We start from the raw sequence: 72089 nt of genomic DNA, 5'->3' as shown, positions 1-72089 counted from the left end.
ATTTCCACCATGAAAAACGAAATAATTTATTAGGTTTCAATTGGATTTGAAATTCCTAGATCTTTTGAGATTCATTGAGCTTTTCAATGGCATGTTTCAATCTCGAGTGTGCCCTCTCAAATTTTGTGACTGGGATGCCGAGGATCACAAAACAAGGTGTGAATAACCATACCAATTCACTTGGTACCCTTAATATTATCACCCAATCAATGTGCCGGTTAACCACACACGCTCCATTGATCTATGACAAACATTAAGTCACCCTTCGTGATCCTTACTAGTCCAAGTTAGTGTGTCGGTTAACCACACACGATCCACCAACGACTTGGTAAGGTACAAAGTGTGAATTCCATGGGCTAGCACCAAATTCACATTTTTCCTAAAGTAACTAAGATTGGGAATTAAATAAAACATTTAGTTACTTTATAATATTAATTATACTTTTAATGAGAATTTAAAGTCATTGTCCTACCCGTTCGGCTAACGACCCTCCACCGATTAAGCAAGTGGTGGGTGAGAGTGGACACCCATTAAGTTGCCATTTTATAGGCAACAACCTTATACCCACCTTATAGACCGGCTTCGTGAATGAGGCCTACTAACGATAAAACGACTTGTTCTTATACATATATATATATATATATATATATATATATATATATATATATATATATATATATATATATAATAATTAACCATTAACGTTATAAATAGTATAAGTGTTGAATTTTAACTTTTAAAACTCTAGGATGTGGAATTAAAGTTTATTAAAGTGTGTGAAACTTTTCCAAATTCCAAAACTTGAGGGTAAATTTTGTAACTCTTCAAAACTTTTCATTTCATAACTTATGAATTAAAGGTTCATAAAATGAAGACTCTTCATTTTATGTAACTTATGTGTTTTTAATGTGTGTTAAAGAAAAGTGACCTTTGGATATCCATAACTTGAGGACAAATTATGGACTCCATTAAAACACATAAATGATCAAGAATTAATCCTAAACAATTCAGCAAATAATTCCTATCATCTTCTAAATTCATAAGAACATGAACATGATCATCAAAATTTCAAGAATTATATGAACACATAAAATCATGGAATTTTGATATATGCTATTGTAAATGGATTAGAACAACCATTACACCAACTAAAACAAGTTTTAAAACACCAAAACAATTTAGGGTAATGTTTCTAGTCCATTTCCAGCAGCAAAAATCGAAATTCTGCATTCTGATCATTCTACTCGCCGAGTGCATGAACCTACTCGACGAGTAGGATGAATTTTGCCTTGTACTCGGCGAGTCCCCCCATGGACTTGGCGAGTCCATCAGCCAGACAGCAACAATTTCAACTTTTTTTACTATTTTGCATCAAGTATTCAAGAAAACAAGCCTAGGCACTGACACCACTGTAGGGTTTTGAGCAATCTAACACTTCCTAAGTGTGCATGCAACCCTAATAAACCTTGGATCTATGTTTTCTTCTAAAATACATGCAAATAATAACTTCCAAGGTTTCTTCCTAACTAGCATAGCATAAGGATTATGAATCATAAAAGTACTAGTAGAAATACATACCTTTTGATGATGGTTGATTGTTTGGAGTTTGAGAGCCAAGCACCAATAATGTGAATGCCTCAAATGGAATCACAAATCACCACAAACACTTGGAAAACTTTGAGAGAGTGTATACACACATAGAAACTCGGCCACACACACAAAACCACGCTAGTGGCTATTTCATGCAACATAAGCATGCTTATATACTGTGCATGGTTAGGGTGAAACCCTAATAACCCATGACCTTTCCTTTTCTAAGGATCCATGGGTTAAAAGCTCCATGGACTTCCATATAAGCCTAGCCCATTAACAAATGAGCGTTAGCCCACACCATATAAAACAATAGTCCATAATTTAATTAGTCTTCCTTTTAATCTCTAAATTAATTCATAATTAATTTAAGACTAAGACTAATTAAATAACTTCATATTAATATATTATAACTTACAATATATTAATAAACATATGTGTATAACTCTCATAAAATTATCCATAAATAGTTCGGGTGAAGTGCAACCCAAATGGACCATGCCGGGTCGGATCAAGTATATACCAAATAAGTTATGGACTTAGACACCTTATCCAACAGTTTCCACCATCCTTGGTTTGGGGGTGTGACAGATTGATATCAGAGCATTGTTTATAGTGAACTAAGTATATCGAACCACATAAGATATACAAACTATAAATGCATTGGGACTAAAGTCTATGATTTAACATTTTCAAATAACTATACTTTTAGAAATGAAATAGTTTCTGGTCAAAAAGTATGAATACATGCGCACATACTAGTATAGTATCATATCTAGGACAATACAAAAGTAAAATGAGGAGTTGGACACTACGAGTCGGCCTGGGGATATGTAATCAGACTTGGGATGAATATAGCCTGATCAACTATATTTATTCGAGGTGTGATTGATGTATGCCAAGGAATGGTCGTAGTGAGCAACAAGCCTAAAAACTTCCCATACAAGAAAATCATTAAGAACCAAACATAACATTTAAAATACTATAGAAGTATTTTGTGGTACTGTAACTTATGTGAAAACTAAATAGATTCTTGCTAGTAGATCTACAATCACTAAGTGGATACGCTAAAGTTATATATAACTTAGATATCATAGACTTAGAATCTGTGATCATTGCTTTACTTCATGTTCCTTGTTTGTTTGTGGTTTTGGAGTATGATCACTTATTCGAAGGTCTATCATATATTTTGTTATATGTATCTGGTATGCACCATGTCATTATAGAAGTAACTAAGGAGGATCAAATCCCTATAAGTATGTATAGGAATATGATTATTATATGCCTCTTACCCCACCCATATTCTCGCACGGACATCATGGCAAGATTTTTATTACCAGGAGACCCCTACTTTCCGAACCCGGAGAGTTAGTGGGTGATTAGTAAAAGAGTCGGAAGTGGAGTCAGAGGTCGACAACTCTCCTTACATAGCCAACGCTTTCGCGAACCGTTTCGACTACATCGAACTTGTGCCCCGTTGGGCAGCATTGATCGAGGGGTGGAGTCGCCAGCAGCGGCAACGATCGCCATTTGGAGACCAGCGAGGTTGTGGTAATCTCAGCCATCGGGGACCAAAATAGGGAGACTGCGAATCGAGTTCGGGAACTGCGTGCTACTACAGACGCTACCATCTCACAAACTCGAGACTTGGAAAGAGACTACTATTTCAAAGACCAACTCATTAAGGACCTTCTCGCCACTCGGGCGAAGGCAAGAGAGCAACAGGATAGACACTCGACACTCGAAGAGAGAGTGGTCGCAGCCGAGCGTAGGTTGGCAGAACTATACAACGCATAGACTTTATTTCAAGTACCACTGGGGAAGTATTATCGTGAGCAGTGTAACAACGTGAATTTCAAAAACAATTTTTCATTTTTCAAGAACAATAATACTCATACAATATTCTCATAATCTCATGTTTATCAAATGTCATCACAATAAAACATATCCCATAATCTCAAAAACATAATCTTCTGCTAGTGTGTAAAAATCATGCCGACGCATTCCCGCGATCCTGAGAAAACCTAAAACACATAACACATCACACTGTAAGCACGAAGCTTAGTGAGTTCCCCAAAATATTGCGTACAACAATTCGCCACTCGAGGCTATACTCTGTAAGACCCTCTGGTCAATGTGTCTCAACGGGACCCTCCATTCCCATAGCTCGTTGGACCCTCTGGTCCGGTCTAGCTCGTTGGACCTTCTGGTCCGGTCTGGTTGTGAGCCTTCCGGCCTCATGGATCGTTGGACCCTCCGGTCCGATCAAAGCATCTATCGCGGTCTAGCTCGTTGGACCTTCTGGTCCGGTCTGGTTTTTCCTTTTCCGGGTAACCACTTCGGGTACCCTATACGTTTAAAGCATCCATCGCGGTGATGCCCATCCTTCCCACAAAAACCACAACGTTCTACGATTGTGGTTATTTTTCCATTATTTGACCCAATTATGTTTTGTCCACCGGTAGCCCCATCACGCCTCATGAAAGCTTGAAATGCAACTGTCTCAGTGTTAAGCTTCTTTCTTGTAGACACGACTCTCTGTTGTTCGTCTTCTACAACCAGGTGGTAAGCCTCACCAAAGGTTGGGATAAGCTTCATAACGAGAATTTGTGTTATGATTGTAGAGAAGTCGCTACCAAAACCAATAAAGAATTCATATAGTCTTTCTTTGTCTTTTAATTCTCCCAGTTTCTTGCTAATCCCACATCTACAACCTGCACAATAACACCTTGGCATGGAAAACAATGAGCTTATTTCATTCCCTATTCCCCATAATTTTGTGTAGTAAGCTGAAATTGAGACCCCGTCCTGTCTGGTTGTGCTGAGAAGTTTCTTTAATTTATATGCTCTGAGCAATGTTAGCATACTTCACGTAGATCCTCCCAGATTTCTTGAGCAATGTTAGCATACTTCACACGAGCATTGGTTTCCTTTTCCATGGTTGTAGTTAGATGCCCTTTAATCATGGCATCTCAACGTAACCATGACATGTGATTAATATTGGTCTTTTCTGATTTCTTTAGAGTTCCATCAACGAACCATATTGAAACGTCCAAAAATTATGACCCAAAAAATTCATTTTTAATTTAAGTAAAAACAGTATTTCCAAAACATTGTTCATACATCCCGTTCGAATAAGTATGTCAATCATCATAAAAATCAGAGTATGTCCCATAAACATAATCCATATGGTATGTGCGATGCAGTCAACCTGAGCTCTTCCCCTTGGAATTGGAAGTACCTGAAACATAAACGAAAAATCATAAGCACAAAACTTAGTGAGTTCCCCAAGATACCGCATACCTAAACTATCATATAACGGGACCCACCTAACGAGATACGGGCCCCGCCCACACTCGTATAACGGGCCCCGCCCACACTCGTAATACGAGCCCCGCCCAAATAAACATACATATACAATCACATACAAGTATCACATAGACAACAAATATATCGACATAACCAATCAAGGGTCGTCCTTGGTGTCTTAGACCCGCTAAACCCAGTGAGGAAACTCACCTCGAAAAGCTAAATGAAAGAATCAATTACCAAATAAAAGCTGATTAACATTTAGGATTTACATCATAACCAAAAATCCCTACTTGGGGTAAAAAGACTATTTTACCCCCAACATAACTTGGTCCAAGAATGAAGCCCTTAACCACAATCCAATGGGCCCATAAGCCAAACAACCCACCAAGGCCCAAAACATGGCCCGATTTCGAATTGGACCCAATCCCTTCTCATGGGCCTTGGCCCAAGGCCCAATAATGCTCCCCCTATCCCAAAGGTTCGATTTCAGATTGTAACGCCCGTAGATCCGGGCTAGTCAATTTAGAGATAATGGGGGTCGAAAACGACTTGTCGACAAAAGATTATTTAGAATAAATAATCTTAACCGAGTTGTAGAATATGTCTCAAGGGTTCCGTACATATAAAGAACGCCAAAATCCGAGTTATAACGAAAAAGTTATGACTCGTCGAAGAAGCGACATGACACCAAGAAGCGTAAATATTGAATTTATGGTAGAATATTTTTAGCCTTAGCGATCTAAATGAAAGTCGTAGAATACGTTATTGCAAGAGTGTCCATAAAAAGAACGCCTAAATCTGACTTCGTATGAGGAAGTTATGATTTTTCGAAGTTTCGGCTTAGCAGTGTACAACCCGAAATTCGAATATTAGATCGAGCGGTTTCTAGCCAATACAACCTAAATGAAAATCGAAGATCTCGTTAATAGTAGTGTATCAATAAAAAGATGGACGAAAACGGACGTCGGATGAAGAAGTTATGAGATTTTAATGGACCAATCCTGTCCCGTACTGTTAAAAATATAACTTTTAAAATAAAGTAATAATTAGCCGACGAAGCCTAAACGAAATTTGTAGAGTATGTTCCCGCCTACGCGTGGATATAAAGAACGTCGAAAAATGGAGCTTGTATGAGAAAGATACGAATTTTAGAAGTCGGGAAGGCAAAATGTGAAGTCTGATGCGAATTTGGTGACGTGGCAGCACCACAACCGTCTGATGATGATCAACCTCGCATCCGATGAACGACGCGTCACCCTTCGTTACGCCCCGTGTCCGAGGCCAGGTACGCCCAACGTACCTCGGTTCTTATCCGTTCCGAGTGCGAGACAGCTGGAGGCTCGTTGGCAGTCTTATCCAAGGCTACGCCCTGCGTAGACCTGCTGAACGCCATGCGCCCAAACTACGCCCAACGTAGTGCTGTTGAACGCGTAGTGTAGTCCGAGGAGCTACACCCTATAAATAGGTGTTGAACGCCATGCGGAAAGCCTGGGCACAATGCCAATGAATGCACCCTCAACCAGAAGGCTTGTTATGGGTGTAATGAAGAAGGACACATTTTGAAGGATTGCCCGAAGAAGAAGGAGGCAGGAAGACCCAACATACCACCGAAGCCGAAGGCGAGAGCCTTCCAGATGACGCTCGAGGCTGCCAAGGAGGCAGCAAACGGCGCTTCAGGTACCTTTCTTGTAAATGGGTTGCCTACAAATATACTATTTGATTCCGAAGCCAACTACTCCTTTGTGTCGCATAAATTTGGTGGGAAATTAGCATTGCCTGTAGAAAAATTAGATAATGCCCTGATTGTAGAAGTTGCCAGTGGCAAATTCGTACCTGTTAGTAATTGTATTAGGAACATCTTCATTGACCTAAACGGAAACGAATTCCATGAAGAGCTATTACCCATAGAGTTAAACGGTTTCGACATCGTTTTGGGTATGGATTGGCTTAGCGCCAACGATGTTGAGATTCAATGCTGAAAGAAAATAGTAAGGGTAAACCCATCCGGAAAAGAATCATTTATGGTGTACGGGGACAAACGCAGAGTGAATTCTAGAATCATCTCCCTGATGAAAGCCAGGAAATGTTTGTCCAAAGGATGTGCATCGTACTTGGCATTCGTAATCGATGCTAAGAAGGAGAAGAAAGAGGTGCAGAATATATCGGTTGTGTGTGATTATCCGGAAGTCTTTCCCGAAGATCTTCCCGGATTACCACCTAATAGACAAGTGAAGTTTCGTATAGACTTGTTACCAGGAACAACACCGATAGCAAAAGCACCTTACCGATTAGCACTAACGGAGATGAAGGAGCTCATGACGCAACTTCAGGAGCTGTTGGACAATGGTTTCATTCGACCTAGTTCATCACCATGGGGAGCTCCGGTGTTATTCGTAAAGAAGAAGGACGGAAGTATGACAATGTGCATAGACTACCGATAGCTGAATAAGGCAACGGTGAAGAACAAGTATCCATTGCCGAGGATTGATGACCTATTCGATCAGCTGCAAGGTTCGAGCTACGTCTCAAAGATCGATCTTAGGTCAGGATATCATTAGCTGAAGGTGAGAGAGCAGGATAATGAGAAGAATGCATTCAGAACAAGATATGGACACTATGAGTTCTTGGTTATGTCATTTGGGCTAACCAATGCTCCTACAGCATTCATGGATTTGATGAACAGGGTTTGTAAACCATTCCTCGATAAATCTGTGATAGTGTTCATCGACGACATTCTCATCTACTCGAAAAGCCAAGAGGAGCATGGCAAGCATCTACGGGAAGTATTAGAAGTGTTGAAGAAGGAGAAGCTTTTTGCAAACTTCTCCAAATGCGACTTTTGGATACGGGAAGTCCAATTCTTGGGTCATGTTGTTAACCAGGAGGGAATAATGGTTGACCCCGCAAAAATTGAGGCTATAATGAAGTGGGAACGTCCAAAGAGTCCCACGGAGATTCGAAGCTTTCTAGGATTAGCCGGATATTATCAACGATTTATCCAAGGCTTTTCTTCGATAGCTGCTCCATTAACAACTTTGACTCATAAAGGAGCTTCGTATACGTGGAGTGAGAAGCACGATGAGGCATTCGAGAAGCTAAAGAAGAAGTTATGTGAAGCACCGATACTTTCTATACCCGATGGAGTTGAAGACTTTGCGGTTTATAGTGATGCATCTGGAGTCGGGTTGGGTTGTGTTCTGACCCAAAAAGAAAAAGTGATAGCATACGCATCTCGACAATTGAAAGAGCACGAAAAGAACTACCCCACTCGTGATCTGGAGTTGGCAGCGGTAATATTTGCCTTAAAGATATGGAGGCATTACCTCTACGAGAAGTGGATCGTTTCACCAAGAGTGCACACTTCATAGCAGCCAACGAGAAGTGGTCTATGGATAAGCTCGCAAATGCTTACGTGAAGGAAATTGTAAGACTTCACGGTGTCCCCCTTACGATTGTGTCAGATCGTGATAGTCGTTTCACGTCGAGGTTTTGGAGGAGTCTGCAAGAGGAATTGGGTACGAAATTATGTTTGAGTACGGCTTACCATCCGCAAACTGATGGTCAGAGCGAAAGAACGATTCAGAAACTGGAAGATATGCTGAGAGCATGTACCCTCGAATTCCAAGGGAATTGGGACGAGCACTTACCTCTGGTAGAATTCTCCTACAACAATAGTTTTCACTCGAGCATCAAGATGGCACCTTACCAAGCCTTGTATGGACAAAAGTGTCGTACGCCGTCTTGTTGGCTTGAAGCCGGAGAGAAGCAGTTTATGGGCCCCGAGATAGTCCATGAGACTGCTGAGAAGTTGAAGGTGATTAGGGAAAGAATGTTAGCGGCCCAGGATCGTCAGAAGAGCTATGCTGACAAGAAAAGACGACCGATAACCTTCGAAGTTGGGGATTCCGTTTTGCTTAAAGTCTCACCATGGATGGGACTTATATGATTTGGGAAACGAGGAAAGTTGAGTCCAAGGTTTATTGGACCGTTCAAAGTTCTTCAGAAGATTGGGAACCAAGCTTACAAGCTGAAGTTGCCCGAAGAACTCAATGGTATTCATAACACCTTACATGTGTGTTATTTGAGGAAATTCAGGGGAGATGTTCCCGACATAATTCCAATCTCAGAGTTAAGGATGGATGAGAATAAGAGGCTGATCGAAGAGCCTGAGGCAATTGTTGACCGTAAGACTAAGAAGTTACGACGCAAGATGGTCGACTTAGTGTTAGTCCGATGGAAACATTCGAATGGGCCGAATCTCACTTAGGAAATAGAGGATGACATGATGAGTCGCTATCCACATCTGTTTGCTGATGCATGATTCCGGGACGGAATCATCCTAAGGGGGAGATAATTGTAACGCCCGGGTTTCAGGGCTAAGCATTTTTGTCAATGTAATAGTTTAGGTCAACTCTTGTAACTCTTTTTGAAGTAATAAATATGAAATATTTGAGTATTATGTGAATTATGTGTGTTTATGTGCTTACTATTTAATTATAAATGTATAATTAATAAAGAATAAAAATGAGCGTCAAAATTAAAGTGTGAGATAAGCCCGATATCTCTACATAAAGTTGTAGAATATGTCTCAAGGTTTCCGTACATATAAGGAATGCCGAAATCCGAGTTATAACGAAGAAGTTATGACTCGTCGAAGTTTCACGACAAAACCGGCACGATACCGGAAAGCGTAAATAGTGAATTTACGATAGAGCGAGATTTAGCCTTAGCGATCTAAATGATAGTCGTAGAATATGTTAAACTAAGAACATCGATAAAAAGAAGGCCCAAATCTGACTTCGTATGAAGAAGTTATGATTTTTCGAAGTTTCGGAATAGAAGTGTACAGCCCGAAATTCGAATATTAGATCGAGTGATTTTTAGCCGACACGACCTAAACGAGAATCGAAAATCTCGTTGAGAGTAGCGTAACGAGAAAAAGATGGGCGAAAACGGATGTCGGATGAAGAAGTTATGAGGATTTAACGGACCAATCATGTCCCGGCCTGTTAATAATATAAAATTAAAAATCGAGCCAAAATTAGCCGACGGAGTCTAAATGAAAGTTATAGAGTATGTTCCCACCTTCGCGTGGATATAAAGAACGTCGAAAACGGAGGTCGTACGCGAAAGTTACGAATTTTTGAAGTTGTAACTCGAAATTGCAAAGTCTGTTGCAAATCCGATGACGTGGCGCAATCTGGACCCTCCATTGCTGACTCAGTACCCGCCTTGGATAAGTGACGCGTCGCCCCTCGCTACGCCCAACATCCGAGCTCAGAACGTGCCGCGTACGAAGGGTCTTTATGTGGTCCGAGAATAGGTCGCGTTGCACCATGCGAAGCTTGCCACCTGGAGGTCTGATCCGAAGCTACGCCCCGCGTAGCTGCTGAACGCCCAGTGTACCACCGAGGCTTCGCGCCTATAAAAGGGGTCCGAAGGCAGCCTTCATTTTCACACCAAAACTCACTCTCTCTCTAAAAACTTTCTCTCTCTAAGTGCTCTAAACACCCCTAAGCCCTAGATAAATCCCCTAGCACCCTAAGGAAGCCCCGAGGCTCCCGGAGTCCCGAGAAAAAGGAGTCTTTCGGTTTCGAAACGCTGCTCCAATTAAGTTCCGGTTTTCGATAAAATTCGCTGTAAGTGTGCTACGCTTACGCAATTTTTTTATATAGCTTTCAAATAATTATAGGAATGTTATTAGGTTCTTAAAATAATTATTTGGGCTATTATTATGAGTTATATTGAGTGTTATTAACGCTTATATAATAATAATAATAATAATAATATTCAGACAATTAATTTGTCCCGGTAATCGTTAGACTAAACCCTAGTGGTATCGATACTAGGTTTTATCGAAGGAATATCGTTTTGAGAGTATCGAAGCGCTGTCCGAGTGCTGAGTCACCACCTTTCAGGTGAGTGCATAGTTACTTTCAGCTTACACATAGATATGAAGTGTTTTATATAAATTACGTGCTATGTGTGCATATTATCTGAATACTTGCTATCTATGCTGGATGAACGTTTTTATACGTGTTTTCAATGATTTAAACTATATATGTATTTTATATCTACGAAAATGTTGGGGTGAAACATGGGTAGATGTAATAGGTGATGTGTGATAAAATGATGAGAGACCTCGATGTTGATGTTGTTGATTCTGTCATCTAGCGGAGTATGGATGACGACCACGGACTCTTCTAGACAGTCCAGTGGAACACTAGCAGGCTCGCAACCTGTAGGGGTTTGTGAACGATGTGTTCACCGGTGTACTCCCCCACATGGTTGCCTTTAGGACATTTATTGCTGAGGAATCCCCTTAGCAGTTGTGCCCGTCCCGATGATGATCCTTAGGCTAGGTCCCTTATGATAGGTGTTTAGGGACGTAAAGTGAGGATAACGGGAACGGGTAATCGGGTTATTGTTGATTGATGAAACTAATAAACTTATTTATTGTGGGTTGAAAACCCTATGTGCTCACCAGGCTCCCAAGCCTGACCAACTCAGTTTTATGTATTACAGGAAGTGGCGCTTGAGCATAGATATGATGTTGGATGAGGGATTACGGATATAGGCCTGTAGATATGAAATAATGTAGTAAGGCTTATATTGTACTGTTTATGCTTTTGATCTGTACGAACATGACATCCCAAGTCTTTTAATGAAATACATTTCTATGGAAATGCTTTTGATAAATCTTTATCATATTTTGTTTTGGGACAAATTCCGCAACACTTTTATTTAAAATGTTACTCTGATTTTTAAACAAAGCATAAACAAACTGGTCTTTTCTGGCCATGATTTTGGGGATGTCACAGTCGATATCAGAGCATTAGTTTAAGCGAACTAGGAATTTGTAGGATTTCTAGACTTAAACTTAGAATGCTAAGCGATGATTGTGAGGTGTGAGCACTAGCTTATTTTAGGAATTATGCCTAAAATGCTTTTATGTGCTAAACGCTTTGTGCATGATATGTTGTTGTTTGTTCGGATCTATGGTCTGTTGCCGACCGGATCTAGAAACCTTATGTGTTTAGGATTCTAAACGTATGACTACGATATTAGAACTAGCATGTAAACGTTTCGGAGTGATAAGGACGATTTAAACGTCTATCCTAAATAAAAATCTAAATTCACCTTATTCGGTGTATAGATCAAGATGGCAAGGACCCATAGCGGAAACGTGAACGCAAATGGAGATAGGAACCAACCCCCAGTGGTTCAACAAATACCTGTTGTTGAAGAAGTTGCACCTGAGCCAGTTACAATGGCTGGAGTTCAGGCCATGATTCAGGCTATGCTAGTTGAACAAAGGGAAGAAATGAGACGGATGCTCCACGAGAATAGGGACGAACCTACCATACATGTTGAACCGACGGAGCCAGTTCCCGAGCAATATGAGGAAGGGAACTACAGCCGCCAAATGAGTCAAGTAGGGACTCAAGGTGAGCAAAGGGATGGCCCAGAAGGGAGAAACAACAAGGATGGGCAGATGTACAAAAATTTCTTGGGTGCGAAACCACCAAGTCTCTCAGGAAGCCCAAAGCCTGTTAAGATTATGGACTGGATCTCCGAGATGGAGATAGTGTTTGAGAGCTACGACTGCAGCGAGAAGCATAAGACTGTCTTCGCTGTGAGACAACTGAAAACTGGAGTCTTGAGCTGGTGGAAGCTATTGGCAGATACAATGCCACGAGGAGAAGCTCTGAAAATGTCATGGGATGAGTTCTTGGAACAACTGAAGGCGCAATATTGTTCAGAGATAGACTTGATAGATCTGAACAATGAGTTCCAAAATTTGAAGAAGGGGAGAATGAGCATCGATGACTATGCTGCTGCATTTACGGAAAAGATGAAGTTGTTTCCATACCTAGTGCCAACCGAACTTTCCAAAATTGAGAAATTCGCAAACAGACTGCCGGCTGACTTTGGCCCAACAGTCAAGATGACAACCACTCTGAAATCAGCTGTTCGAGCAGCTAAGAACGTGGAGACCCAACAAAAGGAAAGAGGTCTGGAAAGGGCTGAGGTTGGTGAGAAACGGAAGTTCGATGGATCCTTGAAGTCCAACAAGAAGAGTAGATTATCGAAGTCTGGTTCGAGAGGAGGAGGATCAGAAGCAAAGTGGTGTGACAAGTGCAAGAAGAAGCACTCTGGGAAGTATGACGGAGGGGTTACTTGTTTCAAATGCGGAAAGCCTGGGCACTATGCCAATGAATGCACCCTCAACCAGAAGGCCTGTTATGGGTGTAATGAAGAAGGGCACATTTTGAAGGACTGCCCGAAGAAGAAGGAGGTAGGAAGACCCAACATACCACCAAAGCCGAAGGCGAGAGCCTTCCAGATGACGCTCGAGGCTGCTTTGGAGGCAGCAGACGTCGCTTCAGGTACCTTTCTTGTAAATGGGTTGCCTGCAAATATACTATTTGATTCCGGAGCCAACTACTCCTTTGTGTCGCATAAATTTGGTGGGAAATTAGCATTGCCTGTAGAAAAACTAGATAATGCCCTGATTGTAGAAGTTGCCAGTGGCAAATTCGTACATGTTAGTAATTGTATTAGGAACATCGTCATTGACCTAAACGGAAACGAATTCCATGAAGAGCTATTGCCCATAGAGTTAAACGGTTTTGACATCGTTTTGGGTATGGATTGGCTTAGCGCCAACAATGCTGAGATTCAATGCCGAAAGAAAATATTAAGGGTAAACCCACCCGAAAAAGAATCATTTATGGTGTACGGGGACGAACGCAGAGTGAATTCTGGAATCATCTCCCTGATGAAAGCCAGGAAATGTTTGTCCAAAGGATGTGCATCGTACTTGGCATTCGTAATCGATGCTAAGAAGGAGAAGAAAGAGGTGCAGAATATACCGGTTGTGTGTGATTATCCGGAAGTCTTTCCCGAAGATCTTCCCGGATTACCACCTGATAGACAAGTGGAGTTTCATATAGACTTGTTACCAGGAACAACACCGATAGCAAAAGCACCTTACCGATTAGCACCGACGGAGATGAAGGAGCTCATGACGCAACTTCAGGAGCTGTTGGACAACGGTTTCATTCGACCTAGTTCATCACCAACGGTTAACCACTCGCGGTACGGGGGTTTCAGTTTGGAGGGTCGCTTGGGTTGCTGGTTCAGAAGTGCTTATATGCCAAAATGATCCTGCCCACCGGTGTTCCATGTATGGCCTCGTCTGTATATAGTGGGTGAAAAGTATTGTGTTCATGCTTATATAATAGTAATAATAGCTAGACTATTAATTAGTCTCGTCAAGTGTTAGACTAAACCCTAGTGGTATTGATACTAGGTTTTGTCAAGGGAAAATTGTTTTGAGATAACGAAGTGATGTCCGAGTACCGAGTCACCACCTTAACAAGTGAGTGCATAGTTACTTTCAGCTTGCACATAGATATAAAGTATTTTATATAAATTACATGCTATGTGTGCATATTATTTGCATACTTGCTGTCTATGCCAGATGAAACAATTTTATACATGTTTAAAATGATTTAAACTGTATATGTATTTTATATCTACGAAAATGTTGGGTAAAACATGGGTAGATGAAATAGTTGATGTGTGATAAAATGATGAGAGACCTCAATGTTTAAGATGATCTAGCCATCTAGCATAGTATAGACGACGACCACGGACTATTCTAGACAGTCCAGTGGAACACTGGCAGGCTCGTAACTTGTAGGTGTTTTTGAACTATGTATTCACTAAGTATTTTTGAACTAAGTGTTCACCATATGTTTTGAACTAAGTGTTCACCAGATGTTTTGAACTGCGTGTTCACCAGATGTACCCTGAAAGACCATGGCGACTATGAGACTTAGTGCCTAAACCCTGGCGACTATGAGACTTAGTGCCTAAACCCTGGCATCTATGTGACTTAGTGTCTGTTGAGTAAACCCTGGCAACGATGAATTTCGTATCGATTCCTTAGGATGATCCTTAGGAATGAATGAACGAGGAATAGCTAATTCTTAGGGTAGATCATTAAGATTAAAGAAGATAATGAGGATGGGTAATTGGGTTGATTGTTTGATGTTTAAACATAATAATTATATTATTGTGGGTTGAAAACCCTATGTACTCACCAGGTTTCCTAACCTAACCCACTCTAGCTTATTTGTATCACAGGTGTCTATATGAAGTTACATTACACCGAGGGATTAAGGAGATATATCACTAATGATAATGAATGTAAGTTCTGTTTATGCTTATGTTTCTGTATTGACGATGACATCCCAAATGTTTTAAAATGAATAAAAATACATTTTTTCAGAAATGTTTTGATAATATTTTTCTGGGAACAAATTCCGTAACGTTTTTATTAAAAGAGATACTATGATTTTTATAAAGCATAAAAAAATCGGTATTTTCTGGCCGTGAAAATGAGGATGCCACACAGATGGCCCACTAAGGCCCAAAACGACAATGTCCATGGAAGTAGCCCAAACAAGGCCCAAAAAGACGCAAAGCCCAATTCATTGAGTACGTGGGGCGTATTCAACTGTATGCTAAGCGTACAGGCTACATGGCTTGTACACTGCGCGTACGAGCTTGTACGCCCAACATACTCAGTCCTTAAGCCATATTTCCAATAAGCTCTTAAATCCTTAAGACCAAGGGTCCTAATCACAAATTTGAGTCATATAAAGTATCTTAAACCATAAAGTCGTGAAATTTGTGGCTTTGCATGCCTCAAATGAACCCAATCTCGAAATATCACACATTACTTCCATAAAATGAACTCAACCTCATCCATGGGTGGTTCAAGGCTTCCAAGATGACAACTTTTTGACTCTAAGACCAAAAGAACACTAAGAGTAGCAACTCTAAGCTTCAGAAATGACGATAATCCACAAGATCTCATCCATGGGACCAAAAAGGTCCAATAACTCAAACAAAGGAGATCTAAGCATTAACAAAGCAAGTTATGAGCTTCACACCTCAAATGAATGCCAAATGATGATGATAACCCGAATCTTCAAGCTCAAACTCCAACAACTCTCCTTCACCAATTTCTTATTCTTCCTTCCAAGGCAACAAACTACCAAAAATGCACTCCACAAGGTCAAGAACACACCAAGATGATAAAGGGTTCGGTATTAGAGTTTTTGGATTATAGAGGTTGATAAGGAGGCTAACACATGGGACTTAATGACATTGTATAAGGCTTGAATCCTGGAAATTAGGGTTTCGAGTCTGGCCACGTACGTTGTATGTACAACCTTGTACGCTGCGCGTACGTGCATGCCTTCGCGTTTCCTTGTGATCCTTCTACGTCCTGCGTACACCAGGCTTACGCCCAACGTACGGCCTCAGCTAAGCCCACACATAGAGGCCCAAATCCTTTAAGTCCAACATAACTTACATGTTTTGACAATAAAATAAATGATTAAATAAATAACACCTTAGAACCATCGGGTGTTACACCTATTTTGTTTCTCGTGAATGGAAAATTATCCATCTCTTGAATCCAATCGAGATAGTTATTGTCGTTCAGCGCATCATTTACATGCATTTTTTTTGGGTAATCTGATGGATGAAGGTAATATGGTGAGTTGTAGTTGATGGTTTGGTTATTGGTTTTGGGCCCTGAGTTGCTTTCGTCACCGGCCATAATGAAACGATGAACAATTGTATAAGGTTTTGTGGTTTTGGCGAATCGGTATGAGACCCGCTTTGATACCATATAGAATTGAATTTTATGTATTTTTGTGTATATTGATCCCAAAAGATTAAAGAAGGATCAACCATATATATACATCGAATGGAAAACTAAAAGGATACCAATTACAATAAGGAAATATCAGTAAAGGAAAAGATATGAGAGTAATTTCTTCCACTACTTTGTCATGCCACCGTCGAGGGACGATGTTCTTATGACATGCCACAATCCACACCAACATACCGATGCCTTCGAACCAATTATTCTTCCTCTGGCATGAGCAACCATTTAAAATTGAATAATATTTTTCAAAATTTAAAACCATTTAAGGGGGTGTTTGGATAGAGAAAAAATGGTTGCTTATTAGCTTATTGCTTATTCTCACCACAATAAGCTAATTTGAGTGTTTGGATATGATGCTTAAAAAATCAGTTTATTGTGGTAGGAATAAACAAAATAAACTAGTTTTAATAAGCAAGGGGGGAATACTTATTGCTTATTGGTCATTTTACTCATATAAACCGTTTTATTTTGCCAAACACTTAAATGTTTATTGCTTATTCCCACCACAATAAGTTAATCCAAACACATTTTAAAAAAATATTTATTCTCACCACACTAAACAAATAACCAATAAGCTAATAAACTAAAAACTATTAAAAGTATAAACGACTAAAGCGAAAAATTAAGTGAACCTAAACCCGATTCAACAAATCCGCATACGCTGCCTCAAGAGGCCAAGACTACGTCGGGTAAACACGGCAGCGTAATGCTCCGGCATCGTTGAAAATGTGGCGGAATAACCGATTAATCGGCAACTACACGAAAACCGCCACTGCCATCATGCTCTTCATTCCATCATTCTCTTCTTCTCAGACCCTAACTCTCAGATCACTGCGAACCCTCATCGCACTCGCCTCAAACCCTATTACTCTCCTCACACCGCCGCAGTTACCACATCAGCCCTTAGGGGTTCAGCCGCCGCGCTCTTCGCTAACCCTAAGTCTATGCCGATTCTCACATTCTTCTACATCTTCTCCGATTCCAACGACTGCTCGTGATTTGTTTGGCTCTAGTTCGAACTATATAGGGGCTAAATGTATTTCTTCTTTTTCGTCTTCGGCTTCCTCCTCCTCCTCCTCCCCGTCGTTTTCGGTCGCTGATACGCTGGAGTGGGATGAACCTGCTGTGTGCGCAGAGGTTGAGGATTCCGGCGATGATTTTGTGACTGACGAGGACGTTAAGCCGCCCATTTCTGTAAGGGCTTATTTCTTCTCTACCAGGTATGATAATTGCTGCTTAAAATGGTTAATTTTTCCTATTCATCACTCCATTGGTTGTGAATATTGCGTGATTTGATTGCAGTGTGGATTTGAGAAGTCTGGTGGAACAGAACAGACCCAATTTTATCCAGCCTACATCACGCATGACTAATTACATTGTATTGAGGTTTGGCAGCAACAAGCCTGAGCATATTGTAAGTCTGTTTTGTTCATGTGATCAAGAGATTTTTGTTGCATTCGCTGTATGTTTAGTTATTTGCAAGAAACATTTTGGAGATACATGTGCATAGCAACACTCAACAAGGTTCATACAAGCTTTTAGTGCTTAAAGAGTTAAAACTGAAACAGGGAATGAAGCACACCAGCATCACAACATCTTGTATTTCCCATGAATCTTGAAGTTGAAGCTACATATGATTTCAGTGTTTTCTAGTTTCTACTTCTGAAGCTTCTTGATGATTATTCTTTTTTCAGGGTTTGGGTTCGAGTTTAAGTGGGAGTGAAAGCAGCTACATGGTAGTTTTTCAGTATGGCTCCATTGTCTTATTCAATGTCCGTGATCATGAAGTTGATGAGTATCTGAATATTGTAAAAAGTCATGCTTCAGGATTGCTCCAAGAGATTAGAAAAGATGGTGAGCTCTCATGACTTTATGATCTTTAACCTTTTTCCTTATATTGTCATTCAAATCCATATAATTGTAATCTTCTTTTTCTTTTTGCTTAAACTCAGAGTATGAGGTGAAAGAGAAACCAAGTTTGGACACATGGATGCAAGGTGGGTTGGATTATATAATGCTGCAGTATTTGAACATTGATGGGATTCGTACAATTGGCAGTGTTTTAGGTCAAAGTATAGCTCTCGATTACTATGTTCGCCAGGTAAGCAGTGTAATAAGTTTCTGCTATATATTTCATATGAATGATTATTAGTTCAATTCTTGATATTTCTTGTTTTAGGTTGATGGGATGGTTGCAGAATTCACTGATATAAACCGTGGCATGGAAAAAACTGGAACTTTCACCATGAAAAGGAAAAAGCTTTTTCAGTTGGTGGGGAAGGCAAATTCAAATCTTGCTGATGTCATACTTAAGCTCGGACTTTTTGAGAGGTAAACTTTTACTCTTGCTGATGTCATTAATGAACGGATAAAAGATTTCTGATAGAAAATTGAATTGGGTCGACTGTTGTGTAGATCTGATATTGCATGGAAGGATGCGAAATATGCACAGATATGGGAGTATTTAAGAGATGAATTTGAGTTGACTCAGCGTTTCGCGAGTTTGGATTTTAAGTTGAAGTTTGTTGAGGTAAAGTGTTTTTTTTTTATATGGAAATTTGTTTTAGTTTTTTTGGTGAAATTGAAGGGTGATGGTTTTGTTATGCATTTTGATTGCAGCATAACATTCGGTTTCTTCAAGAGATTTTGCAGAACAGGAAATCGGATTTTTTGGAGTGGCTGATTATAATATTGATAGGTGCTGAAATTCTTATATCTGTTTATGACATTGCTCATAAATCTGTCACATCCCTATAAAACAGTGTATATGTGGGTGGAAATGGCTAAATTATTTAAGTGTGTGACTTGGAATGTTAGCTTGATTTTAGTTGATGTTTGTTATATATTTACAAAGAGAATAAAGTTCAAGAAGATAGTTTTTTGATTCCTGTAGGTGTGAATGTGATAGAGGACCCGATTATAATTGCATGATCTACCATATTATTTGATAAAATACTTTCTCATTATTATAAAATACTCTCATTATTTTTTCTGAATTTATAATGGAAGCATTAAGATGATAGTTAATTAGGTGCGTTGGCTTCACAATCATATTAGTGTTATTTGTTTAGTTTTTTAGTGTTTTTTCCACACTCATCATACTAGTTTAATAAAATCTTTGTCTTTTCAAATAACAATTTACGCCTCCTTTTATTCACTAAACATTTTACATCTTTTCTACCATGAACACTTTATCTGTCTCAAAATAAGATTTTGGAATCAATGAAACCTTGAAGTTGAAATTCTACTATGTAGTTATGGAGTTAAAGTAAGAAGACGAACATTTTGCAATAGAAATCAACCTAGATCAAAATAATTTATGAGTTCCCTAAATATCCAGTAAAATTTGCAAATTGTTTGAATTTGATAGTTAGTTTTGTAATTTAAGTAAATTTGGTTTATGCATCTGATACATCAAAGATTGCAAAAAATTCCAAGGCATTGATCTTCTATCAGGAAATATATATGACAAAAACCCTCTATATGACATGCACGAGGGTTGAAGGAGTTTAAGAGTAAGAAAATCTATGCCAAAAGTATCCAGAGAAAAGAAGTCAATAACGATATTTTTTTGCTTAGGTTACTTAAGTAGTGTTGGTCATATTTGTAATGTTGGTCATCCATAGTATAACAATTATATCCATTTTGTCTACCATTCAACGCATCTGTTGCCAAAAGATGTGACTTTTTCCAACCGAAATTAATTGCCACAGGTTTTAGGTTTTGCTGAAGATTACTTTTTCTTAGTCTCCTATAAGATAGAACAATATATATTTCATGTGTTTGTCTCATGAATTGTTCTATGTTCCACAGGGACAAGAAATTCGCAATAAACATGCAAGGGAAAAAGTAACTGAAAGACCAAAGGATATTGCGAGGATATATCCTGGACAAGGTTTAATGACTTAAACCTTGAGTAAAGAACAATAATGGAGGCTTTTAATGAGTTCTATTTGAGTTTGGATTATATCCATCAAGCCTTGTAGAATAACCAAATATTCAATGCAAGAGTAAAATGAGAATACAAATGAAGCAAATATGCAAAGATAATGTTTAGAGAGAATGACAGACATGATTCTTGAATTGATAAAAGATGCTTTTGATACAAGGTTTGACACTCCTATTTATAATACTCGGAGTAAGATAAGACAAATAGACAATAATACATAGTGTGAACTACTACAAATCAACAACCTAATATTTTGACATGGTGTTGATGTGGTCTTGTCCCATTTGCCTATTAAATAAGACAAACAAAATAATCCAAACTAGTACTTGTCTTCATTTCTTTGACATTCCCTCTTCTCAATTGCAAACTGCTCGGAAAGCTCAATGACTTCGGATAGACATGCTCCTCAGAAACACTCATTCCTCGGATAGCCTAAGGTTAACTTCTCATGAACTAACAATAATTTTCTTTAAAACGAAATATAAATATATGTATTCAAAAGTTAATTTTGGTTTGTTTTGGCAAGAAAAGTCGCATCTATTTGTAACTTATGCATCAGGTCGTAAACAAAACATATATAACTCTTATGTTATAGATATCGTTTAGGTTGGGGAGATACCTTGTACCCCGCAAAGGGTGACCCCCTTGACCCCGTCTATAGATCGACAAATTAGACTGTTACTTGTGTGATACTTGTTGGAACCCCACCAAGGCCGCTGCTCACAAACCCATATATCTATGAGATTAAATCAGGTTATATGAATGTTCACTACATACCAAACTTGCAATATAACAAAAAGTTGGTCAATATATCTCAAATTAATGTTGATCATACTAAAGCGATGCGATAACACTAAAATGACTAATACTTGTACACATTTTGATAAAGTTCAAGTGACAATTATTCATCACGATCATGTCATTTTATTTATAGAAGTATAACGTATATTAGGGAAATCTTAACAAAATCATACGATAAAACATTGAACTAATTTTTTGATCTTAAACAGAAAAGACAAAATACATCGACTACTTATAGAGATTGACAAAAAAAATACCGACAATCATTTAAACATTGGTGATTTTAGCAAGACAACTTGTTTTTAGACAAAATGAAGAGATATAGTATTGTTTTAATGTAGTGCTATTGTATTTTCTATGTCTGACAATAACCTTCTTTTATTGTAAGCTTAAAACGTTAATCAAAATGTTGCAAAAAGTAGTTATTTTGAAAAATATCAATAAATGTAAAAAAAAACTTTTTATTTTAAAAAAACCTCCAATAAAAAATTTATAAAAAAACAATCATAATATAATAAGACATAGAAAGCATTTAACAAATAATATTCTCGGACAAAGAATACATTAATATTACAATATGATAATATTTTTTATCAGACAAAAAACATAATAATGCTATAGTAAGAGAAAATCTTGTGTTATACATAGAAAATACGGTCAATATTATTAGTAACTTCTTTTAAATAGAAAATACATTGATTCTAATAAGTAATACCAATGTGTGAGTGAGAAATAAAGACAAAAATAAAGTAAAGTTAGAGTAAAATAATAATAGTCTCTCTATCTAACAAAGAAAATACAAAATAAATTACACTAATATAACATCATTAAAATACAAAATAAATTACACTAAAGTTATAAATTACACTAATATAACATCATTAAAATACAAAATAAATTACACTAAAGTTATAAATTACACTAATATAACATCATTAAAATACAAAATAAATTACACTAAAGTTATAAATTACACTAATATAACATCATTAAAATAGAAAACACAAAATAAATTACACTAATATAACATCATTAAAATACAAAATAAATTACACTAAAGTTATAAATTACACTAATATAACATCATTAAAATACAGAATAAATTACACTAATATAACATCATTTGTTAGACAATATGACTACTTAAAGTTATAACACTACTAGAAAACTGGTGCAATAGCTACAGCACAATCCGTAGCTATTCCGTAGCTATAAACGGATAGCTACGGAAAAATGTCTGTAGCATAATGGCCCGTGGGAAAATTATAGCTACAGATTAGCTACGGAATAGCTACGGAATTAAATAGCTACATAATAGCTACGGATCTAAATAGATACGGAAATAAATAGCTACGGAATAGCTACGGAACTAAATAGCTACGGAAATCCTTAGCCATTCCGTAGCTAACTTCGTTTTATTTATTAAAAAAAATTAAAAAATTATAAGCTTCCAATTTTTTATTAAATACCATATTAGATTCACATTTGTCCAAAATACCATATAAAATACACCAAAAATATGAAAAATAGTAACGCATGTAATCAAGATCATTGTATATAGCTGATGATCACAGGCTCCAACCTAGAATAAACCAATTGTAATTATTAAAAATAATAACAAGAAGAAGAAACTTAAATGTTAATAAAGGTAAAAATTGCACACATTTTTATTAAACAACATTGAATAGATAACTTACATCATGGGAGGATGTCAAAAGGGCTAAGTGTATAAAGAGCACCAAGAAACACCTGCAAACAAGTAATAAGATTCAGCAATTCCTTCAAAACTTAGCACCTAAATGCATGTAATCATAATAAACAAGTAAATGAAAGAATGTTGCTATTTCTTAACTGCAACTAAAGCAATCTGCTAAGATAAGCAACAGGTCTATCAGGATCCACCATTGCTTGAAGCAATCTCTTGACAAATAAAGGCAACTAAAGCACTTGCTGTCACAAGAAACTCACAATCATCAGATTTCTTCAGAATTGCTTCAAGAAGAAAAAACTTAGGGAAAAGACGAAACTACCCCCTTCAATGTCTGGTGCCAACAGTCAAGTAACCTACCAGAATGAAACTGCAAGCACCACCAGCAAAAAGGCAATTGTACTGCCTAACATTCTTGAGAACATCATGGATCCCTGCATCCTGCTGTTGGGATAATGTTGCTTCCAGGGTCAATTTGATAATTGGACTGGAGCACATAGGTCACTTGCAAGGCTGAAATGCAGCAACGTGTTTCCAATACTCCATGATACAACCACCTGTAGAAGGGTAAGATATGATCCATAGTTGCTTAATTTGAAACACACTTATAATGTATAACTAATGAAAGACTCGATAGATGTTTCAACACCATTTTTAGTTAAACTGATCATGGAAGCAACTACACCAAATGCCTGTTATAAACCATGTTAACAAAAAAACATGAAAATAGATTTAAGGAAAAATTAGAACATACCTGTGAGTCTCGACACACGGAGAATAAACGAAGTTGATCGGTGGTGGATTCTCCGGTGGCGACTACTCCCTCGGACGGCGACTGGCGTTTACTCACTCTTGAAGTAACAAGTACCTCCCTTACCCTGAATCTGGAAGTCGCTATTTTTCTGTTAGCTCATTTTTTGTTGAATTCATTTGTGACTTGGAGAACTTGTGACTTGAATTCGAAGAACGATTTTAAGTTGTTTTGAGTTTGCTTTCTGTTGTTTAAGATCAAATGTACAGTTAAATGCTGAAACTCTCAATTTCGACTTAGAGCCCTATTTTAACGTGAACTGTGGTATAATTAGGAAATTGAAGTTGCGAGTTACGATTAGGGTTCGCTAGCCACATTAAACTTTATGATAAGTATTTCAACTGGAACAATTGGGGAATAATTTGTAAGATGAATTCGATTGAGTCGAATGATAAAAATATATATTACAGAAAAAATGAATCTTACCGATTGAGCATGGTTAGCCGTCGATTGAGCAGGTTTGAACCTTTGACTGAGCCTACTGACTGAACAAAACGATGACAGGAGCGATTGAAGCTTCGATTGAACAGAACGATTGAAGCCTGCTATGGTATTTATGGTTAATCGGTAACGGCATAAGGGGAGCGATTCAAGCGGCGCTGGCGGAGGGGCAGGGCTGAAGAACGACGGCAGTGGCGGAAGGTTGTGTCGCTGGCGGCACCGGTGGACGCAAAAGAGAACGCCGATCACGAAGATGAGCAGAGGTCTTTGGAGGTCGACGTGAGATAGCCTGCAGCTTCAAACCCTAGAATGGAGTGGAAGGCAGAAAACGAGAAGGTGCGGGAGATGGGAGGCGCGACGTAATTAAGCGGAAGTGCAAAACCTAGCCGAATATTTGAGAGAACGAAGCGGGAAGCGGGAACAAAAAAAAAAGGAAGCGGGAGCAAAAAAAAAAACGGGTGAGGATCGAACTCGGGACACGGACATAAGTATCGAGAGCAATAGATTGAGTATTAAACCATTCGGACGGGCATGCCACATCCGATTATAAGAGCTCCATAAAATCATTTATACAATACTATTCTCCTTTCATTTCCTTCTTTATTATTATTATTATTATTATTATTATTATTATTTTCCTTATTATTATTATTATTATTATTATTTTCCTTATTATTATTATTATTATTATAAACATACTGTAACATCCCTAATTTCGAGACCAAAATTTCATATTTGATTGAACAATTCATAAAACAAATTATAGAAAACATCTTCAAGTTCCCCCATCATACCACACACCATATATTAAACATACTGTCAGGCAGTTCTGGGGTGCCTGATCTACCCATGTCAATCAATTATGGGGTGCTCGACCTACCCTGTCAGTTTATCTCAACCAAACCCGGGGACTAGTCCCCTAACTACCACATGATTCACAAGTTCATTGTTCTAGTTTTGAAAGCCGTTTCTAAGTGTTGATTTCGTAATCGGTTGCTAAAACTGTTTTCCATGTTAAAAGCATACTGAAAATATAATTATCTTAAACAAAATAATATATTTTGAGCACAAGTTTCCCTGTACTTTTGCTTGTATTCCCCCCTTAAAACATGAAAAACTCGGAAAAGCGTAGGGCTATGAACTCACCTCGGGCGATTTGAATACGGAATGTGGGACGTTCAAGTGAAGATGATGATGGTGGTGGTGGTGGTGATGATGATGAAGATGATGATGGTGATGATGTTGATGATGATGATGGTGATGATGATGGTGGTGGTGGTGGTGATGATGATGATGAAGATGATGATGGTGATGATGGAGGCAGAGGGAGGAAGACAGAAGAGAGGAGTGTAGTAGTCGATCGCTAAAATGGAGATGGAGGCGTACAAAAACGATATGAAACCCTAAACTGAACAAGGAAAAAAAATGAGGGTGGTAGGACTCGAACTCGGGTATTTTCCATACATAACCAACAAACCTACCAATCGGTTGGGAATGCCACATCCATATTAACATTTTCCACTATTACTTTTAACCACTTCCACAACCATTTATAGTTATTATTATTATTTTTTTTTTTGTGATTTTTAAATACATGTAGATACACATACACGAGTACATGGTGGTGATGATGATGGTGATGGTGATGGTGGTGATGGTGATGGTGATGGTGGTGATGGTGATGGTGTGATGATGATGATGATGATGGTGGTGGTGAGGGTGGTGGTGGTGGTGATGATGGTGATGGTGATGGTGATGGTGATGATAATGACGATGACGATGGTGGTGGTGGTGATGGTGATGGTGATGGTGTGATGATGATGGTGGTGGTGGTGGTGGTGGTGATAGTGATGGTGATGGTGATGGTGATAGTGATAGTGATGGTGATGGTGTGATGATGATGATGGTGGTAGTGGTGATGGTGGTGGTGGTGGTGGTGATGGTGATGGTGATGGTGATGGTGTGATGATGATGATGGTGGTGGTGGTAGTGGTGATGGTGATGGTGATGGTGGTGATGGCTTAGATGGTGATGGTGGTGGTGGTGGTGATGGTGATGGTGATGGTGATAGTGATGGTGATGGTGATGGTGATGGTGATGACGGTGGTGGTGGTTGTGGTGATGATGATGATCATGATGGTGGTGGTGATGGTGATGATGATGATGATGGTGATGATGGTGGTGATGGTGGTGATGATGGTGATGGTGATGATGGTGATGATGATGATGTTGATGATGATGATGATGTATATGAGTTTGTGAGATGTATGTGAACGTATTCATAAGCATTATAGTGTTAAACCACTAAACGAGTAATGGATCTCGTATGTATACACGACTTTATAAATGATATTAATAGCTATAAATTGGTGAAAATATAGATAATCATGTTTAATAGAGGTGTGAAAAAAACAGAGCGAAAAAAACGACGTGCGGTGCTCGAAAAATCAAAAATAAGAAAAATCCGTAGCAAATTCGTAGCTAATTAGCTACGGAATTCTAACGGAAAGCATATTCCGTAGCTAATCTGTAGGTAATTACCTACGGATTAGCTACGGAATATGCTTTCCGTTAGAATTCCGTAGCTAATTAGCTACGGATTTGCTACGGATTTTTCTTATTTTTGTTTTTTCGGGCACCAGACGTTGTTTTTTTCACTCCGTTTTTTTTTTTCATACCTCTATTATACATGATTATCTATATTTTCACCAATTTATAGCTATTAATATCATTTATAAAGTCGTGTGCACATACGGGATCCATTGCTCGTTTAGTGGTTTAACACTATAATGTTTATGAATACGTTCACATACATCTCACAAACACGTATACATAAACATAATCCATCAGAAGTTGGTGAAAAGTATAAACATTACAATGTTAAATTGTGAAACGAGTATTTGATCCCGAACGGTCACACGACTTTATGAACGATATTAATAGCTATAGGTTGGTGAAAATATAGATAATCATGTATAGTAGAGGTGTGAAAAAAATGAAGCGAAAAAAACGACGTTAGGTGCCCGAAAAATAAAAAATAAGAAAAATTCATAGCTAATCTGTAGCTACTTAGCTACGGATTAGCTACGAAATTCTAACGGAAAGCATACCCCATAGCTAATCCGTAGGTAAATAGTATCTGTAGGTATCCCGTAGCCTTTTCGTAGCTAATTAGCTACAGAATAGCTACGAATTAGCATCGGTAGCTATTCCGTTACTAAATTAGGGCATCCCATTTCGTAGCTATTCCGTAACAATTCCGTAGCTAATTAACTACGGAAATTTTCCTTAGCTATTTTCCGTAGGAAAACCCCATGTTTTCTAGTAGTGTAAAGTTATAGTTAAATAACACTTTTGGTTTTTACTTTTAAAATGAGTTGACATTTTTTTCCTTATATAGAGATCTACTCAACATGGTCTCTTCTTTCGGATAATAAAACTGTTGGATTAGTGTCTAAGTCCATAACTATTTTGGTATGTACTTGACCCGATTATGAGCATGGTCCTTTTGGGTTGCCTTCACCATAGCAATATATAGGATGATTTAAGGAGAGAAAGGTTTAAATATGATTTATTAATATATTATGAGAATAATATATTAAAGGAGAAATCATATTGTTTAATTAATATTAGTCAAGAATTAATTGATAATTAATTTTGTGACTAAAAGAGATTAGTTAAACTTAGGGGACTGAAGTTGTAATTATAAGATAATTATAATTGGGCTATGGATCACCTAATAATATATAGGTTGGACGAATTCTATGGGAAGCCCATTAGAAATCGTCCAAGGGATATGTTTAAGGAGTCCATGGGCTGCTTAGGGCCTAAGCAGTCAAATTAGGGTTTCCTAGTTGTAAACCCTAATAGCCTACATGTATATAAAGGGCCCCTATGCCCCAAAAACGTGGACAAGTCTTCCATTAGGGTTTCCAGCCGTTTTTGGGCAGCCTCTCTTCTTCTCCTCTTCATCCAAGTTGTATATGGTGTTTGTGACTCCATTAGAGGTGCAGCACTTGAGGCACTAAGCTTTCTAAGGCCAATTCAAGCAAGGAATTGATTGTTATTGCTATATAACAATCAAAGGTAATTCTCTAAACCCTAATTCAGTTTATAATATGTTAGATCTAAGTTTATTAGTCTTGGATTCAAAGCATGTACAATAGAGAAACCTAGATCCAAGCATTAGGGTTTATATGAGCACATAGGATTGTTCTTATGCATAAAACCCATCAGTGGTATCATAGCCTTGATTGGTTTCAGTTGTATGTGATGCTTAACTGCTTTATTTGCTGGAAAATCGATTTTTGGCCTCTGCCCGACCTGACTCGGCGAGTCAGTGGAGAACTCGGCGAGTCTGTCCCTGACTCGGCGAGTCCAGTCCTTGACTCGGCGAGTCCAGGGGTCAGACAGAAGGAATTCCGGGTTTTTGCTGCTGTTTTGACTTGGATTTGATACCTAATTCGTTTTTTTGAAGTTAAAATCCGATTTTTATCTTAAATCAGTGAACATCCTTGCCAAAACAATAGATAATTTCAAATCTTTTAAATATTAGTTGTTTATGTGATAAATATGGATTATTTAAAGTTATTTGGTAATTATCTAATGACTAAAATAAGATTAGGTCAAATATAGATAATGAATAAATTAATTGTTTAACTCATATTATTTGTTATTTGATCCCTTGTGATGTGAAAAAGTTTCAATTGCACCCTTTAGGTTTTATAGTTTAAATTTGAACTTAAAAGTTTTGTTTATGAAATTTAAATAAGTTAAACCCTAATGTTTTGAAATGTTTCAAAACTTGCCCTCAAGTTTTGGAATTTAAAAGTTGATCAAAAGTTTAATTTTGAAATGTTAAATTCTAAAACCCTAGTATTTTGAAAAGTTCAAATCACACCCTTATGGTTTTGTTAATTAATTAAAGTGTATAATTAAAAGTGATTTAATAAACCCATAAAGTTTTTGGTTTACATTTAATTAAATTAAAAGTATAATTTACTAAGTTAAACCACCTAGTATTTTAAAAGTGTAAAATACACCCTATACTATATATAACATTAAAAGTCTAATATTATATATATATATATATGTATGAGTAAACAGTTAGTCTTACCGTTAGTAGGCCTCATTCACGAAGCTGGTCTATAAGGGGTGTTTAAGGAAATTGCCTATAAAATGGCGATTGAATGGGTATCCACTCGTACCCACCACACTCTTGACTAGTGGAGGGTCGTTAGCCGAACGGGTAGGATAGGACAGAAACCTTCCATTATAAGTATAATGAAGTACAAAGTAACTAAATGCTTTTTCAAATTCCCAAATCATAGTTACTTTAGGCAAAATGTGAAATTGTATGCTAACCCATGGAATTACACTTCGTACCCTTGTCAAACGTTAGTGGAGCGTGTGTGGTTAACCGGCACACTAATTTGGGGATGACATTGGTGGCGAAGGGTGGCTCGATGCTTATCATAGATCAATGGAGCGTGTGTGGCTAACCGGCACATTGATTAGGTGATTGTAGCATTAGGTGCACCACGTGATTCGTATGGTTATTCACACCTTGTTTGTGATCCTCGGCATCCCAGTCACAAATAGTAGGGCATAATCGAGATTAAACATGCCATTGAAAAGTTCAATGAATCTCAAAAGATCTAGGAGTTTCAATTCATTTAAAACTTAAACTTCTTTTTCGTTTTTCATGGTGGAAATTGGTAAATCGTCATTTACCTACCTTCAAATATTTTACAACTAGATTACGGCATCCCTTTTCTAGGTTGTAGAATATTGTGTTGGATCCTAGCTTGATGTTTCATTTGGGTGTTACATCAAGAATTCTAATCAACTTAACTTGAATTTTCTCCCGTTTTGTAGATGTCTGAATCTTACAATGGTCTTCCCAAATCCTTTGGAACAAGCTTTCCAAATGAAGATGACGTTCCGAGATATGATCAAGGAAATGAGAGTCATGCTTCACTTCCTCCACCTCCTCCAATTGTTCTCCCTGACCCACAAGTTCAAAGGCTTGAAAAGTTCAAGCTCACTCAAGCCCTTTTGGCAAGTAAACACGAAGATGGGAAACCTGTGTGTACACACGTCTTAGAGATGAAGTCACACATTGATAGGTTAAGCATGTTGGGTGTCGAGATTTCAAGCGAGTTGGCTGTTGACTGGGTTCTTGAGTCACTTCCTGAATCATATAGTGAGTTCGTTAGAGAGTACTATAAGATGGACCACGACGTGACCCTAATTGATCTCACCTATTTGCTTATAGCTGCTGAATCAGCAATGATTTGGCGTGCTGGTCAAGCAAATTTGTCTAGTGAATCAAACTCCCAAACTTCAATGGACACTGGCAACATTGGAAGTCCAGAAAGAACTAAGCCTGTGATTGTCCGATGTGCTGTGCCAAAGGAGTCCATTTGCTTTTATTGCCAAGAGAAGGGGCATTGGAGACGAAGCTGCCCTAACTACCTGAAAGATCTAAGAGATGGGAGAGTCAAGATGTATGGCTCTACTCTAGGTAAAATCCATTATCTAACTCTTTTGAGTTCCTATTCTAGATTCTTTATACATGATGTGATAAGATTACATTTTGATGTTTTGTAGGATCGAAGAAAAGAGAGGAAGCTTGAGGGAAGAAGTGAGCTGAATCTAATCATGAAGAAATGGATTTTGATCGCATTACTTGATGAATGGATTCTTGAGCTACTACTTGGAGTTAGAATAGATTGTTAAGAAATATGTAATAACATAGTTTTTCAATTGAATTGCATTGTAAGGACAAATTTTTTCCGCAATAAAATGAATTTTGACTTTATCTTATTTATTTATCCTTGCAATGGCATGTATGAAAGAATTAATGTTTGAATGTTTCTATTATTAGCAATAATGGATTTGAATCTTAATTGTGTTATTTGTGGAAATGTCAAAAGTTTACCAAATAGGGAGAGTTTCTCATCGCCCAAGTTTCAATTGGACAGAAACTTGGAATCATGCAATGTGCATTGTATGATGAATGAAAAACTTTCACATTTGGGAAACTTAGACTAATTCTTTGGCAAAGTGTCAAATTGAAGGACTAGGAAGATCAAGTACACTAGGTTGTGCGTTGATCAAGTCTACCACAAGAGTGACAAAGATATTCGTCATGATTTACTAAAGTTTAGTAAATATGGTTATACTTATAAGATTGAGTATAACTCTGAGTTGACTGAAATAGTTTCAATCAATAGCAGTACGAATAAGAAGAATCAAGAAGGCAGAAAGATAAAGGGAGAGTACCTTTTATTGTGTTTTATGATGAAGTATTAATGATTAAGAACCATATCTCAATTGATCCTCTAAGTGAGTTTTAGTGTATTTGCATGTCTAAGAAGAGGAATCGAGAATTGTAGAAATGGTTAAATCAAAGAGTCAATCATACTTCGTTCCAATATCAAGTCTTAGAGTCATACTCCAAGATTGTGACATTGAGTGACAAGTCTTAAGTAGGTTTATAACACTCATCAAATGTGGAATTTGGAAAAAGTTTTCTTATTCTTGCACATTTGAAATTGGTAAGTTGTGCTGTCTTGGATAAGACAAAGACCAACTAGGACCAATTATGTGAAGTGTTTTGTCTTGATAAGAACTACACTAACTCTTGAATATTTGCTTTGTCAAGAAATGTTTCTTGACAAGAGAATCTTATATGTCAAAGAGTCAGTGGGAGTCTTAATGGTCTTGAAAAGTTTCAAGAACAAATCAAGAATAAACGTTATAGATCATCACTAGCACACGACTTGAGGTTTACAACCTGTCGTACTGACATTATCTTGTTTCTGTGCCATTCCAATTGAGTTCTCATTTGAATGCATACTAGAGCCTTAGTCGATGGAAAGTACATTGATATGTAAGGACAAGTTACTAAACTACTTGGAAGACATGGTGGGCACTCGTGTTACCATAGGGCAATAAATCAAGATTAAGAAAGTTCAATCCATATGAGTTTGGATTTGTCGCAAACCTTGATTTTGGCAAATTCATATGGATAGGAACTCATACACCATAAAATCTAAGTGTCATAAGATTCCCTCCTTCATGAAAATGACTGTGAGGAAATACTTTCACTAAGAGAGGTTTTAAGAAGATAGCAATTGTGAAAATTGTATTCTCACATTCGATTATGGTTACGGCATCCCTTTCCATAGTTCGAATTGTGAGATTTGGCAATTAGTTTGAACACTTGGAACTTAGTAACATAGATTCTAAATTGATTAAGCACACATATGAGCTATCTAAAGTAAAGGTGCATAAGTTCAAGAAGCTTAGATAAAGGCTTATCGAAGCATCTAGTATTAAAAATATGAATTTCAGAAATTCAACAGGCATTGTTTTTCTAGAAGTTCATTCGCTTTCTGAATACATGTCAAAGCTAGTGGGAGCATAAGTGTTATGCTTATATGATAATAATCATCATGATAGTGGGAGCATAAGTGTTATGATTGTATGATTATTATGGCGAGTATTGCAAGTTAGCAATATTAATTATAGAAAAACAAAGATTCAATTTGCAAAGTTGCATGGGTTGAAACGTTGTTTTGATATAATTAAGGGAGAGAATATTATACTTCGTTTAAAAATCTAAAGCTTAGATTAAGAAATTTTAATATCTTCAGTCAAAGGATACATTGTGTGTTCTCAAATTTCGATTATGATTACGGCATCCCTCTTCATAGTTCGAACTGTGAGAACATGACACATAAAATATTATGGCAAAAGATTGGTAAAGTATCATATCTTTATGTAAGACATTATGCATCGTGTCCCATACGCTTCGGGTATAGGATCGATTGCAAATGCTATAATATTTACCATTCTAAAATTTTTCAAATGTCTAGCGCATTAAGAGGGAAAAAGGACTAGAATGGATTTTGACTAAAATTATTAAACAACTATCAAAGGACGATCCAAAGTTCGCTGAGGATTGGTCGCTTATGAGTAGTTGGAAGTATGGTATTAGATGGACCATATCGACATTATTTTGAATAGATAAGATTCTATTAAGAATGAGTTGTCATATGGCAAATATGGAAATGTTTCCATATTGGGAGTTGGATATTAAGAATCTATGTCTAGATTAGAAACTTTTATGCAAGAAGGATGTTCAAAGGAATGTACTTTGAATGTGAGACTTCACGTCTATGGAATTGTCATGTAACAATTTCTAAGAAAGCACTTTGTAATTTCATTAGCCAAGTGTTGGTGACTTTTGTGCTATGACTTTACGAAAGGATCGTTGCGTAAAATGTTAGAATCTAGTATATTCTAGTAGTGCCAAGAACCTTGTGTTCTTACACTAATAATGGGGATTGAGGAATTGTGAAATGAGAATCATTGGAAAAGTTTTCAATTGTTTTACTTCACAAAGCATGGACCATAGGAAACAAAGTGTGCATGCTTAGTGCATGGGACAATTGTTGTTGTAATTCAAGTAATGAGTTGATTATCCGAAACATTAAATGATAAATAATGAGTGATCAATATGGTGGATAAATAGAAGTGTTTTATTTACTCTCACAAGTTTGGGGCCATATAGGATTAAGTATTGTTGTCATGTTTTAGTTTGCATGTTTTGACTTCCAGAATAACTAGGTTATTCAAACATCCACAGTCGGTCATACGTTGGAAGTAAGTATGAAGGAAGACTGTCATGAATCTGTCTGTAGATTGTCTGAAGTGTTTAGACATAGCACAAGTTTGCTGCAGAGTTCATGAGTGCTTTGATAAGATTAGAGTATTGGATTAAACCCACGCTCACTTGGATCACTTCATGGATTTATCACGAGTGATTAGTGAGACGGTAATATTGTATATTCTTGAAACCGAGACGTGTGAGTTGTTATTTGTTGGTCGATTACACATTGATAATAAGTAAACGCACCAGTAACTTGGTGTTATAAAGCTTATTGTTGTGTGTGATTCGATTAATAAATGCAAGCGAGCATTTGAGTCGAAGTTTATCCATTCCTTTTACCCAAAGTGGGATAAAAGCGATATCTGTGGGCCTCTCGATGATTTAGTGATGACACCTAAGCGCTTGGCCAAGCCGGGACTAAGTTGATGTGTTCAACTGTAGTCTGTTGTCAGTCGTCATAAATCGGAAGTCGGGAAATAGTATAGAGAGAATGATTGGAATTCATGTCTTATGTCTATACGATATCTTGAGAATGGAGGAATATATAATCCCTTATCTAGAGGACACGCTATCTGATAAGATCAGAGTTGACAGCGGCTTTTGAAAGCTACGATTGCTGATCAGGTTCTGAAGTCATACGGAAAATAGTTATTAGACTTATCCAAGTGGGAGACTGTTGGATTAGTGTCTAAGTCCATAACTATTTTGGTATGTACTTGACCCGATTATGAGCATGGTCCTTTTGGGTTGCCTTCACCATAGCAATATGTAGGATGATTTAAGGAGAGAAAGGTTTAAATATGATTTATTAATATATTATGAGAATAATATATTAAAGGAGAAATCATATTGTTTAATTAATATTAGTCAAGAATTAATTGATAATTAATTTTGTGACTAAAAGAGATTAGTTAAACTTAGGGGACTGAAGTTGTAATTATAAGATAATTATAATTGGGCTATGGATCACCTAATAATATATAGGTTGGACGAATTCTATGGGAAGCCCATTAGAAATCGTCTAAGGGATATGTTTAAGGAGTCCATGGGCTGCTTAGGGCCTAAGCAGTCAAATTAGGGTTTCCTAGTTGTAAACCCTAATAGCCTACATGTATATAAAGGGCCCCTATGCCCCAAAAACGTGGACAAGTCTTCCATTAGGGTTTCCAGCCGTTTTTGGGCAACCTCTCTTCTTCTCCTCTTCATCCAAGTTGTATATGGTGTTTGTGACTCCATTAGAGGTGCAGCACTTGAGGCACTAAGCTTTCTAAGGCCAATTCAAGCAAGGAATTGATTGTTATTGCTATATAACAATCAAAGGTAATTCTCTAAACCCTAATTCAGTTTATAATATGTTAGATCTAAGTTTATTAGTCTTGGATTCAAAGCATGTACAATAGAGAAACCTAGATCCAAGCATTAGGGTTTATATGAGCACATAGGATTGTTCTTATGCATAAAACCCATCAAAAACGACATTAGGCTGGAGGGAGTGGTGCCATCGAAACCGCACACCCTTCACCGCTACATAAGCGTCACGTCATTTTTTAACACAGTAATGTGGTTTCTTGCCACACTTTTATTTTTATTTATTTTTGTTTTTTTTTAACTATTTTAATTTAATAAAACTTTTTTTTAACAAAAAAACATAATTTTAAAAAGATAATATTTCATTAATTAAAAATACAAATACCATACATTGCTTAACTTAAAAAAAAACCTAAAAAATTAGAAAAGCAGATTAAAAACATAAAACCTACAACTTATTAAAAAAAGCACACCAAACGATTAAAAATTTAAAACAAAAAACTAGAAATTAGCCACGATTTACATAATATTTTTTCACTTCCTCCTTCATCGCCAAAATAACTTGAAGCTCGTCCCCGGTCATATTCGACGTGTCCATCGCTAGTATTCGCATGTCGTTGTCCATTTGTTTCCGAAGCTCTCTTTCAGAAGCAATTTGCAAAATCTTGTCCATTCTATCTTTTATACCCTTCATGTCAGCTCCTATTTCTTTCAACTCATCTGAATTCGACGCTTTGCCTTTGCCTTTGCTTTTTTGCTTTGTCTCTTCCCATTGGTCGGGAAGGTGGTGAAATTGGAACAGATTCATCTTCGTTCAGATCAAATTGAACACGAACATCTGATGTAGTGTGGTCGGTCTCAGATGTCCTGCTGCGTTTTGAATCACTGTCGATATGCTCGTTTGATGTTTTGCTACTTTGCCATTTCTTGTTATCTTTCAAAAAATTTCAAACTTCAAGAAACTTGAAAGCTTTCAGATTTTCTTTTTGATACACTTTCAACGCTTTCTTCAAAATCACTTCATCGCTTTCTCAACTTTTCCATTGACGTTTCATGTTATTATACAAATCATTAAACAACATGATTTCCTTGTTCATCTTCCCCTATTTGGAGTACACTTGATGTTTTGAACGGTATTCTCCACGGTTCATTCCTTTATGGAACCTATGTAAAATGCGAATCCAAAAGCGGTCATGCTTTTGGTCTTTTCCAATTGTCGTATCTTCTGAAATATCGATCTAAGATTGTGCTAACATTAATACTTCCAGGGGTTCCCAACATTTAGTCTCCGCCTTCTCTTTTCTTTTAGTTGCTACTCGAGTGAGCTGAGTTTCTGTAACGAATTCCGGTTCGGAATCTGAAACGACCGTTTCTGGTTGTGTTTGTGTTTGTTGAACCAACTCGGGTCGAGACAAAAAAATCAAATGGATTAAGATCTATGTCGGGTTGTGGTAGTGGTTGTGTTGGTCGTTGTGGAAAATACGAAAGTATACCGCCGTAGTGGTAATATGGAGGTAAACAAATCGGTTGATCAAATGAAGAGATTAGGGTTGTGGTGTTTCTGATAGATGTTTTTTCTTTGCTGGACTTTTTGGAAGAAGACATTTTTCAAAAAAATTGAAGGAGAAGAGAATAAAATTTTTAGGATTTTGGTTGAAAGTTATGTAAAAAAGGATAAGTATATATATAGAGTAAAGTAAAAAAAAATTAAATGAATTCAATCAAATGACCGTTCAACGGTCAACAAGCACCATCCAATCACATGATATGGTTCTTTCTAGCCATAGTGCGGCCAAAACCGCACCCAGGGGCAGTGTTTGCGGTCGACGTGGCAAGAACGCAGTTCCAAACCGCACTGCACTCCAATGAGCCTTAGAAATTTTCAATAAAACTTTCATCAAAAGACATTGTGAAAAACAACCATTTCTCACGCATCTTGATGTCTTTGCTTCTCAAATTTGCAGATCTCTAGCTTAATCTGCACTCCCAAGAGAAATACGAAACTTGTTGATGCAAATCCTTAAACCAGGGGTATACTCCCTAGCTTCCTCGCTTTTACCATGTTAGCTCAACACCACGTCATTTCCCTTTGTTATCCATATTTAGAGAATAGTAAACAATAATATATTGTACTATATAAATATCGAAACATGAAAAGAAAATAAAAAAAAATAAGAGCTGTGGTGGTTTTGTTTATCACAATGTAGGTCGCTACGTTCATCACATAACGTGGTATGGTGACCCCCACCATATGGTGCCATGAGGGTTACCAACGGGCCTTATGTATTTCGATAACAGACCATTGGTAATATGTATATAACAAAAAGATTGATCATATTTTATATACAAATTTGAAACTTTTATTCTTTCTTTCATTTAAGTCAGTATAGCATCTCTTTTATAGTCTTCTCTTTCTTTGGTTGTTCTATAGGTCTATACCACAATACCAATACAGTATATTTTTAAATCAAAGAAGAATAAAATATACTACTATAAACAAACATTAATTCTATTTGTAGGTCAAAATCAAATAGCATAAATTCTTTCAACTTCCGAATTGGAAAACTCCGAAGGCAGCCACGAGTTTGTCCCACTCTTGGCAATCTTCTCCCTCCTTCTCATCGACCGAGTTTTCTTCGACTTCACCACATAATACGTCATCGTTCCCAACACCCCCACCATTATAACACCACCAACCACCGTAATCAAAATCGCCGCCCATTCATACTTCCGACCAACCACTATATACGCCGACGCCATAAACGCCACCGAAGTACACACAGACGCCAACCACATCAACTTATTAATCACCTCCACCACCTTCCTCTCTGCCTTCGTCTCCCCTCTAACCAACGTAATCTGAACCACCACCACCGCCAACGACGTAAAAAGAGCAATCGCATTAAAAATAAAAAATATTTTAAACGAAACTCGGTTCACCACCACCGCCATCCCGTCATCGTTATCCCCACCGGGAACCGTGAATATGGCGGCAAAAGCCACTGTTGCGAAAAGCACCGCCACAACGGTGACAGAGTTCGTGGCGTTGTTGATTCCTTCACGGTGGAGTTTTCGAAGCTCTTTAGCGATTCCATGGACGTTTTTGTTTGTTTTTTTCGTCTGTAAAAGCTGGATGTGGACGTCGTTTTTTATCTGAGTCACCGTTTTTCTTAACTCGTCTCGTGGCTGGTTCAACTCGTTTGCTCGGACTCCGCCGCATCGAACCAGACACGCCCTTATATCGGCGGCTTCCTCCGATAACGAAAGCCCTTCGGCAATGTCAAGAGCCGTTTTGTGGTCTCTGGTTAATGCGTTAACATTCGTATCAGGGAGACTAAGCAATTCGTTTACTATCTGTAAAAATTATCGTAAGGTTATCATTCAATTTTTCTAAACCCTAAAACCCTAAAATTCGTGTTTCTGAAACGATTGAAAAATACCTCTGCTCTTTTTTTTCTTGTGGCGACATGTAATGCGGTGAAACCGGATTTGTCCGGCAGCATAACGATGGCGGCATCAGCTTCGAGCAGCAATTTAACGACGTCGCTGCTAGCGCCTTTCACCGCCATATGCAGGGCGGTTTGGCCCTTTTTGTCTGTTCTTCTGGCCAGATTTGAATCCTTATCGAGCAAAGTCTTCAAAGTCTCGACATGACCTGCTCTTGCCGCTAGATGTAATGCGTTTTTGCCATTGGATCTAGGAATATCTAACAAGGTCGGATCCTTTGATAGCAGTTCGTTGACGACATCAGTGTGGCCTTTTGAAGCTGCGGTGATAAGAGGTGTTGCGTTTCCTTGTGATCTGGTTTTGCAGAGTGTTATGTCATGGTCAAGTAGGAGTTGGACTACAGCTGAAAATATTCAAAATCGAGCTATGAAGATATGTTGATTTAACAATTAACAAAATCAAGGTATGAAGATTTAGGGGATGTTTAACAATTACCATGGTGTCCTTGACTAGCAGCGACATGTAAAGGATCAAACTCTAATCGGCTTCTTTTCAAAAGTGTTTCCTTATCTGAATATTTCAAAAGCTCTTTAACTACCTCCAGATGTCCCCTTTCAGAAGCTGTGTAGAGTGCCGTTTCTCCCAATTCGTTCACCTCATTTACGACTGATGCTCGGATCTCTGCAACCTCCGCATCAAAATCAGCTCCGATTAAAGTTCTTACCATTTGCGAATTAATGTCATCGAGAATCTGCTTCACGGCTGCCAGATCACCTCTTTGGGCTGCTAAGTGCAGCTCGGTGTCATTATGTCTTCCTGTTACTTGCTTCACGTATTTCTTCTTCCCAGCCTGATCTATCCGCTTCCCGGAATTTGTCAGCACCAGCGCCGGAGCAGATGTGGAAGATGGAGATGGTGATGGTGATGGATCGCAACTAGGGTTATAATTTTGATTTTGTTTTGATGGAGTCATGTGCCGTTTCGATAAGCCTCCTATTCCTGATTGTCAAATTAAAAAGAATATTAAGAACAATAATCGATTTTGAAAATAATTTCCGTCTCATGACACCCAAATGCATTAATCTAGTTAATCTTCATCTCACAATCACCTCAAACTTCGATTTCATACATTTCAGCTATGAACATGATACGAAAAACTTCAGGAATTTTGAAAACAGGTAGATTGTAATCGATATTGGAAATATGACAAAAGCAAGGACAAACATACACGTATTTTAAGAGCTAGAAGAGTACCTTCATCTATGGCAGAAGGCATGTTTTGATCTAGAGAAGAGAAACAGCGACCAAATTCTAGAATCTGAGGTGTTTCACAAGTATTTATTAATGGAAGAGTTTCAATGGCATTTGCCTAACGACACATACAACACAGTATAGACTAGGCGACGAGGAAGGTGCTGAGAAGGTTCAAAATTCAGATACTACTACAACTTAAGCAGATTTGCCTATTTAGTCCTTGGAGTTTATTGATGTTATAAGAACTATCCTCAAGTTTGGTTTTTGTAGTTAACCGTGTTTACAAAAAAGAATTACTTTGGTTTCAATAATCATGACCAGAATTAAAGATTATTTGATTGAAGTTAATATATAGTTACATTTTATATCATTATTCAGCGAATTATCTATCATTCATTTTTTCTATATATATTTTTAATGTATAGGGGTTTACCTAATTGAAAAGGAGGAATGTTAAAGAGACAAAATAGGTAGAATATTTGACCAATCATGCAGATGATGGAAGAAATACTTAGATTTGGACTAAATGCTCTAAAGACAAAACTAGGAAAAAAGCTTTAGATTAAAGCATAAGGACCTTTACTAAAAATATTCAAAACTTTATGTTGTTGTAAATTTCCTAATGCTTTCCATGCAAGTGTCTCTTGTCCTATTGTGGTCACCTAATTAGACTTACATTCACATTCTAGTCATTCATCCTTTTCTTCCACGTTAACTATACACGACTAAAATATGGACTTTGTAATTACATTATTTGATAACTAGCATCCGTCTTGTTAAATTTATAGTCCTATTGCAGAAGAGGGCTTTTAGCCAGTAAGACGTCCTTTACTCATATATTAAGTTTACATGAGGTGATTTTTAGACAAAATATATAGTTTGGGAGTAAAGTAATAGATATATGTGTAAGGTGTTATAACAAAAAATCTCCTTAATCAAAACTATTTTGAACATTACATTTGTGGTGGTGTATTGACCATAAAAACACAATTTTTTCAAAAGATTAGGGGTGTTTGGATAAATTAGATTATAGCTTATTAGTTTATTTGCGATGAAAATAAGTAATAAGCAATAAGTAAGGGAGAGATGTTATTAAAATCAGCTGATTTTTAAGGATTCATATCCAAATACTTAAACTTATACTTAAACTTAGCTTATTGTGATAGAAATAAGTAATAAGCAATAAACACCATCTTTTTTCCCTATCCAAACACCCCCTTAATAATACAACCACAAATTTCACAAAAATTGTTTCTCTTATGTTTCTTTTACAAACCTTATCAATAATTCTTGGTATGATTTTATGTCATTCAGGGAGGTATTAATATTACTATCTTCCAATACAAACATTAATAATATGGGTAAATAGCATAAAAGACACTCAGTTTATATGAAAATTCTAATTTGACACCGTGTTTTTTTTATCTCAAATTTGACACTGTGTTTTTCAATTTGTTACAGTTCTGATCACTTGACAGGTCAACCAGATTACATGCTGACGTGACCTGCTGGCATGATATGCTGACGTGTCAAAACTGAATATTTTTTCCACAAAAACACTAAGTTTTCATTTTTTTTTCCCGATTTTGACACTATGTTTAATATTTTTCTTTCGATTTTGACACTGTGTTTTTTTTATTGCAAATCGAACATCAATTTTGTTCAATGTTGATAATTTTCTATTTGAAACCGTATAAATATTTGTTTAATACATTTAAAACGTATAAATATGTTTTTTTTTTAAATTAAAAACCATAGTTTTGTATAAATACAAGCGTTTTTTTTTTTTTTTTTTTTTTTTTTTTTTTTTTTTTTTTTATACATTCAAACCATAATTTTATGTATAAATATGTATTAGTTATATAAAAATTGTATTTTATATTAAATACGCAGCTTTAAAATGAGTTTGGAGGTTTGGAGGCGTGCAGTCGATCAAAACCCGGATGTCAAGTTTGCAACCCGTGAAATTTTTACATCTTATTAAAAACTTATATGGTTTCAAATGGAAAATGGTCAAAATTGAACAAAATTTGATAAATGATGTTCGATTTGGAACAAAAAAATATAGTGTCAAAACTGAAAGAAAAAAATTAAACTTAGCGCTAAAATCGAAAAAAGTGAAACTTAGTGTTTTTTGTGGAAAAAAATTCAATTTTGACATGTCAGCATATTATGTCAGCAAGTCATGTCATCAAAACCGACACGTCATCATGCCACATCAGCGTGTAACCTGGTTGACCGGTCAAGTGGTCAAAATTGTAACAAACTGAAAAACACGGTATTGAATTTGAGATAAAAAAAAATACAGTGTCAAATTAAAATTTTGGTGTAAAATGAGTGTCTTTTATGCTATTTACTCTAATAATATCTTCGTAAAGGGCCTCATTGTAGACTTGAGGCATGTATTTGTTTTTTTCAACAACCAAAAAAACATTAAAAACCACTAGTAAGGAGCTAGAAAAATTACTAATGTATAGCGATAATCATGTTACGTAACCAAGAAAGCCAATTAATGAAAATTGTTCCATTTCTACCACTAAACCAAACCAACCGTAAGTAGAATGAACGGTTGAATCAAACAACATTTCTCTCCGATACTACTTGCCTGTCCCAAAAACAACAGAATTACGGTAATTCCAAATACTCCACCATATAGTCATGATAATAGTGGTCCGCCCTTCACGTTTTGCGGCATGCATTTGTTATTTGTGAGGATTGAACTAACTTCTAATATTTAAGAGAATTTTGAAGATAATTGAGTATCATTGATGAAAAAGGGTGGATTAATTTCTAACAACTAAGAAATATACAAAAGGGACATGAGGGAATCTTCTACTTTCAATATACTTTTGTTATTATCCAGTAATTCAACTACTTCAAAGGGAGGTCCGGCCCTTAAATATTGAAGGCCCTGTGCAAAAATTAAATAAGGCCTCATACCTTTTTTGTAAAATATTATTAAGGAAATTTTTTACCGTTAAAGACAAAAAGAGTCCACTATTTTATCAAACAAAATTTTTATTGTTTATAATATAAACGAGATTTGTAACATGCAATTCCATTTTAATTAACTTATTATTATTATTTTCTTCTAACTTTTTTTAGTAATATAATATTAACGAAAAATCTCAATCGGAGGCCCCTTACGATTGGAGGCCTAGGGCGATTGCACACTCGCACCACCCCAGGGCCGCCACTGTTCAAAGGAACTCAAACACCATATTGTGTCTCTCAATAAGAAAAAAAACATTTATCATTAGCCTGAGTCGTTTAGTACTTATGTATATTGTCGTTTTCTCTATTTTAACCCTTATCGACAAAGGGTCATGGGAAGGTGTTGGAATTTTTTTCGTTGGTGTAAAAAAGGATGTCGCCAAGGCTCCAAGGTTATTGTTGAACCATATTGCATTATCTAACCTCTAGGCATGCCACTTCAATTTCTAATGATGGCGGCAATGAAGGTGACATATCAAATTGTTGTGACTTTAGGTTGTTCAATATTAACTTTAATGAATGCAATCCGTCTAAATCTATAATGCATGTCCGAGCTAGTATTCTCAACAATGTTGCATTGTCTGATCACCAACGATGGTACTTCTTGAGATGAAAATAAATTAGTTGATTCTTCAGACAAAGTACTAACATTTTAATAATTCACAAGCTTAGTTTAAGACAAAATTCAATAAGAACAAATGGTTCATTTAAAACCAAACACAAACAATATGAAAAATTTAACCATTCGTAAATGATTAATAAATTATAAGTTTTGTTTTGAACAAAACACAATACAAACATCTGATCTCCGTTTTGATCAAAACACAATACAAACATATTAATCAACAATATGATACTTACTGGTTATGATATTATTCCTTTCAACAAATACATATAAATGATTAATAAATTATCAGCTTTGTTTTGAACAAAACACAATACAAACATCTGATCTCCGTTTTGATCAAAACACAATACAAACATATTAATCAACAATATGATACATACTGGTTATGATATTATTCCTTTCAACAAATACATATAAATGATTAATAAATTATCAGCTTTGTTTTGAACAAAACACAATACAAACACCTGTTCTTCGTTTTAATCAAAACACAATACAAACATATTAATCAACAATATGATACTTACTTGTTATAGTATTATTCTTTTCAACAAATACATATTTGTGGTCTATTCAACTTGTTTACTTCAATTTTGGTCGGTTTCAACTTTCAATTCTTCCACATTTCAAAAGGTCAAATTTAAAACCTAAAAAAAAAAAAACTCCATAGATTGATCAGAAGTTTACTAAAATGTACTCAAAACACATTTAAGAAATGAAAATATGAGAATGAGATTAGCAGGAGAACCCACCAACCCATTTTACATATCATACTCTCAGTTTTGCAATAGGTATCAGAAGACAGTGCATCTTTACTCATTTTCACACTACCAAATGAAAAAAGAACAAACAAACTAAAAGTTTGTCCATCGTCATGATTTGTGTGGAAAACATATTAAGAAGAAAACCATGGGCAGCTTGCAATTGTCAAGTTGGCTACTATCGCTTTGGGGCCCAATGTTTTAAGATTTTCCCGTAAAAATATCAATACTTTTCAATTAGTGACATCTGATATTTGAGCATTACTTCATCGTGCATTTTTACTTTTTATTTAAATAGCTCATTGTGTGACGCATCTATACTGACGTCCAATTTTTTTCTTTTGTAAAAATTACTGTTATGAAATATTAATAAATTGAATGTTGTTCACGTACTCACTTAATTTTGTGTCTTAGACTATCACCATTGATGACTAAATGAAAAATTCGGTAGCTACATAGTATTAATTTAAAAATCCAAAAAGGGAAAAACTCATAAAAACCCTATCTATTATATCTAATACTTAGAAAAACCCCTATATAATTATTTTGTACGTATCAACCACTATGATTTCCAAAACCGTTTAAAATCCCTACTTTATCTGGTAACAGATTCTCGATCTGTAAAAAAATCCTTAATCCCAAAACTTCTTCAATTTTGATTTTGATTTTTGTTTCAATTCTGTTTTGAAGGTGACTAGGATGAGGCTCAACGGTCTCGGGTCTCAGCTAGAGAGCAAAGAAAACAGCAACAATTTTTTTATATGTTTCGTTTCTTGATATTTGTTGCTGGTTTTTAAGTGGAGGGGATGATGAACAGTAAATTGCTAGAGGTTGTTCGGTTTCGGAAAAGGCAGTGTGTAGGTCGTCGGGTTTTGCAAAGGTCTTCGGGCTCGAGTGGGTTTGGAACCGAAGGGTTGGTCTCCCTGTTTTCAATTTGGTTCTAGAGTTTCACATGTGATGTTTCGAGCAGGTGACGGTGGTTAACCGGTTGTTGATTTTGTGGTGATGGTTTCGGAAGATAGTTGGTTCTCGGTTTTTTCAGATTTAAGCAGAAGTAGCAACAGGTAATGGTGGTGGAACAAATACAAATTTTTTTACTCAACAGAAGAAACGATTTTTGTGATTTTCGGTAGCAACAACACACAAAAAGGAGTTTTTTTTTTTTTTTTTTTTCTTTTTCTTTTTTCTGTTGCAGGTTCTCGATGGGGACGATGAACAGTGTTCTTGCTTCTCTTTGATTCTTCTTCTTTCAATCTCGATGGTGGAACAAACACATTTTTTTCTTCTTTCTTTCTTGTTTACTCGACAGCACCAACACACACAAAAAAAGATTTGTGTGATTTGGTTTTGATTTTTGGTAGCAACAACATAGAAAAAGAAATTCTCAGATTTCTTTAATTCTTTTCTTGTTCTGTTTTGTGATTCATCTTTCTTCTTCCTGTTTGGTTTTTGTTTTCCGGTTTGTGTTGCAAGTTTAGAGGTTTGAAACGAGGGTGATGGTCTCCTGTTCTGTGATTTTTTTTTCTTTTTTTCATTCTTGTTCATCCCAAACCACAATGAAAATAACTATATTTCTGTCTTTTCTTTGGTTCTCAACAAAACAAAATGGAGGAGATGAGCTATGGGTTTCGGTTAATGGTGGTTCGTGGTTGGGTAGCAGTGGTGATCTCGGGGGTAGGGGTGAACTGAAAAACACAGCAGCAGAGACAACAAGGTGGTGGTGTTCGGCAGTTCAATAGGTCCGGATGAAGAGGGTGATGAATAGTGGTTAATGCTTAATGTTTAATGCGTACAAAAGCTGTGTTACTAGTAGCTTTGCGCTAACCGGTCACAAAGATTGAAAACAATCAAAATTAGAAATAATAATGGTTAATGCGTACAAAAAATCATATAAAGGTTTTTCTAAGCATTCGGATATAATACAAACTTTTTTTTTTTTTTTTTTTTTTAAGTTTTTCCCATCTAAAAAGTACAAAGACTCCAACCAAAAGTAGCACGGAGCCTCCATAGCAATCCTAAGTTTACACTTATTTTATTAATTTATTTTACATTAATTTAATTACTTTTAATAATGAATTTCAAATTCATTTATCTATAGGACCATTTATATTTAATTTGAAAGTTAATTTGAGACGAACTTAAATTTTGTGAGATCATGAAATCAATTTTTTTTAAATATTCTATTATTCTTAAAAATAGAATGTGCAATATATTATAACATTATGTTTTAAAATATCTCAATATAAAATATGTTAAAATTACTGTTTTAGAATATTAGAAAATTATATATATTAAATTTTTATAAACACTAGATTATTAGAATATTTCACTAGAAAAAAATGGTCTCACGGTCTCACAAAATTTGGACCGAGTTTGATTAATATTCGAGTGTCTTTTGGCTGAGTTAGGCAAACTCGCTTCCATTGGAGGCCAAGTTTAAGTAACATCCCGAGTATTTAGTTGTGTTAGCTAGGTTTTGCAACCCTGTATATATTATAATTTTAAGTTCTAACCTTATAAAAGACGTTGCTATTATCATATGTTCTACATAATTATAGTAATATTTATGATGCAAAAAATTAATTTACTATTTAAGATAAAAAAAATGTCTCTATTATCATATGTTGTACATAATGATAATATTTATGTAACACCTGGTTCCTAGTACACATTTAATTATAACTGATTCATTTTTGTAAAGTAACTCGACGAGTTGGGAGCCCCAAACTTGTCGAGTAGAGATCAGAAGAGACGTGCGATTTTAAGTAACCTACTTGACAAGTTGAAAGCCTCAACTCGACGAGTATGGCTGCCAGAATGAAACCCTAATTTCAGAGTTTTGCACCTTATTTAAGCATCCTAATCCCCACATGCTGGCCTCATTTCCAACCTCTGAGTTCCAAACTCTAGATTCAGAAACCCTAATGCATTTGTGAGCTTGTGAGCCATTTTTGAGTGAAACCTTGTATGTTTTGAAGTTTGTGAAGGAAGGAGAAGCTTAAGGATTCAAGAAGAAGATAGTAGATCTAGAGACTCCATTTCATTCTCATCATTTTTTGGTAAGTAAGTCTCAAAATTGCTTAGTAACTTCTTAGATCTCTTATTCATCATTTTATTGGGTTTTAGTCCAAGAAGCTTGATCTTTGGGATATGGACGCCCCAAGTGAGTAAACCATCAGATCTGGAATCATGGAGGGCTTTCATGGCATAAAGGTGCAAACTTTATGGTCATTGAAGCCCCATGTAAGCTATATGATGTCATTTTAGCCTTTTAAGCTCCAAAAGGCCATGCATGGAGAGAAAGGTGGATGCTTTATGTGTTATTATGGTGTATAGGGTCCAAATCTCAGTTTACATGCCTTGGTTTAGAGTATTGATGGCTTTAGGATCAAGATCTAGGTTCTAAAGAGTTAGGATTTGAGCTAAACCCGTTATGTGAGGGTATTAACGGGTAAAGTTGGAAACTTTACCCTTAAAAGTGTTGGGTTATGAGCAAAACATCAATCTTATGGTATACATGCAAACCCTAAGCTTTGGATCTAGGTTTTTCTATTTGTACATGCAATAATCATCCAAAGCTTTCAAACCCTAAACTAGCATACAATAAAAAACGAAATCAACATAAATAAGATTAAGAATGTTACCTTTCAATTGAAGCTTGATGATCTTGAGCTTTTGAGAACCTAGCACCTCAAATGCGATGCCTCTAATGAATCATAAACACCAAAGCAATTGGATGATCTTGGAGAAGGGGGGGGGGCTCAAAATCAGATCTATGATCTCTAGGGTTCAAGTGGCCGGTTTTGAGATGCCAAAGGGGTCTTTATATAGCTGAAGAATTAAGGTTTCAGTCAAAGACCTCATCCAGTTGCTTAGGCTCTAAGCAGCCCACAAGAATCTTCCAGAATCTAGCCCTTTGACGAAATCCTTATGGGCTCCCATAAGATTTCGTCTAACCCCTTCCAGAGGGTTCCTCAACATATTATGAAATTATCTTATAATTACAAGTTCAGTCCCCTTAATTCAATTAACCTCTTTTGACCATAAAATTAATTCTAAATTAATTCTTGACCAATGTTAATTAAATAATATGATTTCTCATTTAATATATTATTCATATAATATATTAATAAACCATAATAACCTCTTTCTCCATTATTCATCCAGTCAAGTTGCTCTGGTGAAGTCAACCCAAAAGGACCATGCTACAACCGGGTCAAGTACATACCAAATATAGTTATAGGCTTAGACACTTAATCCAACAGTGTGACATCCACATTTTCATGGCCAAAAAAGACCGATTTTGTTTATGCTTGTTTGAAAACCAGAGTAACATTTTAAATAAAAGTATTGCGGAATTTGTCCCAAAAAAATATGATAAAGATTTATCAAAAGCATTTCCAAAGAAATGTATTTCATTAAAAGACTTGGGATGTCATGTTCGATATAGATCAAAGCATAAACAGTACAATCTAAGCCTTACTACGTTATTTTATATCTACATGCCTATATCCGTAATCCCTCATCCAAAACATCACATCTATGCTTGAGCGCCACTACCTGTAATACATGAAACTGAGTGGGTCAGGCTTGGGAGCATGGTGAGCACATAGGGTTTTCAACCCACAATAAATAAGTTTATTAATTTCATCAACCAACAATACCCGATTACCTGTTCCCGTTATCCTCACATTACGTCCCTAAACACCTATCATAAGGGACCTAGCCTAAGGATCATCATCGGGATGGAAATTACTGCTAAGGGGGTTCCTCAGCAATAAATGTCCTAAAGGCAACCATGTGGGGGATGGAGTACACCGGTGAACACATCGTTCACAAACACCTACAAGTTGCAAGCCTGCTAGTGTTCCACTGGACTGTCTAGAAGAGTCCGTGGTTGTCATCCATACTCCGCTAGATGACAGAATCAACAACATCAACATCGAGGTCTCTCATCATTTTATCACACATCACCTATTACATCTACCCATGTTTTACCCCAACATTTTAGTAGATATAAAATACACATACAGTTTAAATCATTGAAAACATGTATAAAAACGTTCATCCAACATAGACAACAAGTATTCAGATAATATGCACACATAACACGTATTTTATATAAAATACTTCATATCTATGTGTAAGCTGAAAGTAACTATGCACTCACCTGAAAGTTGGTGACTCAGCACTCGGACAACGCTTCGATACTCTCAAAACAATTTTCCTTCGATAAAACCTAGTATTAATACCACTAGGGTTTAGTCTAACGATAACCGCGACAAATTAATAGTCTGACTATTATTACTATTATATAAGCGTTAAATAACACTAAATATAACTCATAATAATAGCCCAAATAATTATTTTAAGGACCTAATAACATTACTATATTACAACATAAGCTATACTAAAGATAGGTTAGGTACAACTCACTTACAGCGGGTTTCCTTGGAAACCGGGTTCCGCCAGAGCAGAGTTTCTGAGCCGAAAGGCTCTTTTCTCGAGGCTTCGGGAGCCTCGGGGCTTCCTTCGGGTGCTAGGGGGTTTACCTAGACTTTAGGGGGGGGGGGGTTGGGGTTTTAGAGAGAGAAACTAGAGAGAGAAAGAAGGGTTTGAAGGTGTGAGGAAGTGAGGGAACCTGACACTTCTATTTATAGGGGTGCTGACTGATGGACTCGCCGAGTAGGAGGACCTACTCGCCGAGTTGGGGCATGTGGCAGCCTTTTGGTGGTGCCACGTGTCCAATTCTGGTGGTGCCACGTCACCCCCTATCGCGTATCAGCCTTCAAACTTAGAAAAATCACAACTCTTGCATACGAGCTCCGTTTTCAACGTTATTTTTTTCAACACGTAGGTAAAATCAAGATCTAAGACTTTCATTTAGACTCCGTCAGCTAATTCTCGACCGATCTCAAATTTAACAGTAGGAGGAGTTTAGACTGCTAAATGACTGCGAAGAATTCGTAACTCCTTCATACGGACTCCGTTTTCGTCTATCTTTTTACCGTTGAGTTCCTATTAATGAGATCTTCAACTATCATTTAGGTCGCGTAAGCCAAAAACCGCTCGAACTAAAATTCGAGTTTCGGGCCGTGCACTGCTAAGCCGAATTTTAGAAAAATCATAACTTCCTCATACGAAGTCAGATTTGGGCGTTCTTTTTATGGATGTTCTCGGTTTAACATATACTACAACTATGGTTTAGGTCACTAAGGCTAAAAAGTCCTCCATCGTAAATACAATATTTACGTCTCCCGGTGCCGTGCCGGTTTTGCCGTAAAACTTCGACGGACCATAACTTCTTCGTTATAACTCGGATTTCGGCGTTCTTTATATGTACGGAACCCTTGTTTCGACCACTACAACTTTATGTAAATATATCAGACTTATTTCACACTTTAATTTTGACATTTATTTTTATTCTTTGTTAATTATATCTTTATAATTATGTAATAAGCACACAAATACACATAATTCACATAGAATTCAAATATTTCATCTTTATTACTTCAAAAAGAGTTACAATAGTTGACCTAGACTATTACATTGTCTAAAATTCTTAACCCCGAAACCCGTGCGTTACAAACAATTTCCCACTTGGATAAGTCTAATAACTATAAATGCAAGTACGACTTCAAAATCCGATTAGCAATCGTAGCTCTCAAAAGCCGCTGTCGAAATCTAACACGTCCTTTAGATAAGGGGTCGTATAGTCCTCCGTTCTCAAAATATCGTGTGGACAATTACATGGAACATAGTCATACTTACTGTCCAACAATTTGTTTCTTGATCTCTGATTTGTCTGACATAGAGCTTAATTGAACACATCAATTTAGTCTTGACCGGGCCCGAAACATAAGTCAAAACAAAATCGTCGAGGGGCCCAAGATATCGCTTTTAGCCTCGGGGATAAAAGGAGCATATAAACTTCGACTTATACGCTTGTACTATTTGATGGGTTATGAGCATTATATCAAATCCTATGGTGCACATGCAAACCCTAAAGCTTTGGATTTAGGTTTCTCTAACTGTACATGCAAATCATCCAAAACTTGTAAACCCTAATACTAGCATACAAAATCGAAAAACAATAACTGAAACAAGTTTATACGATTACCTTTCAATTGTAGCAAGAATCTTCAACCTTTGAGAGCTTTAGTATCACAAGTGTAATACCTCTAATCGATCACAAACACCAAGGCAAGTTGGATGATCTTGGAGAGAGTGGAAGGAGGCTCAAAATTGGCTCTTGATCTCTAGGGTTCAAGTGGTAGCTGAAAATGTGAAGCCTAGGGTCCTTTATATAGGTGAGCTGCTAGGGTTTCAGTCAAAACCCTAATTGGATTGCTTAGGCCTTAAGTAGTCCACATGAATCTTCCAGAACAAGGCCTTGGATAAATTAAATGTGGGTTTCCCCCCTTGATTTTGTCCACTCCGTTACTTAAGGGATCCTCAACCCAAAATCCAATTATCTTATAATTGCAATTCCAGTCCCCTAGGTTCAATTAATATATTTTGACCATAAAATTAATTCTTAACCAATATTAATTAACCAATATGATTTCTCTTTTAATATATTATTCATGTTATGTATTAATAAACGATAATAACCTCTTTCTCCATTAATCATCCAGTCAAGTTGCTTTGGTGAAGGCAACCCAAAAGGACCATGCTACAACCGGGTCAAGTACATACCAAATATAGTTATGGGCTTAGACACCTAATCCAAAACTATCGGTGAAAAAAAGACAGAGTGCACACCGCGCCATTATGCCTTGACCTTGCCCTTGGGCTTAGAAGTACCTGAAACAAAACCACAAACGGTAAGCTTGAAATCTTAGTGAGTTCCCCAGAGCACACCCACACACATAAGACACACAACACATATCATCTCAGCCATATAAACTAACTCTACCACATGTCACATATCACATCAGCTATGAGCAAACTCTACAACATAGTGCATATCATCTTAGCTACCAAGCTATCTCTACCACTAGCCATACGACTATCTCTACCATCTCTCTACCATTAACCTTATGGTTATCTCTACCGCGAGCTGTAACATCTACCTCTACCCTAGCCCGGAAGGCTATCTCTACTACTAGCCATAGAGGCTGTCTCTACCACATATTTTCACAAAAATCATACTACATGGCTCTACACTCAGGTATATCAACTATTATCAAATGGGCCGGCCTTGGTGCCTTAGACCCATTGGTATGGTGAGGAGAATCACCTCTGTATGCTGAATAGAAAAGCTGCTCTTCTAACCGTCCGCAACCTCCCGTGCTGAATAACAATATTACTCAATGTTAGGACCTTTAATTATTCAAGGGAAAACCAAACTCCAAACTCCTTCTGTGACATCCCCAAAATCTCGGCCAGAAAAGACCGATTTTCATTTATGCTTTTAAAATAATTTCAGAGTAAATCCTTTTGATTTAAAAGAGTTGCAGAATTTGTTCCCAAAAACAAAACGTGATAAAATAATATTTACCAAAGCATTTCATAAAGAAATGTATTTTCATTATATAATCAAAACTTGGGATGTCATGTTCCGATATAGACCATAAAGCATAAACGATAACATTACAAGTCGTTCAACAAATATATACATATACAGACTTGTAAACAAAACAAATTGATGATTCATCCATCTTATTCCCTTCCGCCACTTCCTGTAATACAAATAAAACTGAGTGGGTCAGGCTTGGGAGCCTGGTGAGCATATAGGGTTTTCAAACCACAATAAATAATTATATTTAATTTCCACCAACCAACAATAACCCAATTACCCATTGCCGTTATTCTCACTTTACGTCCCTAAGACAACTAACATAAGGGATCTAGTCTAAGAATATTTCATCGGGGCGACAACACATGCTTCAGGGGTTCCTCAGCAATATAAGTCAAATAAGGCAACCATGAGAGGGGATGGAGTACAACGAATGAACACCCAAGTTCATTAACACCTACAGGTGGCGAGCCTGCTAGTGTTCCACAAGACTGTCTAGAAAAGCCTGTGGTCGTCATCTAAACTCCGCTAGATGACTGAATCAAAACAACATCGAGGCCTCTCATCTTTTTATTACACACCAACTATCTACCCATGTTCTACCCAACATATTAGTAGATAAAAATATACATTTTTATACATAGTTTAAAACCTGTATAGCATGCTCAATCAATACATTTTCCACATAACAGATGAGGCACACACACATAACACGTATTTCATAGAGAAATAATTAGATCTATAAGATAGAAGAAAGTGAATATCCATTCACACACATAACAACAAAATATATACACATAGCACGCATTTCGTATAAAATACTTCATAATAATGTGTTGGAATGAAAGTAACTACACACTCACTTGATCAGAAGATGATCAGACAACACTACGACTTATAGAAGTAGTGTTTCTCCGTAGATCTGGAAGATCTTCACAAAAATCGGGCTCCTCGTGGGTAGGGCTTCGGCTCGGGAATAACGCTCTTCGAGATCCTCGGGACTTTGGATCTTGCTTCGGGGCTCGGGAATGATACCGGGGCTTCGGGGTATCAATGGCACGCAAATCGAGGCAAAATATAGAGAGAGAATAAGAAAATGGCCAAAAGAAATCGGCAGCCTCGCATGCCCCTTTTATAGGCGCTGAACTTCGCATTACGCTGGGCGTAATGCTTCGATACGCTAGGCGTACTCCGGATAGGGCTCCACGTGGCGAGGTTTCGGTGGTGAATCGTGGCTTGTTCTCGGACCGCATACGACCGAGGTACGCTGGGCGTACAGAAGGCTACGCTGGGCGTACCCTTTGGATCAGGTTGATGACTCCTCGGATATTATCCGATTTAAGATTAAATAAATAAATATTAATTATTTAATAAACTTCAAAAATTCATATATTCTTCATACGAACTCCGTTTTCGACGTTCTTTATATCCACGCGTAGCGTGAGACTACGCTCTACAACTTTCATTTAGACTCTGTCGGCTAATTTTGAGTTTATTTTTATTATTTATTTTTAGTAGGTTGAGACAGGAAAACTTCGTTATAAATTCATAACTTCTTCTTCCGACGTCCGTTCTCGCCTAACTTTTCATAGTTTCGCTACTAACAATGAGATCTTCAATTCTCATTTAGATTGTTTCGGCTAATAACCGCTCGATCTCAAATCGAGTATTTGGGCTGTATACTGCCAAGTCGAAACTTCAAAAAATTATAACTTCCTCATACGAAGTCAGATTTGGGCGTTCTTTTTATGCATGCTCTCGGTTTAACGAACTCTACGACTTTCGTTTAGATCACTAAGGCTAAATATCGCTCTGTCTTAAATTCATATTTTACGTCATTCGGCATTGTGCCGGTTCTGTCACGAAACTTCGACAGGTCATAACTTCTTCGTTATAACTCGGATTTTGGCATTCCTTATACCTCCGGAATCCTTGTTTCGATCACTAAAACTTTATGTAAAGATATCGGGCTTATCTCACACTTTAATTTTGACGCTTATTTTATTCTTTATTAATTACATCTTTATAATTAAGTAATAAACACACAAATACACATAATACTCACTTATTTCATCATTAATACTTCAAAAAGAGTTACAAGGGTTAACCTAGACTATTACATCAACGAAAATGGCTAGCCTGGAAACGCGGGCGTTATAATTCTCTCCCCCTTAGGATGATTCCGTCCCCGGAATCACACATCAACAAACAAATGCGGATAGCGACTCAACATGTCACTCTCCGTTTCCCAAGTGAGATTTGGCCCATTCGTATGTTTCCAACGGACAAGCACTAATTCGACCATCTTGTGTAGCAACTTCTTAGTCTTCCGGTCAACGATTGTCTCTGGTTCTTCAATTAACCTCTTGTTTTCATCAATTCTCAATTCAGAAATTGGAATTATATCAGGAACTTCTCCCGTGAACTTCCTCAAATAACACACATGGAAATTGTTATGAATTCCATTCAGTTCTTCTGGTAGTTCAAGCTTGTAAGCTTGGTTCCCAATCCTCTGAAGAACTTTAAACGGTCCAATAAACCTTGGACTAAACTTTCCCCTTTTACCAAATCTTATAAGTCCCTTCCACGACGAGACTTTAAGCAAAACTGAATCTCCAACTTCGAAGGTCATCGGCCTTCGCTTCTTGTCAGCATAGCTCTTTTGACGATCTTGAGCTGCTAACATTCTTTCCCTGATCACTTTCAACTTCTCAGCAGTCTGATGGACCATCTCGGGTCCCATAAATTGCTTTTCTCCAGCTTCAGGCCAACAAGACGGCGTACGACACTTCTGTCCGTACAAAGCTTGATAAGGTGTCATATTTATTCTCGAGTGGAAACTATTATTATAGGAAAATTCTACCAAAGGTAAATGTTCATCCCAGTTACCTAGGAATTCTAGGGTACATGCTCTCAGCATATCTTCAAGTGTTTGTATTGTTCTTTCACTCTGACCATCAGTCTGCGGATGGTAAGTTGTACTTAAACATAACTTGGTACCTAACTCCTCTTGTAGACTTTTCCAAAATCGTGAGGTGAAACGGCTGTCACGGTCCCACACGATCGTTAACGGAACACCGTGAAGCCTCACAATTTCCTTCACGTAAGAATTCGCAAGCTTTTCCATAGACCATTTTTCATTGGCTGCTATGAAATGCGCACTCTTAGTGAATCGATCAACGACCACCCAAATCATGTCGTGACCACTTTTTGCTCTGGGTAGTTTAGTGACAAAATCCATCGCAATGTCTTCCCATTTACCCATAGGCACAGGTAAAGGTTCTAAACTCCCATATGATTTCTGATATTGTGTCTTTACTCTCGCACAAGTCACACACTCGGCCACATACTTTGCAACATCAGGCTTCATCGTTGGCCACCAGTAGTAGGGTTTCAGGTCCCTATACATTTTAGTGCTGCCGAGATGAATCGATTACATGGTTTTGTGAGCTTCTTCCATCAGAAGATCTCTTATCCCTCCGGACTTAGGTACCCAAATCTGATCTTGAAACACCTTCAGTCCGTGACTGTTTATACCAAACACCAATGTTTTGCCCAAACGTTCCTCCTTTCGGTCATTTTTCTTAGAAGCTTCTTCTTGAGCTTTCTTTATAATCTCCATAATTGTTGAGACAACTTCTATTCTCAACACTCTTGGCCTTTTTCTCTCAACATTGACTTTCCGACTAAGAGCATCAGCAACAACATTAGCTTTACCGGGGTGGTAAAGTATCTCACAGTCGTAGTCCTTGAGTAACTCTAGCCAGTGTCGTTGCCTCATATTTAACTCTTTCTGATTAAAGAGATATTGGAGACTCTTATGATCAGTGAAAAGTTTGCACTTCGTGCCATAGAGGTAATGCCTTCATATTTTCAGAGCGAAAACTACCGCTGCCAACTCCAAATCATGAGTCGGGTAGTTCTTTTCATGTTCTTTCAGCTGTCGAGACGCATACGCGATCACCTTATCTCTTTGGATCAAAACACAACCCAATCCAACTCCAGACGCATCGCTATAAACAACGAAGTATTCAACTCCATTGGGTAGAGATAAAATTGGTGCCTCGTATAGCTTATTCTTTAGCTTCTCGAATGCTTCTTTATGCTTATCACTCCAAGCATAAGTAGCTCCTTTGTGGGTCAAAGCTGTTAATGGACTAGCGATCGAAGAAAAGCCCTGGATAAACCTTCGGTAATATCCGACTAATCCCATAAAGCTTCGGATCTCCGTGGGATTTTTCGGTTGTTCCCACTTCATTATAGCTTCAATCTTTGCTGGATCAACCATTATCCCTTCTTGGTTGACCACGTGACCCAAGAATTGGACTTCTCGAATCCAAAAATCACATTTGGAGAACTTTGCATACAACTTCTCTTTCTTCAAGACTTCTAACACTTCTCGTAAGTGTCTGCCATGCTCCTCTTGGCTTTTCGAATAAATCAGAATGTCGTGTATGAACACTATCACGGATTTATCAAGGAACGGATTACAAAACCTATTCATTAAATCCATGAATGCTGCTGAAGCATTGGTTAGTCCAAACGACATAACCAAGAACTCGTAGTGTCCATATCTAGTTCTGAATGCAGTCTTCTCGATATCTTGCTCTCTTACTTTTAGCTGATGATATCCTGACCTTAGATCGATCTTCGAGAAATAACTTGAACCTTGAAGTTGATCGAACAGGTCATCAATCCTCGGCAACGGATATCTATTCTTTATTGTTGCCTTGTTCAGCTCTCTGTAATCAATGCACATTCTCATACTTCCATCTTTCTTCTTTACGAATAACACCGGAGCTCCCCAGGGTGATGAACTAGGTCTAATGAATCCTTTGTCCAATAACTCCTGAAGTTGCATCATCATCCCCCTCATCTCCGTCGGTGCTAATCGATAAGGTGCTTTTGCTATCGGCGTGGTTGCTGGTAACAAGTCTATTCTGAACTCCACTTGTCTATCAGGTGGTAATCCAGGAAGATCTTTGGGAAATACTTCCGAATAATCTCACACCACTGGTATACTCTATATCACCTTCATTTCCTTCTTAGCATTGATCACGAATGCTAAATATGATGTACACCCCTTGGTCAAACTCTTTCTGGCTTTCATTAGGGAAATGATTCCAGAATTTACTCGGCGTTTGTCCCCGTACACCATAAATGACTCTTTCCCTGGCGGTTTTAATTTTACTATCTTCTTCTTGCACAATATTTCAGCATCATTGGCGCTAAGCCAATCCATTCCCAACACGATGTCGAAACCATTAAGTTCGATAGGTAATAATTCCTCGTGAAACTTATTCCCATTAAGGTCGATTAAGATGCTTTTCATACGATGGCTAATAGGTAAAAACTTGCCACTATCAACTTCGACTAATAAAGCATTATCTAGTCTATCAATAGGCAAAGCTAGTTTTCTACCAAACTCATGCGAAATAAAGGAGTAGTTGGCTCCAGAATCAAACAAAATTTGAGCAGGTAATTCGTTTACGAGAAAGGTACCTGAAGCGACATCAACTTCATCTTTCGCAGCCTCAAGTGTCATCTGGAAGGCTCTCGCCTTCGGCTTTGGTGGAATGTTGGGCTTAGCTGCCTCCTTCTTCGGACAGTCTTTCAAAATGTGCCCTTCCTCGTTACAACCAAAACACATCCTTTTTTTGGACGGAAACTCATTGGCAAAATGCCTAATTTTTCCACACTTGTAGTAGGTTACATCCTCACTACATTTCCCAAAGTGCTTCTTCTTGCACTTATCACACCACTTCGCTTCTCCTCCTTTTCCTCCACCAAACTTTTTTGAATAAGATTTCGAAAATTTGCTTTTCTTACCGGAACCAGATGTTCCCTCAAACTTTCTCTTCTCACCAACCTCAACCTTGTTGGTGGTTCTACCCCTAATCATGTTTTCAACAGACTTGGCAGCCCAGATAGCTGCCTCTAGAGTATGTGCCTGACGTATTGGCACCTCGTACTCCCATGGGAGTCCCTTCGCATACCGGTCCACCTTTGTCAGCTCGTCTGGGACGATACGCAAGGCAAACTCCATCTTGTCTGTAAAGTTATTAGTGTATTCATCAACTGACATGCTGCCTTTCGTCAATGTCAGAAACTTATTCTCCAATTCCAACAGATTTTGAGCCAAGCAGAACTTGCGCTTGAACTGCGCCAAGAACTCTGCCCATGTCAATTGCAGTGGCTCATTAGGGCTTAAAGTCGTCCCTAGAGTGTTCCACCAACGAACGGCTTCACCTCGCAATTGACGCACTGCATAGATAGTCTGCAACTTGCCTCTGCAGCCACAAGTCATGAAGGCCAACTCCATTTATGAGATCCAATCCATAACTCCAATCGGATCCTCCTTTCCATTGAAGGTCGATGGTTTGCAAGTTAGAAAGTCCTTGTACTTGCATCCCATTCCATCATTCCTTCCATCATGGTTGTTTTGCCTAACTATCGGTGGGTTGGCTTGACCAACAGATCCACTGAAGTTTCCACCTTCCGAGTGCCCTTCATTTAAATCGGGCTCTTCCACTTGAATTGACAGTTCTTCACGATTCTGTTGAAGCAACCGCCTAGTCTCCTCCATTTGACGATCCAACATCGTTTGAATCATCATTTGTACACCAGCCATTGTTATCGGCTCAGGTGCTGCTGCTACGACATGTATTTGCTCAATCACTGGTGGTTGATTCCTGGTTTCATCAGCATTTCCAACTCCACTTCTTGTTCTCACCATTTTTAATCTATACACCGAATAAGGTGAAATTAGATCCTCATTCACGATAGATATTCAAATCATCCTTATCACTCAGAAATGTTTACATGCTAGTTCTAATATTGTAGACGTACGCTTAGAATCCTACACGCATAAGGTTTCCAGATCCGGTCGGCAACAGACCATAGATCCGAACAAATAATATCATATATGGCAAACATATAACATTTAGCACATAAAAGTATTTTAGGCAATTTTCCTAAAATAAACTAGTGCTCGTGTCTAAAACATAACAGACACACAGTTCAAAATTTCACATAGCATTCTAAGTTTAAGTCTAGAAATCCTACAAATTCCTAGTTCGCTTAAACTAATGCTCTGATACCAACTGTGACATCCCCAAAATCTCGGCCAGAAAAGACCGATTTTCATTTATGCTTTTAAAATAATTTCAGAGTAAATCCTTTTGATTTAAAAGAGTTGCGGAATTTGTTCCCAAAAACAAAACGTGATAAAATAATATTTACCAAAGCATTTCATAAAGAAATGTATTTTCATTATATAATCAAAACTTGGGATGTCATGTTCTGATATAGACCATAAAGCATAAACGATAACATTACAAGTCGTTCAACAAATATATACATATACAGACTTGTAAACAAAACAAATTGATGATTCATCCATCTTATGCCCTTCCGCCACTTCCTGTAATACAAATAAAACTGAGTGGGTCAGGCTTGGGAGCCTGGTGAGCATATAGGGTTTTCAACCCACAATAAATAATTATATTTAATTTCCACCAACCAACAATAACCCAATTACCCATTCCTGTTATTCTCACTTTACATCCCTAAGACAACTAACATAAGGGACCTAGTCTAAGAATATTTCATCGGGGCGACAACACATGCTTCGGGGGTTCCTCAGCAATATAAGTCAAATAAGGCAACCATGAGTGGGGATGGAGTACAACGAATGAACACCCAAGTTCATTAACACCTACAGGTGGCGAGCCTGCTAGTGTTCCACAAGACTGTCTAGAAAAGCCCGTGGTCGTCATCTAAACTCCGCTAGATGACTGAATGATACCGGGGCCGGGTATCAATGGCACGCAAATCGAGGCAAAAGCTAGAGAGAGAATAAGAAAATGGCCAAAAGAAATCGGCAGCCTCGCATGCCCCTTTTATAGGCTCCGAACTTCGCATTACGCTGGGCGTAATGCTTCGGTACGCTGGGCGTACTCCGGATAGGGCTCCACGTGGCGAGGTTTCGGTGATGAATCGTGGCTCGTTCTCGGACCGCATACGACCGAGGTACACTGGGTATACAGAAGGCTATGCTGGGCGTACCCTTCGGATCAGGTTGATGACTCCTCGGATATTATCCGATTTAAGATTAAATAAATAAATATTAATTATTTAATAAACTTCAAAAATTCATATCTTCTTCATACCAACTCCATTTTTGACGTTCTTTATATCCACGCATAGGTGAGACTACGCTCTACAACTTTCATTTAGACTCCGTCGGCTAATTTTGAGTTTATTTTTATTATTTATCTTTAGTAGGCCGGGACAGGAAAACTTCGTTATAAATTCATAACTTCTTCGTCCGACGTCCGTTCTCTCCTAACTTTTCATCGTTTCGCTACTAACAACGAGATCTTTGATTCTCATTTAGATTGTTTTGGCTAAAAACCGCTCGATCTCAAATCGAGTATTCGGGCTGTATACTGCCAAGTCGAAACTTCAGAAAATCATAACTTCCTCATACGAAGTCAGATTTGGGCGTTCTTTTTATGCATGATCTCGGTTTAACGAACTCTACGACTTTCGTTTAGATCACTAAGGCTAAATATCGCTCTATCTTAAATTCACATTTTACGTCATTCGGCGTCGTGCCGGTTCTGTCGCGAAACTTCGACAGGTCATAACTTCTTCGTTATAACTCGGATTTTGGCATTCCTTATACCTCCGGAATCCTTGTTTCGACCACTACAAATTTATGTAAAGATATCGGGCTTATCTCACACTTTAATTTTGATGCTTATTTTATTCTTTATTAATTACATCTTTATAATTAAGTAATAAACACACAAATACACATAATACTCAATTATTTCATCATTAATACTTCAAAAAGAGTTACAAGGGTTAACCTAGACCATTACATCAACGAAAATGCCTAGCCTGGAAACGCGGGCGTTACACCTTCTATGAGGCCCAATTATCCTTTTCTTGTTAATGGGCCCAAAGTTCAAGTCCAACATCATTAATGGGCCTTTTGGACCAATAAGGCCTAGCCAATATATCCACGACCCATAGTATATCGAATGGCCCATAATTCACAGAATACAACCATGTCCAATAATCAAATGAGGCCCAAAACAGATCCGGCCCAATCTGTAATGCGTACGCTCGACGTACCAATCTGGTAAGTGCAACGTACTGAGGTCTTATGGACTACGTGCAGCGTACATTGAGTACACCCGACATACTTCTAGATTAAGCCCTTTCTCTATTAAGTGCTTAATACCCGATTCCTTTACGTCAAGCAGCCAAATCTGAGTTGCTTAATACGTCCTAAGGCATAAAGTTGGCAACTTTATGCCTTTACATGCTTCATAAACACCCAACATCCCCATTAAGACCTTTCTAAGGTCTTTAACCCATGCATGAGGCCACTACCTCCACCAAGACTCCATTTTTATGTTAAAACATGACTAAGGCACCTCAGATCTGTCATCCCCATTAAGACCTTTCTAGAAACCCTAACTAGATCTAGTGATTAAGATGGAAAAGGTCCAAGCTTTTTACCTCCAGAATCTTTGCAAGAAGAATATGATGTAGGATCTTGAAGCACCCACTCGTTCCAAGCTTGCTTAACCACCTCTTCCTATTGAAGTGAACACTAAAAGGCCACAAATGCACTCTTTAAAGCTCAAAATGGCCTCACAAGGTTCTCTGGAGTGTAAGAACGTTCTAAGGCTGTGGAACTCTCTAGGGTTAAGTCTAAGGGAATTAAGGTCGTTTAAAGAGGCCTCATGTCCGAAAATTAGGGTTTTGGACCCCTGGCACGTACGCCCTGCGTACGACTTGGTACAGCATACCTCAAACTTCTCCGCGACCAGCCAGGCATAGTATGCTAAGCATACACTTAAGTACACCCAACGTACTTAAGGGACCATTTTTGCTAAAAAAAAATTCTTTAGGTTTCAAGACATACCAGATTTAGGGTGTTAAAAATCTTATCACATCATGTATTAAGAATCTAAAATAGGAAACTTAATTGAGTTATATAACGGATTTTACCTAAAGTAGAGTCATACATCTTGACTCTCCCATCTCTTAGATCTCTCAGGTAGTCAGGGCAGCTTTGTAACCACTGCCCCCTCTTTTGGCAGTAGAAACATATGGATTCTTCTGAAATGGTACACGAGACTATCTCAGACTCAGCCTTTCTCTTGCGTAAAGAAAAGTTTTTTGGGCTTCCAATGTTGTCATTTCCCATACAAGGATGGGACATTGATTTACCAAACAAATTTGCTTGACTAGTGCGCCAAATCAATGCTGATTTAGTAGCAATAAGCAAATAAGTCAACTTAATGAGGGTCACGTCGTGATCCATCACATAGTACTCTCTAACGAACTCACTACATGAATCGGAAAGTGATTGAAGAACCCAATCAACAACCAATTTCCCTGGGAAAACAACACCTATCATTTTTAACTTGTCAATGTGTGACTTCATTTCTAAGACATGTGCACACACAAACTTCCCATCTTCATGTCTTTTTGCCAATAGGGCTTGAGTGATCTTGAACTTTTCAAGCCTCCGAACATGTGGGTTAGGGAGAATTATTGGAGGAGGTGGAGGAAGCGAAACATGATTTCCATTTCCACAATCCAATCGTGGAACATCATCTTCACGTGGAAAAGTTTTTCCAACGGATTCAGGAAGACCATAGTTTTTAGACTTTGACATCTACAAAACGGGAGAAATTCAAGTTAGTTGATCAGAATCCTTAATATAACACCCAAATGAAATATCAAGGCTAGGACCCAACACAATATTCTACAATTTGGAAGAGGGATGTCGTAATCCAAATTGTAGAACATTTGAAGGTAGGTAAATGACGATTTACCAATTTCCACCATGAAAAACGAAAATTGAAAATTAAGTTTTAAATGAATTGAAACTCCTAAATCTTTTGAGATTCATTGAAGTTTTCAATGTCATGTTTAAATTTTGTGTGTGCCCTTCATTTGTGACTGGGATGCTGAGGATCACAAACAAGTTGTGGATAACCATGCAAATATACATGGTGCCCCCAATGTTACAATCACCTAATCGACATGCCGGTTAACCACACACACTCCATTGATCTATGACAAACATCGAGTCACCCTTTTCCACCTTTGCTTAGAGCCCAATTAGTGTGCCGGTTAACCACACACGCTCCACTAACGTTTTAGCAAGGGTACAAAGTGTAATTTCATGGAATAGCACCAACTCCGCATTTTTCCTAAAGTAACTAAGATTTGGGAATTTATAAAACATTTAGTTACTTCGTATTTTATTATACTTATAATGGAAGGTTGTAGCCTATCCTACCCATTCGGCTAACGACCCTCCACTAGTCAAGAGTGCGATGGGTAAGAGTGGATACCCATTCAATCGCCATTTTATTGGCAATTTGTAACATCCGGATTCCCATGTATTCTATGTTATTATTTTATTTTGAGTTAGAGAGAAGGACTCGGCGAGTCAACTCTTAGACTCGTCGAGTAGGATCATGATTTGCTGACTGGATTAATGAATGAACTCGACGATTCGGCAGGGTGACTCGACGAGTCCGTGCTGGCGGCTGAAACCCTAAATTTTTGGTCTTGTGCCCTATTTATGGGTCCTTATAGCCCTCTTTTGCGGCTACCAGTCCATAGAGAGAAACCCTAGTGAGCTTGAACGAATTGTGTGTGTGAGAGAGAGAGAGAGAGCCTTTTTGATACTTGTTAGTGTGATTTTGCAAAGAAGAAGGTGTTTCCAGCAAGAGGAGGTCAAGGATTTGCTATTCTGTGGGTTTCCAACTTGGATCTGCAACTTTGAGGTAGTAAATCGATCCCTTCTTCTGTTTAGTATGAAATCCTTGAATTCTAGGGTTTTCTATACCCTTTATTGGCTTGAAATGTTGAGTATGTTGCCCCTTTGAGGGTTAGACTCTGGATTTGGACCTCTAGAGGTCCAGAGGGCCTTATCCATTCCGCTTTATGTTGGTTCATGGAGGAAATGAGACTGTGTTGCCATTTTAGAAGCCATTTCACCAAGGAAAGCCTTGTGTGCGTTGCATGAATGTCAAGACTGAACCTTTACGTGATTATCATGTTTGGGAAGGTTGGATCTATAGGTTAGAGAAGCAGATCTGACCTCAGAAGGTCATTTGAGTGTTTCCATGGAAGGAACTCGCCGAGTTCATAAGTGGACTCGACGAGTCGAGTCGGGGTTGCCCCGTGATTCGTGACAGGAGTAACCTGTCGAGTGGAGGGATAACTCAACGTGCCAAGCGAGAATAGAAGGATTCTGAGGATCCGCATGGACTCGCCGAGTCGCCCTTGTGCACTCGACGAGTCGGGTCAAAGTTTAACCATTGACTTCAGCTGACCTTGGGGTTTTGGTCAAGCTGATTCAGGAGAGTTCATGGAGGGGTAGAATGGCTTTCTACCCAATCTTTAGAGATGAGACTACGAGAGGGTATTGATCTGGAATGTTATTCGGATGATAGGAGGAGGCTAGGTCGGGACGTCGAGCACGAGAGTTTATCCGAATTCGTACGAGGTGAGTCTTCTCACTATACTTTACCTAGAGTGGTAATTAGAGTTATGTGATAGAGTATGTTGTATGCTATTATATGATGTGATATCTATGTGATTCTGTGCTATGTGTGATTCAGAGTTTACAGAGTTAGGACCGGAAGGTCCACAGAGTTAGGGCCAGAGGGTCCACGGAGTTATGGGACTGGAGGGTCCCACTGAGACACTTTGACCAGAGGGTCATACAGAGTTATAGCCTCGAGTGGCTAATATGTGTTGTATGTGGTATTTTGGGGAACTCACTAAGCATTTATGCATGCAGTTGTTGTGTTATGTGTTTCAGGTACTAGCGAGGATCGCGGGAAGGCGCCACGATGATCCGTACACACTCATGGAGTTTATGTATTGAGATTTTGGGATATGTTTTGTTGTGATAACATTGGATACATTATGTTTGATATTATTTTATGAATAAAAGTATGTTTTAAAAATGAAAAATTGATTTGGAAATTTACGTTGTTACACAATTTCCTTAAACACCCCTTATAGGTTAGCTTCGTGAATGAGGCCTACTAACGGTAAGACTGATTTTTTACTCATACATATATAATATTAGACTTTTAATTTTATATAGTATAAGGGTGTATTTTACACTTTTAAAATACTAGGTAGTCTAATTTAATACATTATACTTTTAATTTAATTAAATGTAAATCATATCATTATGTATTTATTAACTCTCTTTTAATTATACATTTAATTAACTTAATAAAACCATAAGGGTGTAATTGGAACTTTTCAAAACTAGGGTATTAGAATTTAATATATCAAAATTAAACTTTTAATCAAAATTTAAATTCCAAAACTTGAGGGCATGTTTTGAACTTTTAAAAAGTTTCTAGATCAAATTACAAAATAATTTAATTAATCAATTAATTGGTAATTATCTAAATTTGACATAATTCAATTTTATGGCAAGATAATCTAATAAAATATTTCAAATAAATCAAATTTATCATATAAGACAATGATTATCTAATTAAATAACAATTATCTTCTATTTGGGTTAGGATAATCATACCAAAACAATAAAAATTAGATTTTATCAATAAAAAAACGTTTATGGTAATTATCCCATAACCAAATCAGTAAAAAAAATGAGATTTCCTCTGTCTGACCCTTGGACTCACCGAGTCAGGGACTTGACTCGCCGAGTCTGGCTGACTCGCTGAGTCAGTCAAGCAGAGGACAAAAAATTCGATTTTCATGCCAAGAATGATCATACAAGCATCAAATACATCAAACAAACAACCTAGGCTCTGATACCACTGATGGGTTATGGGCACTACATCAGTCCTATGGTGTACATGCAAACCCTAAAACTTTGGATCTAGTTTGTCTAATGAACATGCAATAATCATCAAAACTCATAAACCCTAGATCTAACATATAATAATCGATATTATCATAATAAAAGGGTTTAGATATTACCTTGATTGTTATGTAGCAATAACAATCTCAATTCTCTTGATCTTGACTTTTGAAAGCTTAGTGCCTAAATTGTTACACCTCTAATGGAATCACAAACACCACGAGCAACAAGATGAACAAAGAGAAGTAGAAGAAGACACAAAAACTTCCAAGAACCCTAAGGGATCACTTAGCCACATTTTTGGGAGCCTTAGGGGTCTTTATATACTTGTGTGGGTTGCTAGGGTTTCAGGTGAAACCCTAATTCTCTGCTTAGGCCTTAAGCAACCCATGGAGTTTCCCTAGAAAGCCCTTGGACGAAATCCATATGGGTTTCCCATAGATTTCGTCTAATCCCCTTTCCATTAGGAATCCATAGACCAATTTCCAGCTATTATATAATTGCAATATCAGTCCCCTTTATTTAATTAATCTTTTTTTGCCACAAAATTAATTCTTATTAATTCTTGACTAATATTAATCAAACAATATGATTTCTCTTTTAATATATTATTCATATATTATATTAATAAATCATAATTAATCCTCTTTCTCCTTAATTCATCCTATTAGTTGCTATGGTGAAGCCAACCCAAAAGGACCATGCTTACAATTGGGTCAAGTACATACCAAAATAGTTATGGGCTTAGACACCTAATCTAACTGTTGGATCTACTGCTTCTCCTTTGATCCCCCACCTTGATATGCTCTTCACTTGCTTAGAAAATGGCTTCACTACACCAAAATGCTCTCTAATGGCCTCCGAAGCTCCAAGGACACTCAAAGGAGGTTTAGGGTTTCATGGTGGCTGTCTAAGGATGAGAGGGAGGCTGATATCTAGGGCATAATGTTCTTTATATAGTGACATGACCATAAAATTAGGGTTTAGTGACTCTGAGCGTATGTTGGGCATACGCCTCTCTACACCCATGACAAAACGGCCTTATACACTAGGCGTAACCAGCTGGACACGTGCATGCCTCCCTTGCATGAATGGGACTTGCTTGCCGGACATTCCCATTTGGGGCCATTTATGCCAATAACTTCAAAGTGCTGTAACTTCTTCATTCTAAGTCCGTTTTCGACAGACTTTTTATCCACAAAAATGTGGCAGGAAACCCTACGCTTTTAGTCACGCCCCAAGCCTAAAACATTACGAATAAACCCAATACCACCCATAAAAAGACCAAATCGCCCCTACCCTTTGGCCTCTGAGACCACAACCGAGTACTTTTAAAACTGAGTATTACAACTCTCCCCTACTTAAACTAGACTTCGTCCTCGAAGTCTTCTGTGGATACTTATCTCGGTTACTTCTCATGGGTCACAGTAGCCACTCCAAGCTAGCCTGAAAGCTCGCAACCATTCTTATACAACGCTTAACCTTGTTTGCTCAGTCCGATCCCTGAAAGTGCTGCTACACTTGACCTCCTGAGTTTTAAACATTACCCTGCACAATTGATGGCCTTCCTAAGGCAACTGTACATAAGCGACAACCTTTCCTGTCTTTGCAAAGGACAGATCCTTCGCTATAACTAACCTCCAGCCACTCCCAGTGCTAGTCCCTTCGCTGTTACCCACTGAATGCTTCCACTTACTATGTTTAGATGCTGAACACTCAACTCAACGTGAAAATCAGATAATCCTTCAAGTAGAAGATTCATCCCTGCAATGGTTAGACTCATACGAGATCTGCGAGACAGAGTCAAACCCTTTACTCTGAGATTATTTAATCCAGTTGTAAGTGACTTAGCACCTCTCAATCAACTAGCTGCTCCACTCCAGAATTTTCTTATCACTACATGTCCGAAGATCCTGTTGTCTCTTATCGGCTTTCCAGATGAACCGGGACCACCCTGGTCCCAACTGGTTTTCCATCATCTGGGTTACCGAACTCCTACCGGTTACTGAACCCAAGCTCAATCTCTCAGTCGCTCCCAGCGACTTCCAAAGAAACTTCGGCTATCAAAAACTACTTTATCCACCTTGCCACTCATGGCTCCACAATTCCCGTTGATCCTCCCGATCACATCGTCCAACTACCCGTTTCCACTGAACCTAATTCAAAAGATGAATGCTACCAGAACTGCTGTAGCCTTACATCACTCCTGGTCTCCAACGACCCGCTGCTTCCCGAATCCAATCATATTGTGCAGGCTGCCCTGCCCTAGTCTAAACTACCTGAAGAAACCCACAAGCGAGTCATACAGCTGATACATTCTCACTTCTAACTAAAGGCCAACGAATGCTACGGGCCACCCCTCAGTCTGACGTTCCCATACCATATGACCACTAATGGATTCTGCGGGCCACCCCGTAGTCTTACTATGCCATTACGCTAACGGCTAACTGACGAGTGCTACGGGATACCCTGCAACCTTACTATACCAATATACGAATGCTACGGGCCACCCCATAATCTTACAACGTTCCTACTCTATCTGCCAACTAGTGAACGCTATGGGCCACCCAATAATCTTACAACACTTCTACACTATCTGCTAAATAATGCTACGGGCCACCCTGCAGTCTTGTCACACTTCTCATACCATCTGGCCACTGGTGATTGCTACGGCTATCCCGCAGTCCTACAATGCTTTGCACGCTGACTGGCTACTAGTAAATCCTACGGCTATCCCACAGTGTGATATCACTTTCCTACTACTCAACCGCTGACCATGGTCTTTTGCTGACTACTAATCCGAAGACAACCATAATCGAGCATACATGCGCGATCTACTATCCCAATCAGAACTCATGTCCTGATTGAAATCCCCATCCTGATTTCTTGAAACCTGCTATCAATCATCATGAGGACATAACCTCAATGTTGGCATGTTTTCTGAACTTCCAACTTACACTATCCTTACGCCACATAGCCGCTTGGGCCACCTTTCCTCCTAACCTGAATGCGAAACTTATCCTAATTACAAAACCGCTCCTGCTTCCGTAACATGATTGTTTCTCCCCCACTTAGATTCGACTAAGTCTTCACGTCATGCGAGCGTTGGAAGATTCCCATTCCTTCCTTCTTTACACGATAGACACACTTACTACCAACGCTCATTCTTGCTAGTGATCCATTACTAGCCCATTCTAAATATCACACAATTACTGAAGACTAGATTAACACTTTCTGAAATCCCAACACTAATGACCCCAAAAGCTTAACCTGATTTCCCTATTAACCATAAAGTCCAATTAGCCGATGCTCAGAGCAACTTCTTTAGCGATAGTCTGCTTCTCTTGATGCTTCCAAAAGCTATCCCTAACACAAAGACTGAACTTCACTGAATCCTGACGATGGTGGATAACCATCCTGCTGAGCCCTGACCGCAGATTTTCTCATGACGCTCCTGAATTGATCTCATCCGTAATCGAGATAAGACTGAACGCTTCGAACCAGAAAGGGACATGACCTTACACTAGCTACTAATAATTCTCGGTATGCAATTACCATATGACATTTTTCGCAAATACAATCCGAATACTAGCTACTAATAATTCTCGGTATGAAGAATTAGGGTTTCAGTTAAAGACATCATCCAGTTGCTTAGGCTCTAAGCAGCCCACAAGAATCTTCCATAATCTATCCCTTGGACGAAATCCTTATGGGCTCCCATAAGATTTTGTCTAACCCCTTCCAGAGGGTTCCTCAGCCCATTATGCAATTATCTTATAATTACAAGTTCAGTCCCTTTAATTCAATTAACCTCTTTTGACCACACAATTAATTCTCAATTAATTTTGACCAATATTAATTAAGTAATATGATTTCTCATTTAATATATTATTCATATAATATATTAATAAACCATAATAACCTTTTTCTCTATTATTCATCCAGTCAAGTTGCTCTGGTTAAGGTAACCCAAAAGGACCATGCTACAACCGGGTCAAGTACATACCAAATATAGTTATGGACTTAGACATTGTCTAATCCAACAAAAAGGACATTTTCAGTGTATATGCGAAGCATGAAGCTTAGATCTAAAGAGTAGGGGCTTAATTCATTAAGATGGCCCAAATAGACTGAGGAACTTATCGAGTCCATGGAGGAACTCGAATAGTTAATTCGATTTGTCCCGATTCTGAATAGGGTAGAGCTCGATGGGTCTAATGAGGGACTCGGCGAGTTGACTCGCTTTATCACGACTACGAGTAGCAAGGGACCGGTGAGTCAGGGGGATGAATCGACGAGTTGGATCACGATTTCAGGGTTTCTGATTTATGAACTCGGCGAGTTGATGTGTCAACTCGGCAAGTTGAGTCAACCCAGAATGTTGACTTTAACAAGGGGTAAAATAGTCATTTTAGACTATGAAGGATTATTGGATTTTGACTAAGTGTTATTGTGATAATGATAGCCGGGGAGTCGTTGGAGCAGCCGTTAGAGATTCCTCACCGTGAGATTTCACAGTCAGCTTTGCGAGGTGAGTTTTCCTCTAGTAGGAACGGGTCGAAGGCACCAATATCAGCCCGTCTATGTATGTTAGTATATTCCGGACTAAGGTCTGATGTCGATCTGTGCCCGATGTAGGTTTATATGTTTCTGGACTTTGGTCCAATGCCGGGGCACGCCTGAGGAATGTTTGTATGCTTGATGTCTTTGTGATTCTTGCATGTGCTTGTTAGAATGTTTCCGATCTTCGGTCCGATGCCGGGGCAATCATGAGGAATGTTTATATGTTTGCTAGATGTTTATGTTTATATGTATTTGTTGATATACTTATGTATAACGAGCTTTGCTCGATGCTGGGCGGGGATCGATGCCGGGTGGGGCCCGATGCCAGACTATGGTTTGATGTCGGGTGGGGCCCGATGTAGTGGGCTAGGCCCAAGTTATGTTGTTATGTGATTATGTGATATGTGTATGGTATGTGGTAGTTTGGGGAGACTCACTAATCTTCATGCTTACGATTTTCAGTTTTCGTTTCAGGTACTTCCGCTAGTAAGGGGAATAGCTCGGGATGACTGCATTGCACACACCACGACATTTAGCTCGGGATGATTTACTCTGATATTTGGACATGTGATTTTGATACAGTGTTTTGATATGATGTTTTGAGATACTATCGATTATGTTTTTATGAGATAATGTCGGTTACCATGGTATTATTTATAAATTAAGAATG

At 37.9% G+C, this 72089-nt stretch overlaps 2 protein-coding genes and 2 long non-coding RNA genes across 6 annotated transcripts; 2 read left to right on the top strand and 2 right to left on the bottom strand.

Annotated features, from left to right (window-relative positions):
- The first annotated feature begins 17276 nt into the window (after positions 1 to 17276).
- Positions 17277 to 19541, top strand: LOC111888965 (protein RETARDED ROOT GROWTH-LIKE). Its single transcript, XM_023885097.2, has 7 exons — positions 17277 to 17874; positions 17957 to 18068; positions 18349 to 18508; positions 18607 to 18755; positions 18834 to 18985; positions 19070 to 19184; positions 19274 to 19541. Exons 1-7 carry the CDS (start codon positions 17381 to 17383, stop codon positions 19409 to 19411), a joined length of 1320 nt encoding a protein of 439 aa, XP_023740865.1. The 5' UTR covers positions 17277 to 17380; the 3' UTR covers positions 19412 to 19541.
- Positions 19542 to 22836: 3295 nt separating this feature from the next.
- LOC111888993 (uncharacterized) lies at positions 22837 to 24822 on the bottom strand. 3 transcript variants are annotated; one of them, XR_008225919.1, is made up of 6 exons: positions 24350 to 24822; positions 23867 to 24107; positions 23435 to 23669; positions 23257 to 23354; positions 23102 to 23153; positions 22837 to 22986 (listed from the first exon to the last, which is right to left on the bottom strand). It is a non-coding gene; the product is annotated as an uncharacterized LOC111888993 (long non-coding RNA). The 3 variants fall into 3 exon arrangements; XR_008225917.1 differs by having other exon boundaries at positions 23473 to 23669; positions 24350 to 24817; XR_008225918.1 differs by having other exon boundaries at positions 23473 to 23669; positions 23867 to 23996; positions 24350 to 24813.
- Positions 24823 to 37671: 12849 nt separating this feature from the next.
- LOC111888962 (ankyrin repeat-containing protein ITN1) lies at positions 37672 to 40210 on the bottom strand. Its single transcript, XM_023885093.3, has 4 exons — positions 40056 to 40210; positions 39297 to 39800; positions 38795 to 39204; positions 37672 to 38708 (listed from the first exon to the last, which is right to left on the bottom strand). The coding sequence occupies exons 1-4, from the start codon at positions 40075 to 40077 to the stop codon at positions 37881 to 37883; spliced, it is 1764 nt and encodes a 587-aa protein (XP_023740861.2). The 5' UTR covers positions 40078 to 40210; the 3' UTR covers positions 37672 to 37880.
- Positions 40211 to 44754: 4544 nt separating this feature from the next.
- LOC128128154 (uncharacterized) lies at positions 44755 to 46344 on the top strand. The gene is made up of 2 exons (XR_008225866.1): positions 44755 to 45040; positions 45129 to 46344. It is a non-coding gene; the product is annotated as an uncharacterized LOC128128154 (long non-coding RNA).
- The last annotated feature ends 25745 nt before the right edge of the window (positions 46345 to 72089 follow it).

Source organism: Lactuca sativa, chromosome 8 (genome assembly GCF_002870075.4).
Source record: "Lactuca sativa cultivar Salinas chromosome 8, Lsat_Salinas_v11, whole genome shotgun sequence".
Lineage (NCBI taxonomy): Eukaryota > Viridiplantae > Streptophyta > Magnoliopsida > Asterales > Asteraceae > Lactuca > Lactuca sativa.
The sequence above is the reverse complement of the archived record's forward strand: the minus strand, read 5'-3'. Positions and strand labels throughout refer to the sequence as shown.

What these genes read in the sequence shown, in the direction of transcription:
- LOC111888965 (XM_023885097.2), top strand. Translation starts at nt 17,381, where the DNA reads ATGTGGCGGAATAACCGATTAATCGGCAACTACACGAAAACCGCCACT. An exon ending in TCGATTACTATGTTCGCCAG is followed by an intron (nt 18,756 to 18,833) that starts GTAAGCAGTGTA and finishes TTCTTGTTTTAG; the next exon opens with GTTGATGGGATGGTTGCAGA. An exon ending in TTAAGTTGAAGTTTGTTGAG is followed by an intron (nt 19,185 to 19,273) that starts GTAAAGTGTTTT and finishes TTTTGATTGCAG; the next exon opens with CATAACATTCGGTTTCTTCA.
- LOC111888962 (XM_023885093.3), bottom strand. Translation starts at nt 40,077, where the DNA reads ATGCCTTCTGCCATAGATGAAG. An exon ending in GCCTTCTGCCATAGATGAAG is followed by an intron (nt 39,801 to 40,055) that starts GTACTCTTCTAG and finishes TTTGACAATCAG; the next exon opens with GAATAGGAGGCTTATCGAAA. An exon ending in CAAGAAAAAAAAGAGCAGAG is followed by an intron (nt 38,709 to 38,794) that starts GTATTTTTCAAT and finishes TAATTTTTACAG; the next exon opens with ATAGTAAACGAATTGCTTAG.